This window comes from Telopea speciosissima, chromosome 1, assembly GCF_018873765.1.
Source record: "Telopea speciosissima isolate NSW1024214 ecotype Mountain lineage chromosome 1, Tspe_v1, whole genome shotgun sequence".
NCBI classification, from domain to species: Eukaryota; Viridiplantae; Streptophyta; class Magnoliopsida; order Proteales; family Proteaceae; genus Telopea; species Telopea speciosissima.
In genome coordinates this window covers 18467558-18524998 of record NC_057916.1, presented here as the reverse complement: position 1 = coordinate 18524998, position 57441 = coordinate 18467558, and the positions used below count along the sequence as shown (strand labels likewise).

The following is a 57441-nucleotide window of genomic DNA, read 5'->3' as shown; positions in this document are numbered from 1 at the left end:
TCATAGGGATTTTATTTTTTATTTTTTGGGTAAGACCACATTCATAGGGACATGCATTATATCACACGAAAAGTATCTTTGACCAAATGGTTTTTTTTAACATGAGATAGCTAGATAGATCTGTTTTGGCCTCAACCATTGTAATAAATCCGCAAATTAAAATTTTCAGAAAACATAATTTAATTGGCTGGGTAAGGTGTTGAACTTGAAACCATAATTTAATCTTATTAGACGACCTTTTCTCTCTCTCTCTCTCTCTCTCTCATACTCACTCCCAGTAACGGCTCTCTCCCACCTTCTCGCGTGCAAGAACAGTAACCGCTGCTGACATCTTGTCAGCTTTTCTCCGGCTATAGTCGAAGGTGAAGGCGCAGTTGCCCTCCCCTACCTTTGCCGGAAGCCTTTATATCACCATCAGCGATAATCCCTAGCAACAGGGTGCTCGATCGATTCTTGTGTTCCCTCACTGAGTTTGGTGCGATTGAAAAAAGATTTCGTGCCCAAAAATTGGATCGGCATCATCTGTTGCCGGCTTGCGGCTGCCCGTGCAGCCGGCGTGCAGCCTCACACAGGCAGGGGGTGCTGGGTGGATCCCTTGTGAATCCCATTCGGGCAGGGTGCTCAGGCAATGGGTAGGGCAGTCATTTTGGATAGTCGTAACCTGCCTTTTTATGGATCATCTGTACGTACGTGCAGGTGAACGAACATTTCAAAGCCAATCACATGTTTATCCTGTTTTCATAAATACTATCCTCCCCTTGTAAATGACAAAAATAGTGGTTGCCTCTCACATGTACGTGCACCTACACCTACAGAACCGAACTCTTTTATTTCTCCCAATCCAGCCCTGATAACCTCATTCAAACCACAACCGTCTTCCTTCCCCCCTCTCTCTCTCCCCCGTAGAGTCTTCCACTGCTCCACCTACACCATTTTCTCTTACCATTCACCGTCAACAAGTCCCAACGGAAAAAATAAAAAAAACAATGTAAAAACCCAAAATTTGGTTTTTGTAGAAATTTTTAAGAGAGCCATCATCCTTTGTTCGAATAACGAGCAATAGGCTCGTGAAATCCCCAGAGATGCCTATACTTTGTCCAAAATTCAAGCAGTAAAATTCCTCATTATAATTGTTACTCTATCCAAGACTCGAGTAACAAACATCCACCTTACAACCGTTACTTTGTCCTAGACTTGAGTAACAAAAAACCACCTTAAAGTAATTCGTTCTGGTGTACACCAAAAAAAAAAAAAAAACATATTTACTTCTCTTTTGTTATATTCAATGCACTTTAAGTTAGTCTTGCATGTTGATATAAGACATAATTATGGAAGGACATTTGAAATCAAGTATTTAGTAGAAAGACTGGTTTAACCGGGAAAGGTGGGGTGCTAATATTTTCTCATCCTCGTAACCTGACCATTTACCTAGATTCTCTGACCAGACCATATATATTATATAGCTTTTACAATTCACATTGGATGGGACCACCCTTATTAGGTCCTAGGCCCGAATCCTATGTGACAACTCTTTTATTTTAAGATATATGTATGACGTGACCCCAAACCCCCTGTCATCAAGGGACCCTGAAAGATTCGGACCCGCCCACAAGACAGATCAAAAACCCTATTCCGGAGGTCGCGATACCCACAATCGCATGTTAGTTTCATTCTAAAATTTAATACCATATTAACTACATCTTCCTCGACTTAGTGGTAAATTTCAGCCTAGAGAGATTATGTCTTGTGTCACAATCAATGTGTAAATCTGAGCCACTAGAGTAGGATACGTTAGCACCTTTGTATCTGACTCTCTTTCTTACACGAAATGATCTCGCTGCCTTCTTATATACGATACTGTTTTGTTGCACCTCATAGGTGTGCGCCACTTTCTCAAAGAACCTTCTCCCAAAAGAAGTTTTCCCTTTAAAACAATGGGGGGTCATTCTTATCCTACAGTTTCAGAAGTTAGGTTCATCATATTTTTTTCATCATTTTTTTTCATGGCCAAAGGATTACATTGTTTTTGGATCTTAGGATTTTATAATTCTGAGAATTTGAAACTTGTAGAGCTTTTTAATGTTATTTGCTTTGGAACCTTACCCTTGTAGATGCTTTTTGATGGCTTCCAAAGGCATGATCCATCCAAGAATGTAGAAGGACGTAAGTAGGAAGATCTTCAATGAAAAAAGTTTAGATGAAAAGATATGGCATGAATCCATAATATGATACATGAAAAGTATCCATTTTGATAGTATGATAGAACAATTGCAATTTGGATTCCTATGACCTAAACATGATGATGAAAGCAATTTTAGACTACACTTCACTTGGTCATTCAATATCAAACAACCAATTCCACCCCTCCAACCCCCCCCCCACACACACACACAAAAAAAGGCCAAAAAGAATAACTCTTTTTACTCTTTATTTTAGATTTCTTTTAAGCAAAATTTGCTCAAATTAGTATGTATTATTGCATATCAAAATATAATCAGGTATGTTGTTATGTCCTAGGTTCAAATTTTGCCTTCACCTTGGCGGGTTTGGGCCCACGAAGGTTTGGGGGGGGGGGGGGGGAGAGGAGGCGGTAACGGGTTATTACCATGGTTTTAAGAATCAGTATCAAATTGGTTGATCCACATCGATATCGGTCAACACTGATGCCAGATGGTTATTACCATGGTTTTGGGGGCAAAATAGTTTTTTTTTTTTTTAAAAAGTATCAGAATCCAAGGGCACAATTTTCGATCTGACCCGATACAGTTGATATGTATTGGTATCAACAACAATTTTAGCGGCCGATAATTGATCCAACACTGTGTACTACATCCATTCTAATAACCTAAAAATGATAGCAAAGGTGAGGTAGAGCAAAATGAGAGAAATGAAGCATGAAATATGCAAGGCTAAAAGTAATGAAGATCAAGATTCAAGACAGGAGGCAAGATTTTTTTTATTTTTTGAATATCTGTCACATGACAATTTAAGTGGAGTCTCAAATTTTTAGATAGTTAGAACCAAAGGTCCCTACTCAAATGTAAATTTGCTGCTCAATCAGAATTTTCAAAGTGGTCTAATTGAAAATACATTTAAAGTTTCAACCCAATCAGAATTTTCCAGATGGTTAAATATATGAATTGAAAAATCTACTCACATGAAAAGTTTCAGCCTAATTTAAAATTTTCAAAGTCACCAAATATAGGTTTTGAAAAATCTTGGATTATGAAAGAGTAGTTGTCAAATTAACAGTGAATATGTATAGAAAAATATGGCAATACATGCCAATACATTGGACGGTATTTGATTGAATTATGTTATCAAATTTAACATATGATCAATAGATGAAGTTTATACGAGTTCGAAAATTATCGAAAAACAGAAGAAAGTGTCTAGTGTTGTTAAAAATATGTATTAAGTTTTATGTTTGCGAATTAAAATCATGAAACTTGAAATTTAAGTCCCCATGGTACCTAAAATTTGAAGGCAGCCCTAGTTGAGTGGGGACTTGATCTAATATTTATCAAACTAGAATACCCCAAGCCCTAGGTCCATCCCAATGTTATTGAAATTTGAATTTGATCTAGTAAAATGACTGATTCTTTCACTAAGAAAAGTAATCAATCAAAATCTTCTTACTTTAAAAATTAAAAACCAAGATTGAATTAATGCAGAAGAATTATCCTATATATTTATATTCCAGTCTAATTGTTTTGAAAGATGTCATTGCACCTATTTTTAATAAAGGAGATCAAATTTGGTAGAGGAGATTCACCCTTATAATGAACGCAATTGCCAAGTCTTTTAACCCCCCAAAAAAAATTTTTGTTTTGCCTTCATATGCTTTTGTGCCATTCTCTACACTATTATCTAATTATAAATTGATTTTGTCCGAGACAGCTTCATCATGTGACACTATAATGCTTTAAAATTTATCTAATTATGATTGAAGGACATGAATTATTGAAAAAAATAAGAAAATAAATTTCACAAATGATTGAAATAGATCACCAAATTTGATATACAGCGATACATTTTTCATCTTTCAAATAATTACAATAGTCAAAGCATTGCTTCCACTTTAGGGACAATGAGTAATAATGTTTTGAAGAGAGAGAGAGAGAGAGACAATAATTTCATTTTATTTTTGAGAGTGAATCACCCACATCAAGACACAATGGGGGACAGAATGATTGCCCCGTCCCCTATGAAAGGTGGAAATCCCAACCCCCATAATTCTACCACACACCTTCGCATTGGCTTTGCACACATAGTGGCCACGTTATGCGTGTAAGACATATAGCGTGGGGACACAATGGAGGGACAAAATGATTGCCCTGTCCCTTATGAAATGCGGAAATCCCACCCCCGATAATGCTACCACACACCCTCTTATTGGCCTTGCACGCAAAATGGTCACCCTCCCCCAATACAAAGAACGCTCACCCTTTTTTATTTTGAACTATTAAAAAAAAAAAAAAAAAAAAAAAAAAAGGGGAAAAAATCATACAATGAGAAAAACCATACATTAATTATTGGATGAGACTTGATACAAACTACCAAATTGAATTTTTTTTGTTCAATTAGAACCTGTTGTTATTGACATGATCAGATTAGCATATTTAACGCGGTTTGGATTAAAAACATTAAACTTAACCATTCCATATAATTTTACATAAAAAGATATTTTCTTATTTACAGTTTTACACTCCTTAAGGTGTCAAATCTCAAATTTTATAATAATACATTATTTTTTTCATTGTGACTAAATATTGTCACTTCATTTGTATAGTTGTATGAATCAGTATCCTCTGCTGTTACAGGTGCTATACTACATTGTGCGGTATTGCAGAGGCCATGTGGCACAGAGGGCCCCACTTGGCCTCTGCAGTGCCACACGATGCAGTACAGCACCGTGCAGTTACAGTGTAGGATAAAAATTAATAGTTGTATATTCTAAAATTATGCAAGACAACGATAATTTTTGACAATGACATGATGATAGGTCATTTTCAAATTATTGAAAATCTTTTTATATCCCTAATTTAAATATCTTTGGGAATAAGACAAGAGCGATTAAATGATATCGAGTTAAATACATCTATAGAGGTGTCATTTACCTATAATTTTTTTAATTTTTTTTATTATTATTTTACCCCTATTGCATTATGTTTCACTGACACAATACTAACATGAAATCGAGATCAATGGCTAGCAATACCAAAATGGATCACCCGATACGACCTACGGGCGACCCAATACGGATACCTCAAACCATGGGTTAGATATTAATATGATTATTGCTCTTAAGTTTCCCTTTGAAGAAGGGCTCTGCCGCAATGGCTTAATAAGGGAACCCACGCGTGTGAATGTGATGGTTCCTAATCCTAAGCACCAACCAACTCATAATGCAAGAAACATGTTGCCTCAGTCAAACTTGAGAAATTCTGGGAGAATAGATTTTAATAATTTTATGGGAACCCCAAGGGTACAAAAGTAAAATCAAGTCAGTCAAATCTCTGGAACCCCAAGGATAGAAAAGTAAAATCAGGTCAGTCAGTTTTTAAAAAAAGGAGGAAGGAGAAGATAGTTTTCCGTTGGGGTTTTGGTGAATTAAAAAGGTTGTTGGTTTTAGGTGAGGAGAAGGAGTTTAAGTTTAGAGAGGTTTGTTGGATTTTTTTTAAAAATCTTGATTTGAGTCCCAAGGAAGTCAATGGCGTACGTGAATTTGGATTTTGGGGTTGAAATCCAAAGCCTTTCTCCTCTTCTTCTTCTTCCTTTTCCTTCTACAAATCCACCTTGCCCTTTTTTCATTTCTTTTGTTTCTTCTCCTTCTCCCTCTCCTTCTCTAACTCTGATTCTGTGTTCTTTCCTGATTTGTCTCTAAGATGTTTTGCTTTGCTTCTACTTTCATAATCCTTTGTTTAAAAGAGGGATTCTCCGATGTCTGAGGCCTGATCAGTTTCGACTTGAAGAAGAAGAAGAAGAAAAAGAGAAAGAAATCCCATTCCTCACAGAGACAACAAAAGAAGAAAACAGAGACAGAGATGGGAAGCTCTACAGGAGTCGGATTCATGGCGGTTTTCGCAGTCTCAGGGAGCATAGCTCTCTTGACTCTTCAAGTTCATAAACGTCTCCTCTCTCAATTTATGAAGAAGGTTGAACTTGAGTTTGCCGGTATGATTTTCTTCTTCTTCTCCTTCTTCATTCATGTGGTTTGCATTTTCTTTTTCTTTTGGTTTCTTGTTTTAGACTTCTTCTTAAATCTCAGTTTTGTTTTCCTTTGAAATTCTTAGAAGAAAGGTTCAAATTAGAATTGTGTATAATCCCTTGGATTTACCTTCTTTTTATGTTCTTGATTTTTTATTTTTATTTTTTTAAATTATCCTAATAAAGAATTTTCTTTTCCTCTTTTGATCTAATGTATATATTTTCTGGTCAATGAACCAGTAATTCTCGAAATAGTATGAGTTTGTTAATTCTGTACAACAGTATCAATTAATAACTATTCTTGATTATATTCTAAAAGAATTCTGTTTGATGTGTTATTTTAGAGAACCTGGGCTCCCCTAAAAGTGATTCTCTTTTATGGTTTAATTTTAATTCTGTGTTTGATTAATATAGGTACAGTAAAATGTCAAAGACAGAAGAAAAGGGTTCGATTCGCAGACGATGTGGTTGAGCCATCATCAAACAACAAAGAGTACAGAGAGAATCATATAAGAGCAATGGTATCAAAGATGAACAAGATTCTTGGAACAGCTGAGAATAATAATAATAATGCTTCATCATCATCATCATCAATTCATAAGAACAATACAGATGATATGATGATAGAGGAGGATATGCCACTTAATAGGCTTGCTCTTTATAAAGGGGTTATAGAGTATAAAGCACTCAAAGGTTGCTCTGTTTACAATTGTTAATACCCATCAAAATTTCTTTTTGGGGGGGTATATGAACTATCAAGTTTTACAATTCAACAAAAACTTCCCAATAGAACTGTAATTTGTAAGAAAATTTTTGTTATTATGCTTTGTCCTTTCATTTTATGAGCTGTAATGGAACAAATTCATGGGCTTTCTTTTACTTATTAATGTTTTTCTTTTGAGTTTCTTATCACTTTCTTTCTTTTCTTTTTTTCTCTTGTTTTTCTGCCTTTTTTCTGTTCTCTAACAAAAGCAAAGAACATTGAACCTGAGAAGTAATAAAGCATCAATCTCTAATTTATGGAATTCTGAGCAGTGTTACCTTAAAATTGGAGAGTTTGGAAAGTGATAATGATTTTACATCCTTTCAGTTCACAGGACTAGATGAGCATTATTTATTATGTTCATATCACAGTGAGTGATTCATTATTAACCAGAAATTGGACCAGCCAACTTCATTCCTATCCATTTTTCATGTATTTTGAATTAGGACAGATTCTTACTTGCATGTGTTTAAAGATCAAAATCATGCAGAAAGATATTGAAGTTCTGTCTGGTTCACCTGCAACTACTATAAAGAAAAAGTACAACACAGAATTTTGCAAAATAATCAATGTTTTGTAGCAGTTTGGTTGGTCTGCAAATTAACTACTGCAAGCCTTCGTCTTCTTAGCAATTTACATGTCCTAATCATAGCAGCAGACGAATCGTTATCCTCTCCCACTACTGCACGGGCAGTTGCAGAGGCCATGTGCACCATGTGGGACCCACTGTGCCACATGGTCTCTGTAGCGCCGCACAATGCAGTACTGCACCGCGCAGTAACAGGAGAGGATAAAAATTCAGCAGCAAACATGTTTATTGTGGGTTTGGTTTGGCAATTCTTAATCTCAACTCGTTGAGATGTTGGGAGTTATAGAAGTATAGTTCCACATCGGTTATCTGACGGGACCTTGGATGAGTGGTATTTTGGTGAGCTATCTTACTTTATTTAACATGATATCAGAGTCAAGTGCGTACGTTGGTTGGTAGTTAATGGTAGATATCTGAGTTTCTATGAGTTGATTTGATTGTTGGGTATTCTACTCAACTCATAAAGCCATGTTTGGCGAGGCTGGCTTGAGCCGCATAAATGGATTCTAAGAATGAGACCCACCTCTCTTGGATTCCATCTGTGGGGCTCAACTCTCGTACAAGAACCTGAGCTGTACTCATGTTTGGCCTGCTAAATACATAAGTCAATAAATACCTACCCACCTAAGTATGAAAGTCTTGACTGACGAAGTGTAGTAGGCACAATCACAGCTCACAACACTTGGAGCCTGGAGGGATCGCTTTGTGGAATTCTGCCCAATTTTGCATAACAGTCAATGTGGGAAGGAAAAGAGAGAGAGAGAGAGAGAGAGAGAGAGACATGTCCATATAATTGCTTATGGTTGTTTTCATTTGCTTGCTATTTAAACGTGCCCTATAAAATGAAACACGCATTCTTGTGAACATCACGCATGCACGCATGCATGAATACCCTGTGAGTCCTTTCTTCTGTCCTATATCTAATTTGGTCGCACTCCTCAAAGGTAGCTGCTTCACATGAAAGAAAGAGATAGGACCACAATGAAAGAAAAGAAGAGTGGTATTAGAGATTGGTCCAGATGAAATTAAGGCTGTGTTTGGTATGTATTCTGGGTCGATTTCACATTCTCAGATTATAAAAACGTCTAAGAATGCGAAATCGACCCATAATCCGTACCAAATACAGACTAAGTTATTTGTCACCCTCTTCTTCAACTATGGCTTCCGCAGCTAATAATTTCTTGGATAGAAATAGTTCCTATCAATTCCAATTCCAATCCATTCAGAATCGATTAGGAATCGGTTAGAATCCCCAAAAAAATAGAAAAATCATGAAAAATACCAAATTTGAATCATCTCGAATTATGATCAGTCTCAACCAATTCGACCGATCTAATCTCAATTCCTTGAACCATGCTCAAGACACCATGATAACTTAATTCCTCCAATTTATGAGGTTGAAGTTTCATAAGATACAAAATGCATAGATTTTAATGACAACTTAATTCGTATTTTATGTAATTTGTTGTCACTTTGAACTCATTTTGAAACTCTACCAATATCTAGAATTATAGAATTGGAAGATCAAATTATATGGTACCCATCCCAATCTAGTACACACTCAATTTGTTCGCGAATTTGTTATAGATAAGTGAATAATTTTCAGATTAATCCGAATCCAACCAGATTTTTTTCGAATTCTTAAATTAGCAAAACAAGTTATTTTGAATTTTAAGCCTTTCAAATAATTCCCGAATCTGAATTTATCAAATATAGGTCCCCCCCAACACCACCCCACCAATCAGATGGATATCAAGCTTAACATGAGATTCCAAAGAAAACCCAGGAGAGGATGCAATAGAAAGGGCAATCAGAGATGAGAACGGAAGATGGATTGTTTGTTTTTGTGGGCAATTGGGGTACACAATGTAGTGGCTGAACTCACACCACCACATGGACATTTTTTTTAGTAAAATTTGAGCCCATGGACTCTGTTTCAGTAAATTCCAGGCCCAGTACATTAATATGGATTGAGCCAGTAAGTTGAGTCAGATGAGCCCAGTTCTGATCTAAAATTTGAGGTGTGATCGATCGATGGATCAGACATTTTGACACCTTCCTATGTTTTGGGCTTTTTGGCAAACCCTAGTAATTAGTAGAGCAGAATCCATTTTTCAGTTTGTTTGTGGCTTTTTTTTTTCTCCCATTTTCTAGTATTGGTGTATTGGACGCATTTGCCCTCAAAGATATTGATACCAAACCTTCGCACTAAGGGTATTTTCAAGATTCCATACCATGTTTGTTATATGCCTAATGGGGTCCATTTTAGTGTGTGGGTGTTCGATTGGGCTAGCCTAGTATAAGATTGGTTTAAAGGGCTTGATTTAACTCGTTCCATCAACTCTGAAGCTTTTGGTGTATCGATCAAGTACCTCAGCTATTGGTATCAGAGTCGGCTGATCCCAAACCGTACTCTCAATTTCTCTTGAATGAATGAAAAGGACTGCAACCTGATGCACCTTCTTTCTTTTTTTCTTTTTTTGGTTGTATATATCTAACCTTTGTGAGACCTTTGTGAGTGGTTTATGAAAAATTTCACGCCACAGTTGGTTCACGCTAGCAGAATCCTTTGTTTTTTAATGAGGTGGAAATGCAATGATAAGTTTACTTGTTTTTTTGTAATTCTTTTAAGAATTGTGTCTTGTGCCATATTTTTTTATGTGCTATATGTTTTTCTTTGATTAGGTGTAAGATTTGCCCTTATCCATAGTTGTGATTTTTTTTACTTTTAAATAATGGGAATTAGTTTTTTGTCCGGGAGTGTTGCTTACGTCAGCAATCCCATGTGTCTATCTCTCTCCTCCTCAAAATAAGAGGGCAGATGTGTCTTTTCATATAGAAAAGAAAGAGAGACTTAGGGGACTGCTGGCGTAAACCACACTCTCAAACAAAGATCTTTTGAAATCTAGCCAATCCAAAGGATATTCTAAGTATTCAACTGTCAAAATTGCCACAACAATATTCTATATGGCATAATTAAATTTATGGAGTAGATAATTCTCTACTCTACATAGAGAATTTCTAATGAAAAAAAAAAAAACAAATTATTTTCTATCTAGGAGTGTGGTCTACGCCAGCACTCCCATATGTCTATCTCTCTCCTCCTCAAAACAAGATGGCAGAGGTGTTTTTTCATATGGGAAGAGAGATAAACTCATGGGAGCACTGGTGTAGGCCACACTCCTAGACAGAGACCTCTTTCCAAAAAAAAAAAAAAAAGGAAGAAGGTTCCCCACGTTATCAATATGATGAGGAATCTACACACACACACCAATGGGTGTTTTGAAAAAAATATCATTCACATGGAACACATATTTTCAGAACAAGTAAGAGACAATTAATGTGAAAGGAAAACTACACACTGGCATTGTTATCGTGAAAATCTTTCTCCCAAACAAATAAAAAAGAAGGAAAAAGTTCTTTGTTCGGGAGTGTGGCCTACGCCAGTACTCCCATGAGTCTATCTCTCTCCTCCCCATGTGAAAAGACACATCTATCCCCTTGTTTTAAAGAGGAGAGAGATAGACACATAGGAGTGCTGGCGTAGGCCACACTCCCGTATAGAAAACTGCTTCCCTAAAAAAGATCTCACCCTTTAAAAGGTTACATAGATATTAATATACACTGACGGTGTGCCTAACCTTTTTCTAATTAATTTGGATCTTTATGCCATTGAATCGGCAACAAGAATCTATTTCCACTATCATACTCTATATAGGACCATAGGGGTCACATCAAGATCTCTACTCTTTTTTTTAATTATTGGTAAAGATCAAGATCTCTAAGTCTAATTATACCTTTATATCTAAGAGCTATCTTAATGAAGGGCCACTTTAGTATTCTAATTTGTATAATGATGATGAAATATTGTGATAGATCACATCAATTGGCCGATTAAGCTCTCAATGATGATAGATCATCATCAAGTTTGACCTACTTCTTCCAAGGATTTAGAAAACCATGGGAGTTCCAAGACAAATAATGAACCATTGAAGATGGACTAGCTTTTCAAGCAACCAAGAAGCCCATTACAAAAATATCTATTGTTTTTGATAGGTAATCAAAAATATTCAATTAAATTATATTAATCCAAATCTCTTATCCTTATTTTCTGGGTTTTTTTTTTTGGGTAAAGCTATCTTTGAGTTTTGCCTATATGCTTTCGTGTGACTTACTTTCATTAATATATAAGTCAAATGATTAAAGATGCTCGATACAAGAATATTCTAACAACAACAATAAACTTGGATCTATTCCAATTTAATGGAGATCGGTAAGGTGGATCCAAACAAAATAAAATAGGAAAAAATCGAGTTATAAACCAAAAAGGGAATGAAGAGACGATAAAAGAGGGATGGGGATGAACTGAGAAATACAAAAATGAAGAATGACAAATAAAAGAAAGTTGTAAGATGAAAATAAGAAGAACAGGGCAGAGCCCATTAAGTCTGAAGAATATCAACTAAATGGGGTCTGTTACATGGATCATTACCCTCCAATAGGCTCTATCCAATACAAGAATACTATAATTTAACCATTTTTGTGCATAGAAATTGTCAATGGTTGATATTTTTCTACCATATAAATGGTTGATTTGCCCATTCTAATGGTTCAAATGATACGTTATGGTCTAAACTGAAGTGGAAATATTTAAGGTACATGTTAGTAAGTATGACTCATCAAATATTGTAATTTATTCTCTTGTATTTTCACACCTATCAAGAGAAGAAAAACTACAAAGAGGAAATTGATTCTTGAGGGAGTGTGGCCCTACGCTATACATAGAGGGGGTGAAATGACCACCCCACTCCCTATGAATGGCGAAAATGCCTACCCTCTTGATGTTTTCCTATGCACTTCCACTGGCCCCCGTGTGTACAGAGGCCACACCCCCCCCCCCCCCAAAAGTTAGAACTCTTCCCCTAACAAAAATATGGTCAAAATTAGTTCTAAAATTTGACATGCGGCTAATATAATGAATTCTCTATCTAACTATCAAAATAGCCATATCATCTATCCACATGAGGGAAATTAATGCTCCTACCATCCATGAGAAGGAACCAATCTTCCCACCTTATATTCTTTGAAGATCGATGTAGGTTTAGATTTTGGATTAAATGATGTACGTACACCAATTTTCAATTCAATCTACACTAAATTATTGTTCTTCTCATTCTTCTATGGGAAAATTAGTATTCTTCCTATCTATCAAATTTCTATCACATTTAGGTTGGATAAATCTTCTAGGACTACTGTTCTCCAATATATATCTTGTTCTTCTATGTGAACTCCACTGTTTATTATGTGAGAGGGGCAGATTAAAATCGTGTATGCTTCTGATTTTTGCCTTAAGATCGATTATTGAGTGTTACTAGTTTTGATTTGCCTCTAATCTCTTTCTCTCTCTTTTAATATGTAATTCAGAATGCTTGCTTTCCCTTCCATTCATGTCAACTAATTAAGGATTAGGGGGCTGAAGTGTACGGCACATCAACAAATTAAGGAGAAATGGTTAATTAAGATGGACCCGCAGAAGTACATCAAGTGTGAGAAAGCAAGCAGGTGGGTGGCGTGACCCACCAAACACGAGAAACCTTCACTGTTTTGTTTTGTTTTTTTTTTTTTATAAGAAAGCTTCACTTTTAATACAAGGCAAAGGTTTCTATGGGGTACGTAATATGTGCCCCATGGATGGGTGACATGGTAAATTCAATATTTGGATAAACCACGTGTCACACTCATGATGTATCTTTTGTTTACCAAAATTATAAATAAAAAAAACTCATGATATATTTTCTAGTGTACCTTGCATCATTCTCATATTTATAATTTCTAGGGAAGTAGTTTTCTGTCCTGAAGTGTGGTCTACACCAGCATTCCCATGAGTCAATTTCTCTCCTTCTCAAAACAAAGGGGCAAATGTGTCTTTTCATATGGGGAGGAGGAAAATAGACTCATGGGAGTGCTGGCGTAGGCGACACTCCTGGACAGAGAACTTTCTCTCTTTTCTAAATATTGACTTGTGCACTTTTTTCTTTGCCCGGGAGTGTGGCCTACGCCAGCACGCCCATTTGTCTGTCTCTCTTCTCCTCAAAACAAAGGGGCAGATGTATCTTTTCAAATGGGGAGGAGAGAGATAGATTCATGAGAGTGCAAGCATAGGCCACACTCTCAGACAAAGAACTTTCTCCTTCTTTTTTTTTTTTAAATGTTTTAGGAGATACGTTCCTCAAACTACCAGCTTAGAAGGAATCTTTGTACCAAATCAATGATAGCACCCCATAAGAATTTGTCAATAAGAACCCCATAATGTTCGGGAGGAGAGGAAAACAAAAAACTTGGTGAAAGAACTTACATGTAGTATAGAGGTGTCAAATGGTCAGTCTAGTATGATTTCAATCAGTTTATTTATTTATTTATTTATTTTTTATTGTATATATTGGCCCAAAGCTTGAAACCAAATCAAAAAGGTCTCCGATCTACAAAAACCAATAGATATTAGTCCCCCTATTTCGATCCGTTAGTGATTCTTTTAATGGTACCTTACGAACTATTATTGGTTTAATTTTCATATGTAAAGAAAAAAAATGGAGAAGGCTCTTGGAGCAAGTAGTACGAACATACAAATGAGGTGCAGAAAAATAGTATCAATCAAACACTGGAGGCTAGCGAGGTTTATTTTCATGTGAGGAAGAGAAAGATAGACATAGAGATGCTATCGTACCTTGTCTGACAGCTCAAAGTACATTTTCCCAAAGAAAAATAAAAGAAAAAACATATTTGAATTTTGTCTTGTGTTTTTTTTTTTTCTAGTTTCAATTCAAATGATTGGTTTTGCTCTGTCTTATCAGTCGGTTTACTCAATTTTGATCTTGTGATAGTTTCTGAAAACCAAAACTAATACCAAACTGATAATGAGTTTGGTTGATCAATTTCGATTTGTTCTTATCAACTTAGATTGGCCCAATTGGTCTGGTTTTATCTTTTACTCCATTGTAGGTAGAGACAATCTGTGGGTATCGTTTTCACACATGGCCAATGACAAAATATTAAGAAATTGTTTACATCTACTTAAATAAGAAAATTAATTAAAAACAACTAAATTTGACGTTATTTTACATTTACTTTGTGTTCAACTTTCAAACTTATTTGATACTTGTTTGTAAGGGATTTATTAGTTACACCTTTCAATATTCAAGGTGCCAAATAATTTGTAACTTTGTATTTTTTCTTTTGAGTATTACACAGTTTTTTTTCAATGAGGATAAACATTGACATTTCACATTTTTTTTGGAGTAAAAAACATTGATATTTCATGTTGCGTTTTGATTTTTTTTTATTTTTTTTTTTCTGCCTTTCATGGGGTGGGGCAGTCCGTGGTCATTTCTCATTTCAACCCCTGCTATATGCATGGGTGATAGTCATGTACCTTGTGTGGGTCCCATGCCTACACACACAAGACACCTTAACTGCCTAGAAATGACTGTCTTGCCCCCATACAAAGGCAGAAATCTCATACGGTCAAGGCACCTTGTGTGTCTAGGCGTGGGAGTCACACAAGGCACACGACCAGGTAGCTTTCTATTTGTCCTCGTAAATTTTAAGAAATTTATGGTATAGGAAAGCGAACATAGGATCCAAACCAATTATTCCTTTGTATTGGGTATCGTAACCATCTACAGAGAGACAGGGGCATAGGGCAATATGTATTTTGCTTCTTTTACTCGTCCTCTGCTTCGTACTTCAGTTAAAGCTCCAGTTAATAATAGTATGACGAAGTCTCTCAGCCTCCTACAACCATTTCAAGCTTGGTTGCGGGCATTCATTACTTATTTTTTAGTTTTTTGGACTGTTCTTTTCTTTTATTCATAGGATAACAAATGTTGTTGCTCACACTCTAGCTCGGAAGACTGTGTTTTTGGCAAGTAAAACATCTTGGCCACTTTCCTCTCTTTGGCTTCTGGATCTATGTAACCAGGATGCCTCGACCTCCTCTTGACCTGTTACTTGATGAAAAGTTACTCAATGAAAATCTGTTTACCAAAAAAATAATAATAATAATATGACGATAGATATCGTAGAGCTCTCTCTCATGAATCAATATTCACTAACTGTTGCCCTCAACATGGACCAAGTGTCTCTAGCCAGCTCAGCCTCTTTCCGTCCCCAAACAGTCGGAGTACAATTTCCTTTCACATGAATTCTTTTTTTCTTATGTGGATGAAAAATTAAATAAATAAAAATAAGGAATAAATATCTTCTCACCTACTACTCCTCCGTTTACAATTTCATAAAGGATGATTAAATAGCGCCCCCAACCCCAAAAAAAAAAAAAAAACCTAAGGGACTTGGGCTCTTATCTAGGTTTACTTTGACTGACGTCAGATAGGAATCTAATACCCGCAATTGTAATTTGATGATTCGAAGTGAAGTTCCGCGGTCCCAATCTAACGGTTAAAACGGGTCCATTTCTCCAGTGAGCTCTCTCGCTGACTCACTCTTTAAAAAGTAAATTATATATAAAAATATATATAAAAAACTCTCAATTCCAAAAAAAAAAATTCAAACTGCCATAAATAATTCAGGAAGAAGAGAATTAGTTTTTTTTTTTGAATTTTATTATCCCCCATTTATTATTTTATTAAAATATATGGATTTTTTTTTGGTTGAAAAATATATGGATACACATCTCCAATTCCGTGCTATAGCGGGAAATCCAACCAGTATTATTAGTACTCAGAGTCCGTTTCAGTTTTTCTGTATCTCTCTCCCTGCCTCTCTGTCTCGTCAGTTCCATACCGCTTATCTGCGTTTGGCTGTTGGGATTGAAAGGCAACGAAATTACGAGTGGATAAATCATCACCGTTCCAATAGAGCGTTTCACGGCGGAGGAAGCGACGGAATCCGGCGGTTTCGGGTGGGAGAGGGGTTTATGAGAGAGGAAGGAAGAGACAGACTGCGGTGTCCTCTGTTGCGACTGGGTGGATGGGTGTCAATCACGGGGAAGAACGCAGCTAATATGAAACACTTTTTCTTCCATTATTGGACACCGCTCTTCTCTGACATTTGCTGTTCCTCTTAATCCCTCCGCTTAAGGATTAGGAAGAAGATTATTAATAAAACCCCTCAACCTATTCCTTCGATTTATCTCTCACTCTGCTTCGGTATTGGGAAATCATCCACTCGCTCGATCGATCGACCATCGGAGGAAGTAATTCCGATGGTTGATTCTGCTGTTCTTTCTTAATCAATTGCTCATCGAAGTTCTCACTAGGAAAAAAAAAAAAAACTCCAAGATTCGAGTCCTTCTTAAGAGTCTGTAATCTTTAAATCTTTATCAAAGAAGAATTTGAATCTTCTCACATTTGTTTTTTTGAAGCCATCATGACTCGGGATATCGTGATACGCCACCATTCCCTGAACCAACGAAACCAACCACTGTTGGCGAACCAGCAGTCGACGAAAAAAAAGAAGTTGACGTTCGCGGAAGTCGCCGGAGGGACCGCCGCAGAGTGCGCCGCCGTATGCTGCTGCTGCCCCTGTGGGCTTGTGAACCTTCTGGTCCTCGCCGTGTACAAGTTACCTGCGGGACTCTGCAAGAAAGCGTTGAAGAACAAGAATTCGAAGAGCTTCAACAACGGTCTCCTTCCACAGAGGCGTAAGTGCAATTGCGAATGCAGCGAGACGAAGACTCAGGTACACCCGGTATCAATCAATTCGTCTCCATCGGATAAGCCTGAACAGGACGATCAGACGGAGAAGAAGGTTATGGAATTGGAGAAGGAGATGTGGGACCGCTTCTACAGTGCTGGTTTCTGGAGGAGCCCTTCTCAGAGACAGTAGAGATTTTCCAATCAGAACCCAACAGAAAAGGGATTCTGTCCAGTACCCTGCCCGGGCTGCATGTGCAGCGCCGGACACAGTGAGGTGTGAAAAGATCGTTTCATCCCTGCCAGAGTACCTTGCCCGAGCAGGAGTGAGGTGATCTTTTCACGTCTCATTGTGTCCGACACTGCACGTGCTGTCTAGGCAGGATGCTGGACAGGAGCCGAGTCCCCAACAAGATAACTGTCTTATTCTTCCAATAGTCTCTTCTTCTTCTTCTTTGTTTCTTCGAAATTTCAACTTCTTGTTTCTTATTTGTGTGATATCCATTAATAAATGTCATTTTCTGTCATTCTGCGTGTAGTCTATGGGTGGCCCTTGGTTCATTGAGATCTGAGAAAAATGTTTAGATTTCAAGATCTCATCAATTGACCAGGAAATTTTAGGCAGTGTTTGGTAATGCATTCTAGGTTGATTTTACATTCTAAAAATTTTTGGAGCACAGAATTGTTACCAAATACTGTTTAAGACTTCCACTCTTTCCAACTTTAAGGCTGTGTTTGGCAGGCTCTTCAACGGAATCACTTGAGCATAACAGATTTCAGAGGACAGAACTGGAGCTTCTGTTGCAAACACTGAAAATAAATTATCCATGAGTGGTTTATACAGAAGTACTCATGCATTGTAAAAACATAATTTTTTTTCTCTGCTATATTTTGGTTGACATGAAATGGATAAAAAAAGAAGAGAAAGTATTCAATTTTTTTTGAATTTGATGAGAGAAATAAACATAAATCAATCACTAAAAGGAAACTGCTGCTCTCTGAGAGCCTAAAAAACAAACCAGCATGTCAAACGTTATTCTCACAATCTACTCCGTGAGAGTAAGAAATCGATAAAATCACTTTCTGAGGATGTTAGCGAATGCAACCTTAGACAGCCTCCTTTGCAATTTACTACAGCTCTTTAGATTTTCACTACATTTTTTTTTCAGTCTTAGGATAATGTTTGGATGCTCATAAACCTAAAAGTGTTTTTCTTAACAAAATAACTGAATCCTTTATAGTGTAAGGCAGAAATGGATGAGCTCAATGAGTTGTGGTTCCTCAAGGGCTGGTGTTTATTCAACTCCAATTGACACCAAAAGCTTCTCTAAACATTGTTATAGATCTGATCATCTTTGCTTTTTATTTCTTTATTTAAAGTTTTTTCTCTATTTTTTTTTTTTCCTTTTATTTTGTAAGATAAAGAAATATTCAGGGATTGAGTTACCTATCCAGCTGCACTAGCATATGCTATTGCCCCCCTATCTCTCTCTTTCTCCTCCCACAATGTTGCGTAGTGTAAGCTAGCATTTCCTTGTCTCACCTGTGAATTGACATATCTGTCCTCTACTATGCGAGGAAAGAGATAGACATAAGGACATGCAAACGTACGCTACACAACTTGGCAGCATTCTTTTCCCCTAAAATTTATTAAGGCTTGGGATTTCACTGTACATCCAATATGTAAGTGAGGAACAGGCTCTCTGAGCCTTTATGCGAATTTTAATCACCTCCAATTCGCTGCCCTCTCCAATCCCTCACATAGGAGTAGAAATGACCACCCTACCCCACCTTGGGCAGTGTGTTCAGGCAATGGGTACGGTGGTCATTTCCGCTCCTATGTGAGGAATTGGAGGGAATTGGAGCGGGCAGGAATTGTAGGTGATAACGATTCCCTATATGCCTCCTCACATTCTTTATTATATTAGTTGTTTGAAGGAAAGAGAAACAATGATTTAAAAAAAATAATGTAAGAAGGAGAACACTTTTTCCATATAAGTAAAACAAAAACTGTCACATAAGCCACAATCAAAACTTCATAACAAAAATCAACTCTCTAAGAACGTAGCTTGAGAATCTTGGTCCATAATGTCTCTGAATCCACACCTTGACATTGCCACGATTCAATCAAAGCATAAAATGGATCAACATAATCTATAAAGATGATTCTTTTCCAAAAAAATTCATCATCAGTGATAATCGATGTGAAAGAGTGCTAATGACAGGCGAGGTTTCTCTTTCTAGTGTTTTTTTTTTTTTTGGGGGGGGGTGTTTATAAGTAAACCATCTACACTAAGAGAGAGGGGGACTAAAGGGGGTGTCTTGATTGCTGGGATTCCATACGAAAGCAACAATCCCACGTTAGACGTGAGTAGCTTTATGTGACGTAACAAAGACTTGAACACATTATCATCACTAGCTAGTTTTTAAGGATGAGTTTTACTCTTAACATTCATACGTGCGGTAAAGACTGGAGAGTTGATAAATTTATTAGTATGGATATAGAATATATTATTTTGTATGGAAATGATGGAATTATTTTCATTTTAGGGTTTACATGTTGGATGTAATTGTTCGGATCAAGTAAATGGACCTTATTCATTGCCATACGCTAGAGTGCATTACAATAAATTTGAGAAATCCGCCAGAACCCAATCCAACTCAAAAACCTGAGGCCTGATGTGGGCTTAAACTAACAAACTTTGATTAAGCAGCAGGGCTTAAAGCTCAACGCCACTAAACCCAGGGCCAGGCTAGGATTGGGCTAGGCTTGATTTCTTAGAGCTGAGGTTGGGCAACCCACATAGCCCAGCAACCCGCCCAATGCCCACCCCTACTTATGGCAATTGACAAGGTGGTTTTTAATTTCAATTTCAATTTTTTTCAATCGTGAAGAAAGAAATTGGAAAAATCACGCCTCCTTCATTTGGCTATACCTAATGTAAAAATATTTTTGGGGTTATCATGGTCTTTGAAGGTTTAGTCTGAGTTTGATATGTATTTTCGAAATAGATTCTGGATTTGGAATGCATTTTGAAGCGAGATAATAGAGAAAAATTGGGTTTCAGAATGCGCTTTAGACTCAAAATCTATTATAAGAATGCATACCAAACACAGCCTTAATCTACTTCAAGTTACATTCTTATTGCTTTTATTCACTTGCTCACAGCTCACGCATCACTTTCCTTCACAAGTCCTATGGAGCTGTACGACTTTTATGAGCTTCATCTTATCATGATTCACAATGAATAAGCCTACCACCTCTTTTACCGGTTCTTTGCAGCAATCCTACTTTACCCTTGTTTGTTAACCACTAATATTTGTTTGGGAGGGGGATTGTTTCTAGGTTGCGTGGCCCATGTATCAGTAGGGGACCAATGAGAGCATGCACGATGGCATCCAACAAGGATGGGAATTTTCAGTTCAACGAGAGTGGAGTGGTCATTTCACTCTTCCTGTGTCTGGGCGTAGGTGCCACACAGTTTCTTTTTTTCTATTTGTTTTCAGACATGTCAAAGAACGAAGTTAGTGCAGTGGGCTTTTGGGCCCAACCCACTGTTTCCTGACTCTGGGCCTAATCATTAATTAACTGGCCTAATGGATATAGTTGAGCTTTAATCAAATGAGCCCGTTGTCTAATCAAATTGTCTGGATAATATGCATTTATGTTCGAAATTAAAGAGAAGAGAAGTGAAATTTTTAGACCTTAAAAAAAAGAAACTTTTGCAATTATTACATCACTGGTTATATCACTAACTTCAAACAATTCTATATTTGGCTATTAAATATCACTTACTTTGCATCCAACTCGCAATCTTGAAAGTAAAATAATAATTCCGTCTAAAAAGTATCATTACTAAATATGATGAGAAATATAAGTAGTTCATACGATTATGTTAAGTAGAATACCAAAGTTTCTTTTTTTAGGTTTAAATTTTTTTCAGTTCCCTAACCTTTAATTCCCCTTGCAACTAAATGTACCCTCTAGAAATCGCGTAAGTTAAACAAAACTTTGTCAAAAAATACAAGTTAAACTTTTAGTATTGAGAGGGAGAATTAGGGTAGAAGGTTCCTTATGACGTCAATGTGGGAAAGAATCTTCACGTCACACCAATGGTAATGTGGAGAACAGTATCATCCATATGGGACCTACATGGTAAGAATAGGAAAGAAAAAATATTAAATAATCCTATATGAGAGGGAAATAGTCAGGTAGTATCATTGAAACTTTTTCCCTAAAATAATATTGAAGTGTACACTAAAAAAAAGGTTAAGACTTCTGTGTTGGGTTATATCATTATAGAAACCTTTTCTTATTGCAAATATTTTGTAGCATTATTGTTTATTATCCTCTTAGTATAACACATTTCTTCTCCTAGTAGGATAATTTTTTGTCTGTTCGCATGTGTACTCAAAAAATATGTAAGACAATGACAGCTTTTGACAATGACATTATGTAAATACACTTTTAAAATATTTTGAAAACTCTTTTACCCCTTACTTAAATAACTTTTGAGAACAAGGCAAAGACAATCAAAAAAAGGTTACATGTTTTCAATACACCCATGGAAATGTCATTCAAGTAATTTCTTATATTTTTTTACAAAAAACAAAAAAAAAAACCTTAATTAAATATAAATTAGTTAGCCATTAAAAAAAGGAGACAATTTTCTTTCACCCACAATCAAGGCAGGGTTCAGATGGTGTCAAACGGTATCAAGGAACAGTGGAAGGGTATTATTGACTTTGTACAATATAGGGTCAGAGCAATTATAACCCTAGATTGATGTATTTTTCGTTCACCCACGGTGGTGGAAAACCTTCTCCTTCAAAATATATGAGATAATGTTCTCTCTTTGGGAGTATAGCATACGCTAGCACCTCCTTGTGTCTATCTCTCTCGTCTTCCCTATTAAATGACATATCTGCCTCCATTATGGAAGAGAGAATAAGGATGTAAATGGACGATTATTCTATCGAACAAATCAATTAGACTGTAAAGTACTAAACAAAGAAGAAAGTTTCTCTTCATCCAATGAAGGGTCATAATTCTCTAAAAATGAAAAATCTCTTCACAGCAGTAGGTGAAGAGAAACTCAGTCCTTCAACAATAATAATTTCAGATTCTTATGCAAAAGCAGGAGTCTCTGGGGTTCATAACTTATGATGTTCTGCTTACGGTGTCCAAGAGAGCTAAAGATGCTGGCAAGAGACATTCACATGTCCAAATTCCAAACAACCCATACGGCCATTACCATCCCTCCCCCTCCTCTATCATTCCCCTTTTGCCTTGTTCACACCATCACCCACCAAATTAACAAAATTTTGTTCTCTTTCAACCATTTGATTGATTATTGCTCCCCCTTTGACGTGTTCATGAGACCCTAAAGCATTAAAGAGGACGTGATGGCCTCACCCATCATTGTCAAAGACTATAAGAAGGCCCTAAATCAAGCATTTTTTCCCCTAAGTTTTAATCTTAGCCATTAACCAAGACCACCTCATGTCCCCCTCCCCCCCCCCCCCCCCTCCCTCTATCCACTTGTCGTTTCCATTGCCGGCGAAATCTCATCGACCGTCAAAAGATCGAGAATCGAATCCAATGAAATCCAACGGCTGAGATGTGGTTAGGGACCTGCTCATAAATAGGGAAAGGTGGAATCCACCAAGTCAATGTTTCTAACCTCATGTCCATCAAATGTTATAATCTCTAATTAAGAAATTAACATTTTGATTAGTAAACTAGTATTCATGAAGCCAACCACAATTAATAAAGATGCCATACCTTCCCACTAATGGTCCACAACCACAAATATCCTATATAAACATTTTGCATCTAAAAGGGTGAGATGCCCACTCAAAACTTGTCCCTTGGTAGGCCATGTTATAGTTGTAAAACACAAGGCTTTTTTTAGGGTTTGTTTGTGTATTCCCTAAATCCTTAAAATATTAATGGGGATTTATATGAAACAAAAATCTTCTCACAATAATTAGACAATCACTCTTATGTAGGACCTTCTTCTTATTATTATTGTTATCATTATGTAGGGTCATTTGGAGAATTTTGGAGGAGGGTTAATTGGTTAAATTCCCATCTTGGGTGGGGGAGGGGGGGTGGGTTCTTTCTTTTCTTAAGATAAAGATGTGTCTTTTATCCAAGGAGACATTTTGGAATATACCTTAATAATTCTTTAAGGTGGGTTAAGTATATTTGTTAAAATATCAAAATGGGGTTTAAGCTTTGGAGTGGATAGTTCCAAATTTATTGAATTGTCACTAAAGAGACTAGGTTAGTTCATGATAAACCAAATTTGGAAAACCAAATATAAACTAATAAAATTAGAAAGTGCCAACTAGCACAACTGATCTGGGGACCAAGCCTTGTCAGGCTCAGGGTGGGTCCAAGTTGCTTCTCCTCTTTTTTGGTCAGTCAAACTTATTATTCACAGAGCTGAATTGTTGTAACACAAGATGACCCTCTCTATGGGCTGATGTAAGGGAATGGTACAAGTGGATGGAGCGAGCCGTGGGAATCCTGAAATTGCTGGCATTGGAGGGGTTTGTCGTGATAGCAACTCATCATTCATGTGGCTTTTCGGAGGGAGTTGGTTGAAATTCTGCTCTTGTGGCTGAAGCTCTTTCGGCAAGAAAAGTTGTATTGATCGCATTGGATCTCAACATCCATAATATGATTATTGAAAGTGATAACCTTCTGTTGATTACTCTATTGAATGGAGGATCTGTGGATGCTGGATCGGTTCCATGGCGCATTAGGACTATCTTGTCTGACTATTTTAGCTGCATCCCCTTCTTTGCCGCTGTTATATTTTCACATGTTTACAGGGAGGCCAATTCTGTTGCAGATTTTTTTGCCACGTTGGCTGCAGACTCACAGCACTCTTTATTTTGGTTTTCTCCTCACCCCCCCCCCTTCGTTTCCTTGCTGTTGTTTGCTGACTAGATTGGAACTTTGTTCCCTCGTTAATAAATCACCTTTATCAAAAAAAAAAAGAAAAGGGAATGATACAAGTGATTTATAATAGAGGTTCCTCCTTTACTAAGGATGGTTTTGATCTATCATGGACCAATAGATGTGATATACAACTTTTACTAATTCCTAGCATAGAATTAGTATGTAATCACAATCCTAAGGGAGTAGATGGGATCCATGTGTTGTAGTCTCTATTTATGATCCTATTCAATGGAACCTAGCATGCAATCAATATCAATTTCCTCTTGAACTTAGAATATAAGCTAAAAACAAAGAAAGGGTATTTTGGATAACTGCAATCTTTCCCCCCTAATGGAGGGTCATTAATAGATGAGTAGTTATCCATGTAACAATGGAAGGTGATGTTTTCGAAAATCACAAGACATATCTGAGTCATACTTTTTATATTTTTTTAATCTGAATTATATGTTCCCACTCAAAGTGGGGAACTCAAAGTGGGGAGGGTACAGAGTAATGTCTAGAATACTGATACATTTGTGTGGACATACACGAGATGTGTGTCAATATAAAAAGGAGCATTTGATTGGGTTAGACTCTAAAATTGGACATGTGGCTAATCTAGGACATGTCTTCTCTATCTAGCAATCAAAATGAACATATCATCTGTCCACATGTTATAATAAATGTTTTGGGACATTTGGAAAACTTGATATTAATAACTCACCACAATAGATAGATAAAAAGATAGAATAAAGATTAGTGGTTTATTCTAGTGGGGTCAAAATTTGCAATATATGTATGAATGTAAGTAAGAGTTGAATTTTAATGCAAAGCAATGACAGAACACTTGGAAAAATACTCCCACATGATTGACTGGTAAAGGGCCCAACAGTTTCCCATTCATTTAACAAGTCTAAAAGCATGTTATTCACACACACATACAAAAAAACAAAGTCGTCTAAGGCATCTTTCAGTCTGTCCTACCATTTTTTGGGGAAAAAGAAGAATTTTGAGAAAGCGTAAAACCCCATGCCATAAATAAATAGGTATGAGAGAGCGGGTCTTGCTGCAAGTGTAAAAGTTGCTCCATAGTGATTAAATGGTCACGGGTTCGAGTCTGGAAACAGTTTTTCTATGAAAGTAGGGGAAAGGCTGCAATCAATATTATCCTCCCAGAGTCCCAGACCTCGCAGTGGCAGGAGCCTCGTGCACTGGTTACGCCCTTTTTAACAAATAAATAGATATTAAATATAATGAAGGCTGCAGTACTAGCTTACATATTGGTCTTTATTTAAGTTTCCACCTCTTGAAAAGACACATAACTCAGCCAAACTCCCACCTTTCTCAAATATACCTACAAATTTGGATGGCATTTTTTATTTCGCCAGGGGGAGGGGGAAATGAAAACACACAGGGGCATATCAATATAATATGGATGGAATCTTTTTATTTCATGGTCTAGGATGGTAATTTTATACACTCCTGTGTCTAGGTGCAGTGACCACACGACCATGCAATGTTATTCTTTTTCCTTTTAAATATCAACTATTTAGTAAATTTATGAAGCTTTACATTACCTTTTTTTTTTAAGAGAAGCTTTACATTACAAGTTACAAGGAATTAGGTGAACATTTTCATGTATTGCAGTACCATGAGTACTCTTACCAAAAAAGAAAAAGTACCATGAGTACTCTTCTCCCACGAATTGACCATCATTATAACGTATCTTCCTCTTTTACATTGAAGGTCCGAAATGTTCTTCATTGTTTGTAGATTCCCATCTAAATTCAATGATGATCATACTTCATCGTGGCTGAATGAAAACTAGGTCGAAAGTGAAATATATTTACAAAGCAAATAAGGTTAGAGACAGTATTATGCAAGAAGAGGTGGTAACATGATACATTTAGTTTAATATTCCATGGTTTTATATAAGTACCCCTCCCTCGACATTCTTTACCTCCCTTGCCATCATTCTTCATGGGCTCCATGTGATTGCAAGTAAAGTGAAATGAAGGAAAGTGAAATAATAATGCAATCTTTAAAAATATTATTGACAATGGTTGTATAACTGAATCAAAATCTTGTTAAATATAGTAATTGAACTTCATTTTTTCAACCAAGTTACTTTGGTCTGAAAATGAAATTATTAGAAACTAAAGATGTATTTGAAAACTATATTGTTATAGTTGATAATTTAGTTACATAATTATGATTATAAAAAATTATAATCCCTAGTTTAGTCCTTTTTCCATCAAGTCCTTTTTAATTACAATCGAAGAGAAATCAAGGCACTTGAAACTAGTTTTATAGATTATAGAATAGAACCCAATATATACTTTTAAATGGAATCCAAATTAATTAATTGAATAGTACTACAGTTGTTGTGCATGTCTTCTATGTTTATTTTTATATTTTAAATGCATATGCATGTCTTCTATGTTGATCTCTAAAAATATGAATGAAAAAAGAATATTGTTTTACAACAAAGAATAAAGAAAACCCTAGATATTATTATAATAAAAGGGATGCTACATAAAACAAAAAAAAAAACTTATAGAATACACCCTAATTAATTAATTTAGAATTGGGTTTAAAAAAATTGCAGATATATTTTACAAGAATATTTATTTATTCATAAGGAGAAAGAACGCTATCAGGTTGCATAACATACACTAGCGCCTCCTTATCCTATCTCTCTCCTCCCTTCTTATGAAATGACATATCCGTCCTCTCTTGTGGGAGGAGAGAGATAGACACAAAGAGGCACTAGCGTACGTTACATAACCCGATAGGGTTGATCCCTTATTCATATTATGTTCTGAATTAATAATACAATGATAGTGATTATCAATATAAAATTTTCTCTCATTTCCCCATACTTGGCTTATAATTAATTAATTATTCAAACTCTCTTACTCCACATTTATTCTTTTCTTCCGCAGAAGAAAAAAAATTTCACCTCTATTTCTTCCCACAGTGAACGACATCCGATTGCATATTTCTGCTTCTCATCTTTTTTCTTCTTATTGTTGTGACTTCGTTTTCTGACTTCTACTGCTATTTCTATAGGTAATTTTAGGGTTATGGTGTCATCTGTCACTCCTAGATTGCTGCAGAAGTAGTGTTGAAGCTTTATTGAACTAAAGCTTAGGTGATGCTGCTATGCTATGCTGATATTGTTATGCCGTTCAGATTGCTTTCTTCGATATAATTGAGATCTTTGTTGGGAAACCTAGAAGTGTATTTTATCTCTCTGTTAAAAGAAAATGCACTTTGGCAATGAGGTGGGCTGTTAGAGAGAGTGCAAGAGGGGAGGGGAGGGGAGGGGAGGGGAGGGGAGGGGACAAGGGTAATTCAGGGATTTTGAATTAAGAGCAGAGAAATAGATATGGAAATTATTTTTAGGGAAATTCAAAAAAAAAAGATTGAAATGAGGAGGTTTGAGTAAATATAAGACAAGTATAAGGCCATTACCAATTCCGTCATAGAAAAATGTCAAATGGTAGGATTTTTATTTTTTTTGCTGGCCAGAAATGTGAAATGATAATTTTTTTTTTAGGGTAATAAGAAAATTCCAATGTGAATATTTTTTTTTTTTGGGTAAAAAATTCCAATGTGAATTGTGAAATGATTAGAGGAGGATTGCAAGAAGAAATAAGCAAATTTTGGTCAAAATGGTGAAATGCTTGCTTTGTTGTGAGTTGTGACCTCTGATGAGAGAGACCCGATAAAAGAAAGAAGAGCGGATGGCGGAAAGAGAAGGGAAAGAAAGGAAGGCAAAGAGAGGTGAAGGATCGTGAGATGTGAAGGTGATCCGTTCGTTTCCCAGCCATGGTGTCTTCCAACGCAGTTTTTGTTTCTCTGTTGTTTTTTTTTAGAGGGAGCAAAAGGAGGAAATTAAGGAGAAGCCTCTGCCTCCCCAACATGCTTCTTCTCCTTATCTGCTTTTTTTTCGCTCTCCATTTTTCATCTAAAATATAGGGTTTTTTTCTTTCTTTTATTCCTCCTCTCTTATATCTTTCTGTTAGAAATGGATCCCTAGCAATCATTTCCCGGGAATTCGAGCTCGATCTTGAATTTCAAGAGCGATTTTTCGATTCCGGGAGCATTTTAGATGGAGGTATCTATCTCCTGATTTACTTTCTGTCGACGGTTTTGTTGGATTTGAGATCCATCCATCTTTCCTTCCTTTTCATTTCTTCTCTTTTTTTATTTTTTTGGTTTATTTTAGTTTTATTTACACAATTTTGTTCTTTTAACTCTGGGTTTTGGTCGGTTTTTGACTTTTGAGATTGAATTGTTTGACAAGATGTTGGCTTTTGTTGATTTTTGGTTTCATTTCTACCGGAGGCTTCTTTTAATTGGTTTTGGCGTTTGAATTTGATTGAATTTCTTGGGGATGGAATTTGATGTAATTTCTATTCTGTTGTTTTGTTTGGAAATGCGTTGATATATTGATTCTGGGTATTGCGATTGGTAGGTTCCACCGGCTATGGAGGAGAACCAAAAGACAGAGAGCCATCTGACCTCCGCTGCTGCTTTTGTGGAAGGGGGAATTCAGGATGCCTGCGACGATGCTTGCAGCATATGCCTAGAGGCCTTCTGTGACAGTGATCCTTCAACGGTATACCGCTTGATGATTATCCTTTCATAATGATATCCCTGCTATCTCTACTCCTCTTTCTGTTAATGGATATTTATCTCTTATCTGCATGAGCTCTGTTTGTAGAGAGTTGTCCTTCTTAGAAGCAATCTTCTTACTGTGCAGGTGACTAATTGCAAACACGAGTATCACCTTCAGTGCATTCTTGAATGGTATAATCTCTTAATTTAATTCTCAGTCATATTCATATTTCCGAGCTTCTTTTTTTTTTTTTGGAGGGGGGAGGGGGAGTTATTGCCAAAGGAGGAAACAAAAAAATATGGAGGGAGGCCGATCCCGCTCACATGTGTACATGTTTGTGGGTATTTACGTCAGTAAGACTTGTTCAATTATATTTGGAGCAGTGAATCAGTAAAAGTGCCTTTCTTCATTACCTAATGTTCATGATTGGTACTTAAGTTGCCTGATTCTCATCTTTAATATCTACTATCAATGGTAACAGAAAAAGAATAGGAAATAATATTTTTTGGTGTTTGGTCACTGTTTTTTCTTGTTGGATTGTTTGCTTCCATCTGCGCTGTGGTATTCAATTTATATTGAATAGTTCATTAGTTGGTAAATCTTGGGTTTCACATCGTAAAAAATGTATTTTTTTTTTTTTAAATACACTCCAATTTAATGGATTTTTTTTGGAAATATTTCTCCCAGAGGAGGATATGCTGGGTTGAACACAGTGAACCTGGATTGAAGCTTGGCAGGTCAAGATAGTAGTCCTTTTCCTAGTTTGTATCTGTCCAAATCAGGTTGATAGCCTTTGCAACCAGCATTTCGCACAAATTGAAATTGGATCGCTCTTTCTCTCTCCATTTGCAGACACAAAGTTATCAAAAACAGTATAAATATATATCAACTGCTGAGTACACTGCCCAAAATTTTATTTCATCAACGGTTACTGTCTTGCAGCCTCTCTATGATAGGGTTATTAGCATTAATAAATGTATTGCATAGGAATGCAACATAGAAGTCATGTATCAATGCAAAGGACTTATACAGCCTTGCAGCTGACTTGATCAGAAATGAGTTCCAAACTGAGTTCTAAAAAAAAAAAAATACTGAGTGTGAGATCCGTGGGCTGAATCTTGGCAGAAGTTTCCCTCTTTGGGCCCCACTGTGCCTTCAGGTCAGAGGTGATGGTTGGCGGGAATGGTTTGTGCAGACTTGCCACCTAGATTAGGGTCTAGGCCCTAAACATTTGCTTTTCTGAAAGAAAAGTCTGTTTACTCCAAGTTCAAAGTGAACTGGTTTGGCTGTCAGGCTGTAAATAGGGGAAGGTGTCTGGCACCCAATCCAACCGGTCTTCAGATTGCTTGGCACTTTCATAAGATAATGGCATGAGGGTTAGAAATTGTAGAAAATAACTAAAAGTTAGAAAATCTCCCTAGATGCCTGCACTGCACATTAAGGCAAAGATCAAGAAGAATGAACAAACCTAGGGGAACAAAACCCTAAGCTATTATAAAACTGTAGATGATGAGGCTTTTTGAGTAATTAGACCCCTTACACTGTAGATGATGAGGCTTTTTGAGTAATTTTTAGCTTCCCATGATCCTTTTCACTTTTCTGAATAATTTGCCTCTTCACTAATTCACTTGGATTTTTGCTGTACTCGAGTTACATGTTTTTATGCAAGGGGAATCACACTTGTTTGCCCCTTATGATGTTTGATCTACTTTGCTAATGCAAAGTCGACCTCGAACCAGGGAAACCAGTGGGAGATTGGTTGCAGCAGGATCAATACAATAAAAGGAACAAAATTAAATAACCAAAACCCTTTTTTTTTTATTACTATTTTTCTGTTTACATGTGAAGGAGACATAAAGGATAAGGAAAAGAAGAAGAAAGGGATATAGAAGGGGGGATAGGATCAGCTCTCTCAGCCCATCATCCTCTCACCGTTGCCGCGTCTCACAGCTTCAACCATAACTCTTTTTTCTTCAATCTCTGCCCTCTTCTCTGTTCAGCAACATACTTATTTATAATAACCCAATTACAAAGCAACCCAATCCTAATCTAAGTAAGCAACCAAAGAATCCTAGGAAAAGGAAACTACTTTTTTATAAAACCCAAAGATCGAAACTAAATTTTAGCTAATAAAATCCCACACAAGATATATAAAAGACTTCCTAAAATTTAGGACTTAAAAGGCTATATAATCCTCCTTCCACTAGCTGTCCGTGGGCCCCACAGTATTCCATGATTTATTTCCTCAATGTGAGATGGCCATGGGGCCCACACAATCTCATCATTATCCTCCCAAATCTGGGAATTAACTCCTCTAAAAATCAGCAGGTCGATGTGGCAGAATGGGCAGAATTTGATTCTCCTTAGGCTGACTCGATATCTATCCAAATCTGGGATATAGCTCTTCTGGTTGGTGGGTATATCTTAGCAGAATCAATGGCTAACCTGGGCAGATATCAACTGGATCAATAGCCCCAAAATAAGGGCCAGATTTGACACAATTATTGGACCTGTTCTTCATCAATTCCCCCCCCCCCCCCACATAGAAAAAACTCCTCGAGTTTTGATCATTCTTAGACAAAGCTTCTTGTTGTGCACGTCCATCTTCATGGCTGACCATAGTTGGCTTTGATACCAAATCATGCAAAATTGACCTGATCTGCATCACTTACACGTCATGATGTGTTTTATTCGCTTATACAAAATGAATTGATGCATTTATGGGAAATTTAGGCTCTCCAAGAGTAGTCCATTAACTTTATTTCCCTCTTATGAGAATCCATCTGATCAATTTTTTGCAGCAGGGCAATTTATTGATGCTCTTTTAAAAAGGAGATTTTAAGTTTTGTTGCATCAATTAATGTTGAAATCTGAAAGCTATGAAATGTCAGTTATGGTTAACTCACAAAAATTGGTTTTAATGTAGAATGCTTAAGTTTGATGACAAAGATTTATCCAAGAAGAAACATTTTCGTTATCTTGGTTCAACTCAATAAACAAGGAGAACTTGAAGAGGATGTTGCCCTAAAATGATAGTTGAGTGGATGAGGTGAAGAGGTGCTCCTAGGGTTTTATGCAATTGATGCAAGCCATTAGAACTAAAGGGAGATATTTTTTTATGATGACTACAAGACCAGCTCTGCTTTATGGAGTACACTGCAGAGCAATCATGAAAGGATTTATGCATAAAATAAGCGCATCCAAGTATCCATAAAAAAAGTGTAGCTAAGTTTTGTTTGTTCTCTCTTTTAAAATTTGTTTTAAGAAAGAAAAAAAATGTGACGGATAAGGATGATTGAGATCAATGATGAATGGGAAGAAAAGTAGGATTATAAATGAATGCACTGGGAGGAACTCCAGAGTGGCATTTAACTGAGTTGGTGTGGTCCTGTAAATTGAAGAGCTGAAGGGCAAAACATGAACCAGTGACCGGGGGTGGATATGTATCCAAATGATTGGAATGGCAGAATATTTTTTTATGCTCAACCCAAGAAGTGAGGATAGGTCGGGTTGAGTTGGTTCGACTGGTGTTTTCCGTATGTGTTTAGCATCTGACACATTTATTGGATGTCAGAAATAGTAATGTTAGACATTGGTTTCTTGTACTTAGCTACGAAAAAATGAATCACCCAGGTTGTTGATTCCCCCAAATTGCACCTGCAAATGTCATTATTTCCAAGATGATGTGGCAGTTCCAATTGTTGGATAGACTGGTTAAGGTCTGGATTGGCTGCATGTCAAGTTTCAGAGCTAAGTTAAATATACCCTTCCATATTTAGGTCTGGACTGTGCACCCTTTTGGTTGTGTACCAGATTTTTCAATGCTTTGTTTTGCCACCTGGCCAACTTGGATTGTGTTGAAACTTGACATGTGTATAGGGGACCTTGGGGTCAACCTGTCCGCTATTTAGGCTAAATCCGCCTTCTAGTTAACAGGGGCATATGATGACCTGTGCGTAATCGAAGGGTAACGTAAATGGTGTCATATGACATTTTTAAAATAATGTGGAGCAAATTATATCATTTTCCCTCCATGCAATAATAAGAACATATTCTACAGTGTGATATCACAGCTCATTGGTCTATTCATTGTTTAGCATGATTTTGATCCCACAAATTGGGGGGGGCGGGGGGAGGGGGGAGGGGGTAGGCTTGGTTGCTAAATTGAACATTGATGGTTGCGTTTTGGGCAATCCGAAGCTGCAGGGATTAGGGTAGTAGTCAGACTGTGGGAATCTATACAGGTCCGGCAGAGGAAGGTGTTTTAACAATACAAACTCATTTCATGAGCAGTTGATTTTGAAGATGTATTGAGAGGTTTTTGGACATCATTTTAGAGTGTGATTCAGCTGATAACATTGGTTGGATATGCTGTCAGGATAGTGTGCCCTGGAAATTTTTATGTCTCATTGGGCAATTTAACTTTTTTCTCAGCCAAGGAGTTGACCATAAGTCAACACCTAGGTTGCTCCTAGGCATGACCAAGGTGACTCAGTGTCTTTTCTGTCTATGCACTTGGACCAGTTGTATGTAGAGACTTCCTCTCGGGACAGGGGAACTAGTAGTTTATGTTAATTTGAGCAAGGAAAGAAAAGAAAAACGTATTAGTAATTTGTATTAGTTAGAAAAAGGTTTTCTTAATTTCTTAACTTATCATTCCACAATCTATGAATTGGCCAAAGCTGATATGTATCTAATTGGACTAATCTGTATGGGAAAATCTATGTCTATGCAACTTAGCGAATCATTAAAGATTGATAGAAAAGATAAAGGAAAGAATGACTTATAAATTTTCTCCATGTAGGTGTCAAAGAAGCTCTCAATGTCCAATGTGTTGGCAATCCATCAGCTTGAAGGATCCAACTAGGTTGATTTTTCTCACTCCCATCTCTTTTTCCCTTTTATTTTAATGATCTTTACATCTAATTGTTTTGATGTGAATTATTTAATTGTGCAGCCAAGAACTGCTTGAAGCAGTGGAGCGGGAGAGGAGCTTTAGGTTTAATCCATCACGAAATGCTACTATTTTTCATCATCCCGCCCTGGGAGATTTTGAGTTGCAGCATGTATGTAGTCCTATACTAGGGGAATTGTTATTTTATTCTCTTTTCGGTCGACACACAGGAGATTTATTGAGCCTATTAAGAGCTGATCATATTTATGTGATCCACATTGCTTCTCTCCTTGATGCAGTTACCTGTAGGTGCAAATGATGCTGATCTCGAGGAACGGATAATCCAGCATTTGGCTGCTGCTGCTGCAATGGGCAGAGCGCACCATATTGCTCGAAGGGAAGGCCAACGAAGTAGGGCCACATCTCAGGGTCGTCCGCAGTTCTTGGTGTTCTCAACTCATCCTAATGCACCTCCTCCTGGTCCTGTTACTGTCTCTTCGGCTCAGATGGGAGCAGACAATGAGCGGGCTCCTGCAATTATTGCTGGTAGTCCATCTGTACCTCTTGCAGCTGTGGGAGAAGAACCATCAGACCGGACCCCACGGCTATCTCCTGTCCAAACGAATTGGAGTCGTTCCTCAGCATCTGGATCTAACGTTAGTGTGGCCAATCGGCATGGATTATCCTTCAATAACCGGTGCTTATTGTTCCCAAACTTAATTATTTTGTCACCTGTTCCATTTGTCATAAATCATTCCTATATGCACTGGTCTAAAGCATCTATTTTATTTGTCATTTTCTTGTAGGAGTTCTGGAAGTCAATCGTCTACTGTAAATCATGATAGAGCAGGACCTTCTGACCTTCAATCTTTCTCAGAATCCCTAAAATCTCGATTTAATGCAGTTTCGATGAGGTATAATTCTTAACAAAGAAAAGAGAACGTTATTATATTTAAATAATTAATCTGGTAATTTTTATTTGATGTCTGGTTGGTCCTAGAAATTAATATGTTGCCATTGATGTATATAAGATACAAAGAGTCAATTTCGAAAAGCACAAGAGGTTGGAAGGAGAGGCTGTTCTCTCGGAATAATTCCATTGCAGATCTTGGTTCTGAAGTTAGGAGAGAGGTAAATGCCGGAATTGAAAATGTATCTCGCATGATGGAGCGCCTTGAGCCAAGAGAAAATAGTAAGGCTGCTGGTTCTTCTGTATCAAATAACCCAGACGGTCCAGTTGCAGAGCCCAGTAACCTGAATGTTGCAGAGTCACATGGTAACAATCCTTTAAGTGGCAGCAGCTCATCAGCTTCTTGCACTGCAAGGTCAGGTTCTAATTAGGTTGTCGTACATTATTGAGCAATGCATGTATCCTCGGCATTCCATCAATGAAGGTGAGTCCTGATGTTGTTGCTTGAAATAGTGACAATATCTTGAGTTTCCTAGTGTATTGATACTACTATGGATATGAAGTTAAAAGCAAAAAATTCTTAGATAGTAATTTCTGTTTGGTGCATTTTCCTCGTACAATTACTAGTTCCAGGTATAGATTTAAGCAGCATTATTGGGCTTAGATTTTTGGAGAATCCCCCTGCATTTCTGTAATGTAGAAAAACTTAATTGGTTTACACAACAAAGAGTACTTTATTTTTTCCTTTTTATGTTGGGGAGAGGGGTTCAACATTCTGTAACTGTGAAAGGAGACATACTTAGGGTCCAATCAGTTGCTGTTGCATGGTAAGAAAAGAGGAATCTAAAGTAGAAAATGGATTCTGATGGCTCTTTGTAAGAATCCATATGGTTAAGGTGAAGTAGATGTTAGAAGTCAGCTGTAAAAATGTGGGTTTATAGCTTTCCAGGAGTTGCAACACAGATAAAAAATGAAGCTGTATGATTTGGGAAGAGACGTAGTGATTATACTGAGGGCATGAAAAAGTTGGGTCTTTAGCTGATAAACAGCTGCTGCTTTTAGTGGTCCATCTTGTCAACTTCCTCTGAAGAGAAGTGCAAATCTCAGAGCTTGATGATGACCTTTCTCAGCAATTTGTTCCACTGCTCTGGATCTGTTATCATCTCCTTTTTTTATCATGGTAGTTTTGCTTGTTTTCTGCATTTTTCTTTGGGCAATGCAACTGTTTCTGGGGTAAGTATGCTTGACCCTGTATTTGTAAATTCTGGAGTCCATTTTTACTAGGTTCTGATCTAAAGTGGGCAGGAATACCCTCTTCCTTTCTCCTTAATTGTGGTTACAACACAGCCACCAAAAATGAAGAAAGAAGGTGGAATTGGAACATCATTGCATTCATTTTCTTTTCTTTTACATTCTATTTTTTTTTTCCCATTTATATTCTCATTGTTTGTCTTCTAAACAACCAGAGAGACACTGAGGTTCTCTGTGATTGACCAGCTTCCTTTTTCTCTTTTAGTGTGAGGGAGGAGAAAATATAGGGCAGATACCTAAATCCTAACTGTTTCCCTCTGGAACGTTGAGCAAATACAAGAAACTGCAAGTATAACCAAAATCCCACAATAGGGACACTCCCCCATCGTGGTACATATATTAACAACTTATTTTACCTCAAAAAAGGTGCTTGTTGGTTCTGTCACTATTATAGGTTTGCTTCAGTAGATCCTGGAGTAGTAGACTGGAGACTTGCACTAGTAAGATGCAATTGACAACTTTTTCACTTAGGAAGAAGGCTAAACCACAAGATGGATTGGTTGTAATGAGGCTGTTATTTCATGACGATAAGAATCAAAGCATTTGAAGCCACTAGTAGGGAAGGACAGAGTCAGCATGAAGCCTTCCATTCTTGGTCCATTTGGGTTCTTCTGGAAAGTCATGGGTAAATGGGGTTGCTTTTATGTCTTTATTAGGCTGTTAAGTTACGGTATATTTGTCTTGTAGTTAGGGTCATCACCATTTTAGAGTTATGAAGAAGGGCATCTAGGCAGCAACTTAGGTAGCTGTGATCCACTTTCTTTTATATTGTTCATGTATCATTGATTTCCATTTTATTATCTTTCGATTGTTGATACTATTTAGTTATCGGGATTTATTCTCAGTCCTGCTATTACAGTATTGGATTGCATTTCTTGAGTTGGTTGTTGAGTCTTAAAAGAATCTGTTCTAGTCTGGTCTTTGTCTGTCCCTCCAATTATGATCATTACGTATTTAATCTACAGTTCTTGTATATTGTTTTCAGTCTGGCCAATCGCATCTGACAAAAATTGAGTTTCTTTCTGAAAAATCTACTCTAACCAAACAGCTCCTCTAGAGCAGAGAGAATCTTTTCCCTCAAGTTTCCTAGGGTTTTGACTATTTGATTGCACTTGTTCTTTCCCTCATATCCCTATATGCTTTACCCACTTGTTATCCTTTACCTTTTTGTTGTCCTTTGGTTATTTTTTAAACCCCCTGATAATCTTTTCTTTCTACAACCCCCTGTAAAGATCAAATGTTTTGTCCTACATAATTACAGTTTGATATTTGGAGCCCATATATTTGTAGGGTTTGAGTTTCTATTCACATCCTACACATGGCCCAAGGTTCGAAAACTCGTGTCTCGGAGCTATCTCGGCCCAGCCCAAAACCGAGTCAAGTCGAGATCTCGACGAGTTTTTGTAATTTTTTTTTTCCGACTCGGAACCTCATCTCGGTGGGTTTTAGACCTCGTTTGGGTCTGAAATTTGGTGTTCAGCCTATTTTAGGCCATTTAAACATAATGACATTATCAAATTTTACAAAAACAAAGTCCAAATAGGACTTTTACATCGGACCCTAAGTTGGTAGGCGACGACGTACTAAAATACCATACTATATACATTAATGACATAATTTAGTAATAGAAAGCTAGCAAAACATTCAATTAATAGTAAAACAACTTAATAAGCATTACCAATGTTAAAGTGATACATCAAATTGCTTAAGTTTAACAATGTTGCAAGTTACAACTATCATCACATAAAATGAGATTGGATCACATATTCATTCCCCACTTGTCCCACATAGTCTTCCCATGACATATTGTTGCTCCACTGTTGCATATAGTTCTCCACAGCATTCATATAAGAGTTGTCATCCACATATAGCAAGGCCCCTATCTTAGGGTATAGCTGTTGCCATGTGGCGTGAGACGGTTGCCATGAAGTGTGAGATCCACTGCTTCTGCTACTGTCATATTGAGGCATGTATGGGACTGGGAATATGGGCCCAATGCCAGACCCAGTGCTTTGATAGTCATACTCATGTGTTGACTGGCCAAACTGACCATAGGCACTATATTCAGAACCGGTGCTCTCATGGCCATAATCATAGTGATGATGAGGCTGAGATGAATGCCACGACTGATGCTCACTACTAGTATCCATACTCATGCTTCCAAAACTTGCTAGCATGGTGTTCATACTCGTGTCATCATGCTGAGGTTGGTTGTGTTTGCGACCCGTCCTTCTCTTGTACGTTTTTCTGTGGCCACCATGGTCTTGATCTTGTGTGGCATATGTAAACTGAGACTCACCTGTGAAACGCACAGGGTCCTCCTGCATCCCCACTTCATGCTGGTATTGCTCGCGCATCCCCTCATGATGATCATCATAATAACCACCACCACCAACATCACCACCAGCAGGGTCATCACCATCATCATCATCATCATCATCATCATCAGGAGCAGTTCCTGTTGCAGCCTCAAAAGGTCTCGGTGACTCTGAATGTGCACGCCCCTCTTGCAACATATAGTCGTCAATATCTGTACCGGTTACGGACGCAATGGTGGAGTCGGGCCTACCTCCAGGCTCATCCATCTCTGGTGCACCACGATCCCTTACCCACTGGAATAGGGGATCCTCATCATCATCAGAGTCCTCCTGGAATATGTCGGCTAGTTCGATGGGATCTTTGTCATTGGTCTCAAATTCTCAAGATACTAAAACTCGGAACTCGGTACCAACTCGGTCCCTTGAAAAACCGAGTCAAGTCGAGATCTCGCCGAGTTGGTGCATTTTTTTTCTTCTGACTCGATGCCTTAACTCGGTGGGTTTTAGACCTAGTTTGGGTCTGAAACTTGATATTCATCCTATTTTGGGCCATTTAAACACAATGGCACTATCAGATTTTGCAAAAACAAAGTCTAAATAGGAGTTATGTACCGGTCAAACTTAATTTGGTGTGCACGAATGCTGTCAAAATCGCTCTGAATGAAAATATTTTCTTGGACATCAAAACAAATGAATATTTTACCACACTTTTGGTTTTTAGCAATATTTTACCATATTAAGATTTATGGAATTTTTAGATTTGAGAAAAACCCCAGCATTAGAAAGTTGAAAATTGCACCTACCGCCGAAAATCCAGTTTTTGTTCTTGAACTGGGGGGTTGACTTTTTTTTTCTTTTGGAATTTGATTTTTTAACTGTTTTTATTGGATTCAAATAGGGGGTATTTGCTTATTAATGAATAATATCTTAAGTAAATGATGTATTTTACTTAAATGATATTAGGCATAAATAAGTACTGTCTTAGTTCTTGGCCTAAATAAGTGTCTGGATACCAAGGTTTGCATAGATAGGTGTCTATATACCAAGATTTTCCACCAAGATCTCGAGATCTGACACTCATATAAAGGAGTTTGGGTCGAGATTCTCGAGATCTCGGTCGAGTTGTTGCACTTTTGCAACTCGTATGCCAACTCGTCTCGGTTTCTCAAAAAACTGAGAAAGTCGCCGAGATCTCGCGAGTTCTTGAACTATGACATGGCCTTGTGTTGCCGCCTTAGTATATCCTTGTTAATCAAGGACTTAAAGGTTCATTGTTTCTGTTCCATAATCCATATATTCCTGTAACTGAGATATGTGAAATTAGGATGCAGGTCCATATTTCAAGTATGGGTTCCTATTCCATACCAACTAATTAGTAACTATTCAATTTAACCTGGGATATGGGAAACTGACAGATGATTGGTTTGCATACCACTCAGCAGGGGTCCCTTGTCTCAAGTTATTCAGGGTTTTGTGGCTCTTTTAAAGCTTTTGCTTCTTTCTTTTTTTTGGGGGGTGGGGGGTTTGCAAGAGGTTGTCTTAACGTTAATTCCCTTCGCAGAAGCAAAATGTACAATGGCCTTTTATTTGTCCAACAGTACTCACTTTGTCCTGCCCATCAAAGATTGCTAAAAGAGCAGTAAGAAAAGTATAATATTTCTGAGAGCAAGTCCAGTAAAATAGAGTCTAGTTCTTGCATGGGTCTAGGTTGATAAAGGAGTTATTTCCAAGAGCCCTTATTATAGGCAGGAATAGATCAATGATATTTTGTCTATGGATGAAGGTGCCGCTTGCTTTAGCAGCAAAGCCGGCAAGGACCTTGGATTATTGTTGCCAAGTCTTGGGATCAAATCCCGCCTTCACCTTCTTCTAATCCTCAAACCACACACTTATTCAGAAAAAAGTCTACGGATGGTCATCTTTGTAATTTTGGTGTTATCTGTTGAGTTAGCTAATAATGACTTGGAGTAAAGCAGCACTCATCTACAAGACTGCAGGTGTATTGTATCTCTTTTAAAGATAGGTAGCTAAACAGATATGAAATGCTTTTCCATTTTTTTGGAATTTGTGACCTTCACATTGTATCAGCATTATGCTTTAATTGAGCTAATAGGACTGCCCCAAGTTGTATTACTTATTGAGACTTTCTTTTATTGGACATCTAGTTGAAGACTTTCCCTGGCCATTGACATCTGACCTTACAAGGAAACAATTACTTGCCATATTACATGGAATTTGGCACAGGGTGCTAGAATTTGACAGGACCAGAGGTGTTGGAAATAGTGAAGTCCCAAAGAAGGTATTTGGTATTGGAACTCAGGGGGAGGGGCATACAATATGGTTGTTTCAAAAAAAATTTAAAAATTAATTTTGTTCCATCTGTTGATGTTGATAATTCTAAAAGTGTTACAGAAGAGATCAAATAATTTATGTTTGTACATGTGACTTGGTATTTTTACTACCAATACATTTTATGTTTAGGGAGAGGGTTGGGCACGCCACCTGCTCCAGGTAAGCAGGCGGCCTTGCCCAATGGGAGGTGCAAGGTGGTCCTTTCTCATGGGGAGGGGAAAGAGAGAGACACAGGGTGGGCATCCTGATGGCGTGCCCACCCTTTTCCCTTATGTTTAATCTAGGGTGGCTTAAAATTATTTATCATGTCATATGAAAAGTTCCTGAGCAGTGAGCACTATGGACAGATCAATTTATTTGTGTTGGGGTGGTTGCTGTTTTTTCATGTATTTATGTGCATGCATTAGCAGTGTTTGCTGCCTAGTAGGTGTGTCCATTTGTGTTGGAATGTGTCCAATGTGTCCATTTGTGTTGACACTGGTGAATCTCCCATTCTGAAATGTCCTTTCTGCATAGTTTACTGGGAGATGATGTCCAAAAGGTGACCCTGTATTCTGGAAATTGATTGTTACTCTATTTTGTCATTGACATGTTTATCTTGTACGGAAAATGAGAAATTGAGCATCTCTGGTAGTTGAAATTTCCTTGGATGGAATATCCAGTAGGGAAAAAAAATCGTTGGATGGGAGCAAGGAGAAATATTGAGCCTTGATCCTGACTTGGAAATTAAAACGTTATCTCACAAACTGATCTGAGTCAATTTTTGGAAACTTCGTCCTGTTTTATAGTTATATTAGTTCATGTGGGATTAAAATGTGACCATTATGTATTGCATGTTTTATTATGTTAATTGATGAAAACAGTGATTATTATGGTTAATTTTCATTTTTTCTTATAAAATAATAATGTTTGTTTTGCTTCTTCAGGTAGCTGACTTACAATTAGTGTTGGATGCTGAGGATAAAGATGCGTTTTTCATCTCTTAGGCCAGTGAGTGTGCTAAATTCATGCGAAGAGCAATGATTATTATGGTCTGATTCGATTATTCTCTATCTCATTCAGAATAAAGAAAAAAAAGAAAAAAAAAAAAACTGTGCTCCCATTCAAACGGATTTCTAAATGCGTATTACACTATTACTTGTAAATTTGTTAATATCCTGCATTAGTTTCAAATGTACTGTGGTAAGGATTGCCTTGGGGACAGTGGAAATCATACTAGCTTATGGAGATTATTTATACTTACAGGGAATTTCCATATCAAAATGTGAAATACGTTTAAAGTCATTTGTTTTGTTAGTAGAAATTAGGGAAAAAGTACGCCAACTAGTCGTGTGGCCCCTGCTCCTCGACACAGGAGCATGAAAGTTACCTCTGATCCCATGCAATAAAAACCCCATATATGTAGATGATCTTGTACATGTTCTCATTGGCCACCGCACTTGTGCAGGTGCTAGATGACCAGACTGATATCTTGCCCTAGAAACTGCAATTAATTTTTGTATGGTAGGAAACTCGCTTGGGAGATTTGTAGTTGAGTGAGTGATTATCGTTTATGGTTCATCCAGTTGTGGGGGATTTATGTTTTCTTTTCTGCATTTTGGATTACTTGTTTCAAAGGCTTGGAAAGCTTATACTGTGACAACAGGGGTTATTTAAAGGAGCAACTACAACTACTCGAGGATATACAATGTGAGTCCTAGAAGATCCTGCTAAATCCTCCAAAAGGAAAGGAGAAATAAAAGCAGGAGGAGAGACATCCCAGACAACTAGACAGTGAGATTTACAACCAAAATTGGCAAGAGCGTCGGCAACATTATAGCTCTCCCTATAACAATTCTGAAACATCACACAAGAAAAATGAGAAGCTAGGGAAATACAAATCCTTGATGATATGACTAATCCTATGACTTCCTAGGGGATGGGGTGTGGTGCTCTCAAGTCTCAGCAATGATATTGTTGAATCCATGGGCTGCTGCGAGAATGAGAGCTTGGCGAATAGCCAAGGCTTCAGCCACATAGGCATATGAGGTACCTGCAGAACCAGCAAAACCAAGAAGAGGAAAGTGGTAGATTCATCTCGCATAACACCTCCAATGCCGGCAGGACCAGACAACCAGTAGAGGACCCATCAACATTGATCTTGACATACCATTGGAAGGAGAGAACCCATTTCATATATTTAACAAAGAAACCGATCCAGAGTCATAAGATGGAGGTCTACAATAGTCCTAAGAGAACTGGATGCATCTGTGAGTCAAAGAGATAGTTGAATGAGAAATGTTTCTATAGATAAGGTCCAGATAAACAAGCCAAATGTGCCACAAAACACTTGTCATAAGAGCAGAGAGCCACTCCTTAATTCTCTTGGTTGTTCTCATATTCTCTGATTGGCAGACTAGGCAATGAGACTTGATATGAAAACCTCTTTGATTGAGAATCCAAGGTATAGGAGTTCTGTCATGAAGCACCTTCCAAATAAGAATTTTTGCCTTGGGTGCACAGATGGAATGTGCCACATTTTTCTGCCATATATGATTTATAGCAGAATCCTGGGGCTGAACCGCCGCTGAAGTGCCAATCAATATGTTGAAGACACTGAAAAGGTTCCCCCCCAAAGTAGAGGACCAAATCCAAGTATTCTCTCCATTCATAGGAGGAATGGGGGTAGACAGAATAATATCAATGAAATCTGCAGCAGAGCTTGGAGCGTTAAGAGGAAGAGAAAAGGGGGCAGCGGAGGGATGGGGGGGGGGGGGGGATATTAGGAATCCATGGATCCACCCAAGGATTGACTGATCTGCCATGTCCAGTATGAATGAATAAACCTTTCTGTAGTATATCTTTTCAAGAAAGGAGCAGTCTGGTTAATATTTTACTTTCAGAAGCCTCCCCCAAAGAGAACTTGATGGATTCGTTCAATTATCATCTCCTTCATCAAGTGGTTGTAACTTCTATTGGATACATACAGCCTATAACTCAACTGAGGCATGCCATTCTTGTGTTTTTTCCTATGATAAAAGGGAAAAAGTTATACACAACATCGGTTCACAAAATGAAATTGTACCCCTCCTCACATATCACTGTTCATGTGAGAGGTGGTATGTCATAAATGCCCCTCTAGGTTCCCTCATTTGCCAGAAACTGGAGTCGAGCAATGTAGGGAACCATCTCCCTAAATAGAAATGCCTATTTATCTTATTGATGATGCAATGACTTGATTTAATTAAATAAAATCAAAATCATATTAGTCTAGTTTAAAGTTTCTTGGGAAGTTGGATCAAATTATAGAATCTAATATCCAATTTAACCATATTATAGAGTCTAATACCCTATTTAACCTCATATTATATATAGCATATTAAAGGTTGCTTTCAGAGGATGATAGGAAAGAAAAGATACAATCAAGATTACATTCAATAATAGTTGCCTAACGTGTCAAAATCAACTTAGGGGAAGAAGGGGGGGAGGGGGGACCGATAGGATGATCAGTTGTCTGCATGGATTTAGTTCACGCTATTTGTGACGGTATCAGTTGCCGCCAATACTGATACCCCAAAAAAAGTATCGGCCAGAAAAAATGGAACCTGTACTGTATCGATCGATCCGTAATCGTCAGTAAATTTTATACAAAAAAGGAAGAAGGTTCTTGTTGCTATCCGCTTAGGAAGGAGATCCCAGAACCTATTGTCATTGTGCTATGTAGAGTTGTAGATTAGTGATGTTGTGGGTATTTCGACGATTGGATAGAGAAGACATGGTTTGGACTAGCCACAAGTCAAACTTTAAAGCCTAATGTAATCAAGTACCCTTTCGTGTATTGGCATATATGTTATATGTTCATGGAAGTCTACTGTATTCTGACCACTACTATGTGTTCTCCCATAGTCTTGAATTTTGAAAACTCTATTTTGTAACTTGGCAAATTCCATACGGGCTAAAAGTAAATATTATATGATTAGTGGACCTTTCTGTTAAAAAAATGCAAGAAGCTCTTCCTATATTGGGTCAGAAAGGAAACAAGAGCTCATAATATAATTAATTTTGGCTACGTAGGGAGCAAATTCCAACTAATTCATAACATCACAAGGATTGTGTGGGTGTAGTCCCACATCGGGTGTGTGTTGTGTATATCCGCCATTCCACGGTCCCAAAAATCGATTAACTTTTTAGGATTGGTGTGTGGTTTGTGTGATTACAATTTCATCAAAAAAAATAACATCACAAAGGTTGAAAGATAAAAGTGAGAAATAGGCTCCCTCATAATTTCTCCACATTTTTGTGGGACACAACTTGTGGGAAACACTTTCCTAAAATCATTCTCCACCTAGCTTTCAACCAAACTCATATTAGGGACTTGTTTCCTAAATAACCCACATGGGAATGCCTTCCTTTGGTGGGCCAAATATTTAACACATGGTTGCTCATTTGGGGTCCAAATTTTATGAACCCTGCTCACACATTAAATTTGAGCCCAAATGTAGTTTGCAAAATAGTAAAATAGAGATTTGAAAAAATAGGTTTATGGGAGAATGCATAGTAGTAGTTTGAGTATAATTGATGTGCATAAACATGCATGGGATGATGATGTGTATGAATACATGGAGGTATTTGATTGAATAAAACTCCAAAATGTGATAAGTGGCTAATCGAAGCCCACATAAGCGTGTGTCACATGGCAAGGCCTTCCTAGGCAGTCCCAATATCCTTTTATTTCTATACTTCTATGCCATAACTAACACAAGTGATATTTGAATTTAGGTTGGGGATCTCCCTGCACTAATGCAGGGGCCAATGAGAGCATATGCAGGGGGGATCAACAAAGATGGAATTTTCGTATTTCACGGCCATCATTTGTCCCACCCCCCCCCCCCCCTCTTTCTATATTTGGGTGCAGGCACCACGTAGCTTGATAGGAATATTTTTTTTATTATTTTATAAGGGAAAAAGAGCTCACCATTCCTTTCCTCGAAAATAGAACATGTCCTCCAATAACTCCAATGTGACAACCAAGGGGTGGGCTGAAATGTTATGTATAGGGACCCCAAGATCCCTTACTCACTTGTTAATCTTCAGAATCTGTGTGCCCTTTGACAAAGTAAATCTGGACCACAAATGTAATCTATTTAATATATAGTTGACCTCAAGAAATATAGAGACTTATATTAGAGAAAGAGATGGAGATCTTTATGGCTGAAATAATTCTTTCACTACTAGTAGTAATTAAGTGTAAAATGTTCATAATTCCACATAAAATGAAGTAATTTATTCAGAATATAAAAAAGCATGTTCTTGGGACCTGTGTTTCTACCAATATATATATAGATTTTATGAATAGAATGCCAGAGCAGTACTGTAATGTACTAGCAGTTTTTATTTGCCCAGTTGCTCTACTAACTGCCTTTTTTTATTAGTAATCATATGAAGTTATAAACAAAAAAGATAAAATAGAAGGTGGCTGTAGCATATGCCAGTCTGTTCTAGACTTCTAAAATCTACAGGATCCACTTGTTGTGGATCAAAAATCATAGTCAAAACAAGATTCGAAGATTATCATATCTTGTCAACCATTTCTTTTGAGGAAATGTTTTAAGAGTTGGAAAATAAATTCTAATGGAGCAGTTTTGTTGTTGCCATAATGATCGCTCAATTCACGTTTTAAGATTTTATAGGCATATTATCCATGTTACTCTCTACTACTTGGTACTTAGAAGTGAAGTTTCAATTGACTTGGATTGTACCATGTGTAACGGTAAATATATAAAAATAGAAAAAAAAGATCTTTATCCAGTCTATCTCTCTCCTCCTCATGTGAAAAGATATCTCTGCCCCCTTATTTTAAGAAGGAGAGAGATAGACACATGGGAATGTTGGCGTAGGCCACACTCCCAGACAGAAAACTGTTTCCCATAAAAATATTACGAATGATCAATTTATTTTAAAAATATTAGATAGAGAGTGTCAACTTATCGGTTTCAATTTTTATTGATTGGTTTAACCAAGTCATGTAACACATTTTGGGTGAGATCAAAACCAATAGATAAGAAAATTGGTCCTAAAAAAGATTTTGCTTACTTTGTCTTCAGGTTTTTTTTTTTTTTTGTAATTGATTTCGGTCAATTGGTTATCAATTATCAATTCTTTATCAGTTATGACTTATGAATGATTCAAATACAAGAAAGAGAACACTACCTGGTCGTGTGCGACGCACGACTCCTGTGCCCAAATATAGGGCCGCATGTTAATGATCGTCACACCCTCCCCCCCCCACCCCCACCCCCCACCCCCAAAAAAAAGAAGCTTCAATTAACATCTTAAAATAAGTTATATAGGTCTATATACAACATATATCTTGATTTTTAGCAGGTATAATCAGTTAGAGCCTAATGGTTATGTAACTACTAATTAAATGATATTTGAGTTATATTTCGGTCATTTATGGGCTTGTAATTCAGTTTGGCAAAACGAAATTCATTAGAATATGAGATATTTTTTTATAGAAGGAAGACAAAAACTGGATCGATAACGGATTCAATTGGTTCAATTTCAAATTTTCAGTCACGGTTCAAATTGATCATTGATAATACAAAGTATATAAGGTCAATATATAATAAGCCATAAGGTTGAGATAGACAAATAAATTTGACATATAGCATTCGAAAAGATGAAAACAAAGTCCAAATATGCTTACATTCTACTCCCAATTCTTTCTACAATACACTTATTCTTAGGCCCTACAAAAGGTGTGAGATCCACTTTTATTCTTTAACTCATTGTCCTTTTTTTTTTAAATTGAAGATATTCCTTTTGTGCCCATACATTGATGAAATTGAATTGACATTATTGATAAAAATTAGTCGAAAGTTTTCTTTCACCAATGGGGTAGAGAATCAAGGATCAAATATGTCAGCCCCTAGTGTACGAACTCGTTTGTACCCTTTAGGAACCTGATTCAATGATAATTAAAGTTGGGAAACTCAAATCAAAAATTTTTTAGGATGTATGATCGTATCTTTCAAAAATCATTTGATCACAGCTTCACTTTCATCTTGTAACTGATCATGTGAACAAGACCAGGGGTGCAAGAAATTTGAAGTAAAGTACCATCAAGGGTAAACATGTAAATACAAAGAGATTTAGCTTTTAAGTTGTTAATCCTGAACTTAAAGTGGTATTAATTAACTTTTGAATATTATTTTTCTTTGCCATTAGTATGATGGTGACTTTTCATTTTCTTTCGTTCATCCATCCACTACTCCTCTTTCTCTTTCTTGAGAAATCCCAATTTACCCCCCCCCCCCCCCAAAAATCAAATCCCAAATTAAGTAAAAGAAAAGAAAGACAAATCACAGATGACACATCATCTGCAGAAACTCTTCTTCTAGGTTTTAGCTACCATGCATGGTTGAGTAAATTTGATGTTATAGCATTAGATGAGGTTTTGCTTCCAAGCTTCAAAAGAAAACGAAAGATAAAGATCGATTGTGAAAGACTATAGATAGAGAGAGAGAGAGAGAGAGAGAGAGAGATCCCTTAGAAGGGAAAACAGGCGTGGAAGAATATATTTTATGGGAAAGTTTGATGGTGGGCACCTGACTTTCTTTCTAATCCATTTTCATCTTTTGGAAGGTGTTACAATTGAGGGCTTGGAGTGAACGTCAGGTAAAATTCAAAAAGCCAAAATGAAGAATAAAACAAATTTTGCTATTTAATTATATAGTAAAAGTTTTTATAGGTGATCATGCATGTGTACGTTCGTCTTTAAATACAATTAGAATATTGGCGCAAAATGTTCAAGGAGAATTTTTTTTGAAATAAAACCATTAAAATTCCACTTTGGCACCCAAAAAGGTAAAAAAACATAGTTTCCGATTTGAGGGCAAACTGCAGATGATTACATTGGGTTTTGCTCTTTAGTTCCATGTTTGGATGTATTTATTTATGAATAAATGGTGGATGATCGATGATGCTCTTTAATTAAAGTGTGTTTGAGGCCATACAAATACATTTATTTCTTTCCACATTAATGCAGATTCAAATATTATTAATTTTGTTAAGAAATAAGCTGATGGTATGTCCAAATCAGCTATCCTCCATCTGTTTTCTTTATGAAAGGTGCACCAAGATTTTCTGGATCATTCGTTTAGTGTTGGGATATCAGTGAACACTGAGGTAGAACCTCATCTCTGGCAACTTGGATGTCAATATTTAATGGGAGTAGTTTTCTATCTGGGAGTGTGACCTACGCTAGTATTCTATGATATTATCTCTCCTTCCCATATGAAAAGACACGTACCTACGCCCCTTTGTTTTGAAGAGGAGAAAGATAGACACATGAGAGTATTAGCGTAGGCCAAACTCCCGAATAGAAAACTACTTCCCATATTTAATAATTATTTATGGCTGGGGTGTAAGAGTCGAACCCTCGATTCTTTGGACTTATACCACTCTCACTAGGTGGAGGTCGGCCACTGTAATACAGATCCTCTACGACGCGCTGTCTGTAGCTTCTTGTGCGGCCTAGACAGAACGTCGCACGTAATGTCCACCTTACGCCTACTCGGGCAAGGCGTTCGAACAAGGGTAAGGCAGACATTGCACGCGACACTCTATCTTGGCCACATAAGCCATTACGGGCAACACGCCGTAGAAGATCATGATCCCGGCCATTGAGCTAGAAGCTCATCCCTGACAACTTGAATATCAATATTTATGTGAAAGGAAAATTGAGAAAAGGATATGGCACCAATAACAATAACAAGCGAGAAAAGGTTTCTTACCATCAACAATAGTATTTGAAAACGTTCACCAGCTATGATATTTCATTTTTTTTAAACAATGATTAACAATGTTTTTAGTAGGAAAAACGTGTAATATACATGGATTCCAAATTACAAGTTTAATTAAAAAAAACCATTAAGTAGAATTAATGCGATACAATGTATAGCACATCATTTGATAGCCTACAATGCCTGGGCACGTAGCCTGTTAGATGTGTACTACATACTCTATCCTGCTACAAAGGACCCAAATCCAAATCCGTATTCGACTAAACAATTTTTACCAAAAACCAAAAAGAATTCGAGTAAACAACCCTACACGTCACCTATGGTATTATTTATGGTCATCAAATTTGGTAGGGCTTGGTGTCTTTCTTAACATTAGGCAAAAAATATGCATTTTAGCTGGAGTGTCCAATTGGGGCTGATTCCAGCCATGTGTCATGTCAATCAAACAAATCTGAATCATTGAATAGTAAAAGGGCCCATAGAAAAATAGCACCATGTTTTAGACGACCCCATTTAATTGTGATAAGGGCATAAGAAAGATTTAGAGTTGTATAATACATATAAATATGCATTTGTGTATATATTATAGGAAATAATTCCCTGCATGGGACGCAGGGCCACATTTATGCATAGTGGGTGACGGAATGATTGTCATGCCCCCATGTATGACAAAAATTCTGCCACCCATTGTGATTTTGCGTGCGGTCTCATTCGTTGGCACGTGCAGCGTGGCCTCTGCGTCCCACGCAGAGAACGACTTCCCATATATTATATTGGGCAAGAGATCTCTACTTGGTCACATGGTCTCTACACAAGCATCTGAACTTTGGACCAATGGGTGAGCACGCCTGAGTGCAGATACGTCATCTCATGGTGCCCTGTGAGAGGCCATAAGAAACACCATCAAATAGAAATCTTTTTACCAAAATTTATTTATAATTTATTATAAAGTTATTATAAACATGCAGATAATTAATAGTGGTTGAGGCATTGCTCCACAAAAGAGAGGGTGTGGGTCTGAATCCTCTTTATTTACAAATGGTTTTTAGATATAAACTAACCTTTACAAAATTTTGAAAATGTCACAGAAAATTTTAAAAGACAATAATTTATCCAAACCGAAAATTTGTAGAGACTTGTTTTCTTTCGATTAAGGGAGACTGATATCAAATTTCGGTAAAAAAAATAATGATATTTACAACTAATGTTTTAATAATTAAATAAATAATTATTGATCATCTTATTTTTCAAACAATGAAAATAATTTTTAATTCTTTTTTTTGAATTATTAAATAGGACCAATGTTACTAGAGGGTTCGTTCACTATGGATTTATGATTGGTCAAATGGCAATTTACATTGCTCTACTCACATGTCAAATTTCAGCTTAATAGAGTAACTCAACTAATTAAATAAAACAATGAAAAATATCAAGTACTACAAATAGGATGTAACGCTTGGATTACAAAGAGAACACATGCAACAATACATAATAAGATACATGTGATTGAATTTGAGTTTAAATTTGATACACGGTCAACTCAAGCTTTTCTTGGACATTCAAGTGCCGAAAATGTTACGACACCATTTCGAAATGGTAGGACGAGCATTAGGTGCACTCTCCTAGCAAAGAAAAATGGAAAAATTAATGTAGCAAGTAGCATGGGGTCATGAAATGACCATCCCACTCCTCCCTCTGGATGCTCCCATGCGTGATCTCATTAGCCCTTGTACTAGTCCAGGCCTGAAACCGGGCAACAAACTCCTTTCCAAAAAATTAACTGATATAAGCATACTTGATAAAACAACAATTGACATAGGGTTAGGTTAAAAAACTGATGATGTGGCAACCACGTGGAACCGTTCAAAGCACCACCTCAGTTGCCCTGTTGGAAATTTTAATTAAATCTTCCCGCCACCTCCTCCCTCCAAAAACTGAACTAATCAAAACTAATAATGCTTTAAAAAACACATGTTAATAATGTAAATACTAAAATATAAAAAAAACAAAAGGCAAGCCCAAGGAAGGTGAAGCCACCGACAAAAAGGATTCTCTCACACTGTCACACACTCGTATTAACTCAATACCTAACCACGAACCCAACCCTAGTTTAATAACATTACAACTCTACCTCGCCACCGGCTTTTCCGACGTAGACCCTCCGTCTTCCGGCAAGAGAGCCGTCTCCGTCATCTTGGCCATTTGTCCATTTCACAGTCCACCTCTTTCTTTTCTTTTCTTCATTTTTGTTTTTTACCTAATTAAGTAATTAATTTCATTCTTAGAATTACAAAAAAACATGGAAAAAAAATAAATAAGGCCCCATTTATTTATACTTTCAGACAATGACAGCTCAGCTTTCAGTCTTGTGATTTACGAGTGACACCCACTCGCCAGAGAATCCAGTCAATGCACCGCCACTCTCTCTTCTCTGTACATCTGTACATCACTCTCCCGCCGAGTTGTTGCGCCAAAATAAAAAGCGAAATGATCATAATACCCTCAACCCAGTTGTTGCAATTGTACTCCCAGTCTCCCGCATGCTAATGAAGGGGTAAACAAGTCATTAGCTTTCCAGACACGATGGATAGTTAGAATAGAGATCAAAAAAACAAGTCAAACTAGTTGCAAAGTGGGGTGGGGGAGTCGAGCCGTGCGGCTCCTGAAACGGAGTAGGGGGAGTGGTCCCCACCTAATCCAGGCTGTCTGTCTCTTTGCCCAAAAAAAAAAAAATTGCTCAGGGCTGTGCCCCGGAGGCTTCAAGGCTTCAAGTGCCGCATTGCGTCCGGAATCGGCACGTGTTGAGCTTCGGATCTTACCGGAACCGACACAGAATTTACCAACCGCAGTTAATAATCCGGCTTCGAATCCGCCCCACCCTCACAACTGTCATAATAATACAGAAAAGTTAGAAAAGTTACAGACAAAGACAGAAAAGAAACAAGAGGGAAGGGATAGTTAAAGAAGGAACTGGAGAAGAAGTGTAGAACCCTTAAAACTCTTTGAACAAGAAAACCTTAAAAGCTCTGGTTCTTTTTTGGGTGGTTGGTTAAACTATTGATTGCATTATCTTCTTCTTGCTTCTCTGCGACTGATTTCCTCTCATTTCTCTCAGTCGCCATGGATTTGAGAGTCTATGGCGTTACTAGGTTATTCTTCACGTTTTATCTTGTATCAGTGGCTGGATTTTGTGTTGCATTGCAGGAAACTACAGGGGCAAAGCCATTAAATTCGTCGAATTCAGGCCAAATCAATTCCAATTCAGTCCTCGTAGCTCTCCTCGACTCACATTACACGGAACTTGCTGAACTCGTAGAGAAAGCTCTTCTCTTGCAGTCGTTAGAGGAGGCTGTGGGTAAACACAATATCACCATTTTCGCACCTAGGAACGAAGCTCTGGAACGAGATCTCGACCCTGAGTTCAAGCATTTCCTTCTGGCCCCTGGTAATCTCAAATCTCTGCAAACTTTGTTAATGTTTCATGTCATACCGAAAAGGATTGGATCCAATGAGTGGCCCAAGGCAGCTTCCAAGTCCGCCAAGCACAAAACGCTTTCTCACGACCATATCCACCTTACCTGTAAGGATTCCGATAAGAAGGTCGATTCCGCAGCGGTCATCCATCCAGATGCGGTGACTCGCCCCGATGGTGTCATTCACGGGATTGAACGTCTATTGATTCCTCGATCCGTCCAAGACGATTTCAACCGCCGTAGAAATCTTCGTCAGACTACTGCGGTGAAGCCTGAAGGAGCACCGGAGGTTGACCCCAGAACCCACCGGCTCAAGAAACCAGCGCCGCCTGTGCCGGTAGGTTCACCGCCTGTGCTGCCGATCTACGATGCAATGGCTCCAGGTCCATCACTAGCTCCGGCACCGGCACCAGGACCCGGAGGTCCTCACCACAAGTTCGATGGCGAATCCCAAGTGAAGGACTTCATCCACACCCTCCTGCATTATGGTGGATACAACGAACTTGCCGACATTCTGGTCAACCTGACGTCCTTAGCGTCGGAAATGGGAAAATTAGTGTCTGAAGGTTACGTTTTAACAGTTTTAGCTCCGAACGATGAGGCAATGGCGAAGCTGACGACGGACCAGCTGAGCGAACCTGGTGCACCGGAGCAGATCGTCTATTACCATCTCATTCCGGAGTATCAGACGGAGGAGAGTATGTACAATGCGGTAAGGAGATTCGGTAAGATCCGGTACGATACGTTACGAATACCTCACAAGGTTGTGGCGGAAGAGGCAGATGGGTCTGTGAAATTTGGACAGGGCGATGAGTCCGCATATCTATTCGATCCCGATATCTACACCGACGGCCGGATTTCAGTACAAGGTATCGATGGCGTGCTGTTCCCCACTGAAGAGAAGCCGAAATCCGAATCGAAATTGGTCCAGCACAGTTCTACCACCACAACCACCACCAAGTCTACTATGAAACCCAGGAGAGGTACGTGTTAGCTAGTTTTACTTTCTCTTTCTCTCTGTTCTATTCTCTTTTTGAGTATTTACACTTAAAATCAAAGTTGTGTTTCTGTAGTAGTAGTTGTTTGCAAGAGATTGTGAGATTCCGGCGAAGGGATTCCGGTGGCGGTGGTGTTCATTTATTAGACTTTAGATTTATTGGTGGGTCTGGGTCATGGGTGTGTGTGTGCCAGTGTGTGGGACTGTGGGAGTTGTCGGTGAGTTATAATTAGTGGGTCACATGTCCTTCTTTTTGCATTTGCCTCATTTCTTGGTTGGTTTGAGCTTAATTGATGTTTTATTTGGATTAATCAACATTACATTACATTACAAGTTTACAACACCAGACACAGACAGGCACCAATTTTGTTCTGTGAGCTATCAGTTTCATAACCATTCTCATTCTCTAGAAATGAACTTTTGGGTTTGTTATAGGAAAAAATATGGTGTCCGTGAGAAGGGTTTTGTTAATTTTTAGTTAAATTAGCATTAATGAAAGAGACGCTTCAAACTCCAGCTGTAGCTTACCGAATCATTTGTCCTGTAAACACCATGTCTTAATCTCTTTGCTTTTCTCTCTACACCATTCTTTTTGTTTTAAGTAGTCGGCATGATTAGTTTTTGGTTTTAATACTAATTTATTTATCTTAATTGGTAGACCAACTTGATATTATATTTCATATAATGAAACTTGATATGCAACCGGGAAGTTGCTTTCACGTACTAAAATTATTATGGCAATGTTAATAATAATTCATATTATTTTATTAGGTAAAATTCCTGATGGATATTTATTATTTCTTGTGAATTAAAAACGCCATTGCAGGAAAGTTGCTGGAAGTGACGTGTAGGATGTTATGGTCCTTGGGTCAGGATGCTCGCTTCACCTCATGCCATTGAAATCCCTTCCCAAACTTGAAAATACATTGAAAAGTAAAAGAAAGACACGGTAAAATCTTTACCTTCCAAGTTCTTGATTCTTTACTTACGTGCTTTTGTTATTTTGTTATTAGCTTTGTTACTGTTTCTGGAGGGTCATATGTAAGCAGCCTTACCCCTCCTTTCGCAGAGAGGCTGTTTCCAGACTCTAACCCGTGGCCACTTGATCACAATGGAGCAATCTTTATCGTTCCCGTAGGTGTGGATAAGGGAAACTAATAATTATATAGCACTGATGATTGGCCCCTCCTACTGTCAAAGCTATAGAAAGAACCAGACTCAGTAGGAATTAGTCCTGTATTGTTTGCTTAGACCACTTTTCTCCAGTCACTTTTAAGTACTGCTTAAACATAATGGAGGTGGGTGTTTGTGGGGGGTGGGACCTGCTGCTTCCCCTCTATTTTGTTTTGCCAGTATGTTTAAGTAACTGGAGAGGAGCCGTGCCCTTTGTGAATTTGACTTCATTTGGCACTTGAACTGGATTTTGGTACAGCCCTAGTCATTTGAACCAAATTTTCTACTAAGAGTTAAATACCCCTTTCTTTATAAGAAAAAAAAAAAGTTAAATACCCCTTTAGTTTGGTAACATAAACAGCAAGGAATCATCATTTATTAATAATGGTGACTTAAAGAAATATTATTCTTCAAGAAAGAGAGGTTGTAAAGACGACAAAAGTGTATTTGGAGAAGGAATATTGATTAGGTGTGTTTGTCTATATATATATACACAATTTTGATGTTACAATTAGGCTACCATCGGATTAATTAAACACGCAACCTCATAGTTATGTAGATGCCTAATCTTGGATGGGCATTGCAGCAGAAAAAGTAAGTAAGAAAAGTAAGAATATATATCCTAAGATAATCAAAGATGCTAATTATTGTTAATTTGATGATGCAGGTACCTCATAATTCAAGGGTAGAACAAGGATGTAAAGAGAGTAGTGGAATGGAAGACTCTTGGAAGAAGCATGTGTGGTTTTGATTTTTTTTTTTTCTTTTTTTTTTGGGTCCTTTTCTTCTGTTTATGGTTTTCATTTTATCCTCCTTTTGCCCCCGAGACCAACTGTGGATGGGTTAGGTATCCGGAAGATGGACGTTTGAAATATAGAAATGTCAGGATTCCCACGGAAGTGAGGAGAAAAGGAAAAGCCAAGGGGGAAAAGAAAAGAGGGAGTCGCTGTTCATTTTGGCATTTTTATAAATACCCTTTGAAAAGTACATATGAGAACTATTATTTTTGCTGTAACCCGTCTCTGGTGCCCATGGTATTACTGTGTTGCTGTAAAGAGAAGAAAGAGGGCATTGGAAAATAAAAAAAAGGTAAAAACCAGAAAGTTGGTGGTGGTGGGAGGATTGTTTTTTGTTTTTCAATCTTATTATGTGTGATTGAGGACTCTTCAAGGGAGGGATCTGAAGGGGGCCTTTTTCATGTGGGGCGTCTCAGTGTGTTGCCCATTTCAATAAAATGAAAAGAAAATGGAGAATAAAGAACAGAAATTAGTGGGTAACTACTATTAGTAGTAATAAAAATTCTTTTTTGTCTTCATAGTCATCCAGCAAAAGATTGTAAATTGTAATCATATATATTTTTTTGTTATAAATTTCTGAAGTAGAATTTTCAACAGCATCTCTAGTTGGTTCCACCAATCTCTCTAATCTCTGGATTGTTTACGTTACCTGTATGTATCTATACTGTCCTCTCCCTCTCGAACTCCCGAAGCGCTTTTGTTTTTTCTCGGTGATAGGATCAAATGATGAGACGGGATCAGTGTTTAAGGAGCTTCGGGAGTTGGTGAGGGGCTGTGATTCAGGAATTGCACCCCACATAGTCGGATGAATGAAAAGAATTTCATCGGTTGGGACCTTGGGATCTCCAGATTCCATGGCCGAAGAATGATTAACTGTATAAACTTTATCAATCTTAACCTATCAAGAATGCCATGCTTTCATAAACATTATCACAAACCAAACCAAACCTACCAAAGAGAACCAAAGTTGAGCCTTTGCAAATTGAACTTTAGATTCAGCAATGTTAACTGGCTCGATCACCCTACTAAGAAGAGAACTTCAATGAAAGATCAGTACTGATACAAGCAGCCAGGGCTTAAGAAGGGTCATGAGGAAAAGAAACTACTCATATAGTGAATGGAAGATCCCCAGGAGAAGACGCCATCACCTACGGTACGATAATCCTTGCGACCGAAGAAAAAGCGTGGAACCCAGATAGAAGGAAGACGAAGGACAACCAAACTCCGGCTGGCCCTTTCCTTCCTTAAAGATTCCAATCTGAGAGTCGCATATGCCTGGATGTGTACAGTGTCCATCTTCTCTAACCTTTAGCAGTTCATCACATCTTCTGACAAAATATAGTGCGAAACTCATGGTAACTTGCATACCCAGCTTCTCATGGCCAATGTAGGTAAATGGTATCGGCCAATGTTTTTCTAGTCACGTAGGATTTTGAATAATTTTATCATTGATCAAGACCCCATTGTCGGACAAATGTTTGATATCTGTACACACAAGACATCCATTCAACAGTCTACTCAAGGCTGGCTAGGGAGCGTGTCCAGGAAAATATCATTAAAATTGCTCATCCGGTGGGCCTTTGACCAAGCAGATTTGTTGGCTGTTCTCTCTCTCTCTCTCTCTCTCTCTCTCCTTCCT

At 37.6% G+C, this 57441-nt stretch overlaps 4 protein-coding genes across 6 annotated transcripts; all 4 read left to right on the top strand.

The window, feature by feature from the left end:
• Positions 1-5992: 5992 nt before the first annotated feature.
• LOC122648679 lies at positions 5993-6926 on the top strand. The gene is made up of 3 exons (XM_043841899.1): positions 5993-6177; positions 6625-6746; positions 6877-6926. The coding sequence occupies exons 1-3, from the start codon at positions 6048-6050 to the stop codon at positions 6883-6885; spliced, it is 261 nt and encodes an 86-aa protein (XP_043697834.1). The 5' UTR covers positions 5993-6047; the 3' UTR covers positions 6886-6926.
• Positions 6927-16946: 10020 nt separating this feature from the next.
• Positions 16947-17405, top strand: LOC122665450. The gene has a single exon (XM_043861622.1). It carries the CDS (start codon positions 16947-16949, stop codon positions 17403-17405), a length of 459 nt encoding a protein of 152 aa, XP_043717557.1.
• Positions 17406-22032: 4627 nt separating this feature from the next.
• Positions 22033-56315, top strand: LOC122662986 (fasciclin-like arabinogalactan protein 17). Its single transcript, XM_043858693.1, has 4 exons — positions 22033-22045; positions 52406-53818; positions 54659-54781; positions 55673-56315. Exons 2-3 carry the CDS (start codon positions 52483-52485, stop codon positions 54730-54732), a joined length of 1410 nt encoding a protein of 469 aa, XP_043714628.1. The 5' UTR covers positions 22033-22045; positions 52406-52482; the 3' UTR covers positions 54733-54781; positions 55673-56315.
• Positions 27838-41852, top strand: LOC122662993 (E3 ubiquitin-protein ligase RHF2A-like). Of its 3 annotated transcripts, none has more exons than XM_043858708.1 (9): positions 27838-27976; positions 28648-28791; positions 28936-28982; positions 33596-33658; positions 33749-33857; positions 33985-34382; positions 34492-34599; positions 34717-35079; positions 41503-41852. In XM_043858708.1, exons 2-8 carry the CDS (start codon positions 28660-28662, stop codon positions 35024-35026), a joined length of 1167 nt encoding a protein of 388 aa, XP_043714643.1. In that variant the 5' UTR covers positions 27838-27976; positions 28648-28659; the 3' UTR covers positions 35027-35079; positions 41503-41852. The 3 variants fall into 3 exon arrangements, with proteins under 3 accessions (XP_043714643.1, XP_043714641.1, XP_043714635.1); XM_043858706.1 differs by lacking the exon at positions 27838-27976 and adding an exon at positions 28146-28287 and having other exon boundaries at positions 41521-41852; XM_043858700.1 differs by lacking the exon at positions 27838-27976 and adding an exon at positions 28146-28287.
• Positions 56316-57441: the final 1126 nt, after the last annotated feature.

Coding starts and splice junctions, on each gene's coding strand:
- LOC122648679 (XM_043841899.1), top strand. CDS start 6,048: ATGGGAAGCTCTACAGGAGTCGGATTCATGGCGGTTTTCGCAGTCTCA. Junction 6,178..6,624: donor GGTTGAACTTGAGTTTGCCG/GTATGATTTTCT, acceptor TGATTAATATAG/GTACAGTAAAATGTCAAAGA.
- LOC122665450 (XM_043861622.1), top strand. CDS start 16,947: ATGACTCGGGATATCGTGATACGCCACCATTCCCTGAACCAACGAAAC.
- LOC122662993 (XM_043858706.1), top strand. Junction 28,792..28,935: donor GTGACAGTGATCCTTCAACG/GTATACCGCTTG, acceptor CTTACTGTGCAG/GTGACTAATTGCAAACACGA. Junction 33,858..33,984: donor GAGATTTTGAGTTGCAGCAT/GTATGTAGTCCT, acceptor TCCTTGATGCAG/TTACCTGTAGGTGCAAATGA.
- LOC122662986 (XM_043858693.1), top strand. CDS start 52,483: ATGGATTTGAGAGTCTATGGCGTTACTAGGTTATTCTTCACGTTTTAT. Junction 53,819..54,658: donor TACTATGAAACCCAGGAGAG/GTACGTGTTAGC, acceptor ACGCCATTGCAG/GAAAGTTGCTGGAAGTGACG.